We start from the raw sequence: 60,948 nt of genomic DNA on the forward strand, positions 1-60,948 counted from the left end.
ATAAAAGACTCAGTCTTTTGGGGGAGCCAGGCTGGCCTGAGGTGACACAGCATGATGGATAATTGGTTGGAGAAAGGAGGGTAGGTAGGTAGAGCATCACCTCTGCTGATCCATTGTGTTTTGGGCCATTTTTTCCCTCCCGGCACTGAAACTTGGAGCTGCCGCCTAGCAAAGGGGAGCTCTGAAATCATCTTTGATATTTTAACAACTATTTTCTGTTTTCTGACAGCCACATACTGTTCCAGCATTCGTGTCAAACAGGCTTTCTGAGTCAGATGCAAAATAAAGCGACACATGGTCCCCTCTAATGTTCCCATCAGAGCACGTATGGTTCTGTGATCTCACTGCCACGATGAAGAAACAGTAAAGGCTCTTGGCCAGGTTTCTGTGCTGCTCTAAACTGCGTACGGCCCCAACGGCAATAGCTCGTTCATTCCGCACTGCTCCTCTCTATATTATTAAATGAAGTGACCCCGAGCCAGAGTGGCTTGGCTGGGCTCACGGCCACGCTGCTAAACACCCTGCGTCCCCAAAAACACATGGCCAGTCCAAAAGTCCTCCTCTGCTCATATCCAGATCATAGAATCATAAAATCACAGAATGGATTAAGTTGGAAGTGACCTTAAAGATCGTCTTGTTGCAGCCCCCCGCCATGGGCAGGGACACCTCCCACCAGACCAGGCTGCTCAAAGCCCCATCCAGCCTGGCCTTGAACACCTCCAGGGATCGGGCAGCCACAGCTTCTCTGGGCAACCTGGGACAGTGTCTCATGTCCCTCAGAATAAAGAATTTCTTCCTAATATCTAGTCTAAATCTCTCCCCTTTCAGTTTAAAACCATTACCCCTTGTCCTGTTGCCCCACTCCCTGATCCAGAGTCCCTCCCCAGCTTTCCTGTAGCCCCTTTAGGGACTGGAAGGGGCTCTAAGGTCTCCCCGGAGCCTTCTCTTCTCCAGGCTGAACAACCCCAACTCTCTCAGCCTGTCCTCACAGCAGAGGTCCTCCAGCCTTCTGAGCATCTTCATGGCCTCCTCTGGCCCCGCTCCAACAGGTCCATGTCCTTCTGCTGTTGGTGGCCCCAGAGCAGGAGGCAGCCCTGCAGGGGGGTCTTCCCAGAGCGGAGCAGAGGGGCAGAATCCCCTCCCTCGCCCTGCTGGCCACGCTGCTGGGGATGCAGCCCAGGGTGGGGTTGGCTTTCTGGGCTGCCGCACATTGCCAGCATCCACCACCACCCCCAAGTCCTTCTCCTCATGGCTGCTCTCCATCCATTCTCTGCCCAGCCTGTAATTGTGCTTGGGATTGCCCCAACCCAGGTGCAGGACCTTGCACAGATCATCTTCTAGACCTGGGTTTCCAACTTCAACCTGCCTGGATACTTCACCAAGTCCTCCCCAAAACCTTGGAGATGCCCCTTTTTCCTGGTGGAGAACCTGTGTCCCCAGGTTGTGTCCTCATGCCTCTCTAAACCAGCTGCCTCCCCAGGCTGTGAAGTGGAGGTTAGCATCACCTTCCTCATCCAGCCTGTAAGATTCGGAGGGATTCAGACCTATACCCAAACAAGCGTCATCAGGGACCTAAGCTGCTGGGACCGAGCATGATGACATGATGGGCGGCTGCCAGTGCCACGACGTGCTGCCGTGCGTGCCTGCATGGGTAATCACCGTGGCTCAGTGCCATGAGCTCTGATTAAATCATTAGTCAGACTTCAGCCGTGTGAAAATATTTGAGATTACAAGTCAACGCTGAATTCCTTCTTGGAAGGGTTAAGCAAATCACTATTTAACGCTGGCTGACAGGTGGTCGGAGTGTGTCAAACACCAGGCATGATGCTGTAACCCAGAGCACAGCCATCGCCCTGATCACCAGGTTTTGGATTCTTTGAAAGGAGTGTGCTAATTCCTCAGGCTCATTACAAACTCAGCCTTTGGTCCATTAAGGACTCAACATTAATCACGGTAGAAAAAATGAACCGCCCTGAGCCCGGCAGCCAGTCCCTCCTTTTCCATGCCCAGCGGTGGGGATGTGCCCTAGCACCTGCGCTGCGCTTCAGCAGGGTAAAGGGGTGGCTGTGCAATCATTCGCAATCAATCAGGCCGATCGTGTGTGCCGATTAAATTATCTTCTTCCACCCGTTCTTAGAAATGTAATTTGCTTTAAGTTAATAAGCAAACACCTACCCTCTCAAGGCATATTTGCAGAGATGTAAAATCAAGGGGCACTTCATAACGGTGGAGAGGAGGGAGGGATGGAGCTGCTGTACTGGCACCGTGTCTAACGAGGATGCTGCTGGAAGTTGCATTGCAGTCGGCCACCACGTATCAATCCCGCTGATGCCTACTAATTAGCAATGAGGGACAAAAACTGCAGTCCTTTCAGAGGACCTCCCTTAGAAGAGGAGCTTAAGCAGCACATGAAGCCTCCCGCTGTCCCTCCGCTGAGGAGGGGACGGCACCCTGCGGGCTCTGGTGTGCATTTCATTGCTTTTCCTTGCAGGTGGGCCTAGAGGGAAAGTTTGTTCAGCATTTGCAGTGATTTCCCCTCCCAACCGAAACCCCACTAGGTGCAGTCAGCCTTTCAGCAGCAGCACCCCAGGAGCATCCCGCCGGTGGCTCAGGTAGGAGAAGGTGCTCAGCTGCTGCTCAACCTCACAGCGGTCCTCCCATGGACCATGCAAACACACATCTCAGCTTTTCCGTACACCCACACCCATAATTAAAGTCTTTTTTTTGTTTGTTTTTCCTTCTCTTTCTTTTGTTCTTCTCTAAAGCAGGATCTCTGAAGTTGTTGGCTGGAAGGACATCAGCCCCATGCATTTTCCCAGAGAGGAGGACACGGCAGCATCTCCCCCTCACCCAACCCATGACACAACCAGCAAAATGGAGGAGGCAGGTGTCGCTTTAGCAAGGCATATTTAAATGTGTAATTAGGCGAAATGAAAACACCACGCGTTGCTCGTTAGAGCTGGTGTATCAGTCTGGAGGGTGAAGTAATAAGAAAATCAGCACATAAACATCAGCTTGTGAGTGCTCCTGGTGCCCATAGGACGGGTCCACTTCACAGGTGACCTCCACAGTCCCTTTTGCACATGAGGAAACTGACGCAGAGAAAAATGAAGGGGCTTGGCCCAGGACACCATCAGCTTTAGGGCCAGCACAGGAGCATGAGCAATGGACATGCTAAGGTGGTACCTTACTCATGTTTTAAAAGGACTGGCAAGCAGTGGGCACCCATAACACCCGTCTCCCATCCAGATGATTCAGCCTCCTCTCTTGTACCCTCCTTTGAGAGGACCAGCCACTGTCCCCTTGACAATTTACCACTTAGAGACCAGTCCATGCCACGTCCAAGTCCAGGCCGTCTAACCACAAGTTAGTTGAAGAAACAAAGCTGCTTTTGAGTTCTCAAATGCCCTGAAAACACACAAAACCACTGATGCCTATATATTTTTGTTTGCATTCAATATAAGCAGCCAAAGCTCTTTTTTTTTTTTTCTTTTTCTTTTTTCTTTTCCCCCTCCGCATGTTATGGAAAAAATCCTGTGCTTTCTGTCTGGGAACTCATATGCCAGAAAGCCCGTTGTAGCTATGATTTAAGCCACATGAGCTGGCTGCGTGGTAACAGAGTAATACTCTTTCCTCGGCTTTCCCACACAAAAAATATGATTAACATGGTGTCTTCTGGCTGGTTGAAGGCTAGCAGTCCAAGGCAGAAGTTAAAGGGAAGGAGGCCACCATGGGCTCTGCCAAAACAAGGTTTTGTTTAATCATTGCTCAAGGGGGATTTGAAGTCAGGACCTTATTAAAAACCTGCCTGGGGCCAGGCCAGCATAGATACCTTCAACCCTTCCACCCATTATGAGGGTGGCAAGATGCCTACAGCAAGGCTCACGGTGGCATGGCTGTGACTGGACCCACCAGATCTCCTCTGGACATCTCCAGTGCTACCCAAACGAAGGCTCAGACACCACCGGTGACGTGGGTAACGTCTTTGGGGGAGGAACTGAAAGGCTCCTACTGACTTCAGGACAAGGGGCAACGGGCACAAACTAGAACACAGGAAATTCCATCTAAACGCATCGTTGTGTTGAGGGTGGAAAAAACATCATTACTTTGAGGGTGCCAGAGCACTGGAAGAGGCTGCTCAGAGAGGCTGTGGAGTCTCCTATGGAGATCTTCAAAACCCACCTGGATGCATTCCTGTCCAACTTGCTCTAGGTGAACCTGCTTTGGCAGGGGGGTTGGACTAGATGATCTCCAGAGGTTCCTTCCAACCCCTAACATTCTGTGATTCTGTGACTGCAGAGGAGTTGGGCAATGATCTTCAGAGGTTGTATGCCAAACATTTGAAATCTCCTATTTTCTCCATTTAATTGAATGGTCTTGTGGGACAGGGCTGGCATAAGCTCTTGATCTTTCTTCTTTAGACCAGGCAGTACCCGTTGTGTTTGTCCCTTCCTTGGGGTCTGCATCTGGATCCTACCACTGGTTTGGGATTTCTTTTTTGCTTTTAGGGACATTGCTGGATTTTGAAGTCAAGACTTGGCTGTTCATAGCCGTGTTTCATTCCTGGACTGATACAGCCAATACCAAATCCCTTTGCTTTCAGCTAAAAGATCAAAATGTTTCCTGCCACTGCACTTTAATTTGCATTTGCCGTCACTGGACTTCATTTGATGTGATCTTGCCCTTTCACCCGGGAAAAAAAACCCTCCTGAAGCCCCTCAGTTTTACTTGGGCTCGCCTGAAGTAAATCACTGTGTGGAAAAAGCCTTGCTCTGAATATTATCCAGACGACGAAGAACACTGCATCCCAGGCTGGTGTCTGCGGGCTTGGGGAATGGCAGCTTGCTGCAACCCAGAATGAATCAGAGCTGTGAAAGCACAGGCTCACTAACAGGAGGCAGCATCCCACCTTCCTAGCAAATGCTCAGCCCTGCCTGCCCACCAGTCTGGGCTCTGGTGGCTCTACGAGGTCCTGCATGATCCTGAGGAAGACGTGGTGATGTTCCACCCACCGCTGGTGGTCTTTGCCAGGACCCCATCACCAAATGGCCTCTAATGGCTTGGTGATCAATGGCCCCTAAAGCACGTTGGCTGTGTCTGCGACAATAAAATAACCCATGCCAGAGCCTCAGCATCATTTTGGACCAGGACAATGAGCCCAGGCGTGGTTAGGAAACTGCGTGAGCCAAGGACCACTCAGAGAAGGCAGTTTGGATGGGGCCACCTTGTCTGGGGCTCCAGGAGACTTTGACAGTGGTGGTACATTGCCAGCTGGCCTCAGGACCAGGAAACCACCCAGGACACAATTTACTGATATATCTGATGTCTTTGAGGCTTGATGGTGGTCTGAGAGCCACCGGTGTAACCCAAGCTCACCCTGCTTTCTCCATGCCAATGCTCCTTGGCAGGAGTGACCAGTGTGATGTCCACCAAGCCAAGGTTCACGGCCATGGGAAACAATGCTTTCCCAGCAGGAAAACTAGGAAATGGAGGGAGAAGCATGCTATTTTTTTAAAAACTCATACCCCACTTGTGCGAAAAGGGGAAGAGAAACGAAACCATCTGCTTGTGGAGCACCTCGTGAGTCACTCAGATACTAAGGTGTGGTATCACAGCCTGCAGAGCTCGGCAGGTCCACCCTTGCTTCGCTGCCTCTGCGGCAGCAGCCAAGTCATTTTTCAGGACTGGGTGTTGACACTGTTTCTGGGTACGGCTGATCACCCGGGGAAGATGGGCTTGCTCCAGGGCCACCTGGCAAATCCCGATGGGACCGAGACGTGCTCTGACGCAGCCTGGCCATGCCAAGATCAGCTGCTGCTCAGGCTCTGGTGCCGGCAGAAACCATCACTTGTCTTGTTTTGGTATGGGGCATCCGACGGTGTTGCCTCGCACCACCAGATGTACCAAAGGCAAAACAGAAGCAACACAAGCAAAGCGTTGGAGAGGCCAAAAGGAGGATTTTTCTGGCTCCATGCTGGTAGCAAAGCCGGGCTTTGACCTCTGCGAGGCCAGGAAATGTAGGTGCGGCGTCCGCGCCTGGATCCGGCAGCAGGAATTTTTCCCTACGTAGCAACAGTTGTTATGTAGCAATAATACTCGGCAATTTCCAAGGCACTTGAGAAATATTAATTAATCTGCACATCAGCCTTGTCAGGTAGGCAGCTAAATATTTTCACCTGTGCTTTGCAGCTTGGGGAAGCAAGACCCCAAAAAAATGAAGCAGCTTGTCCACGGTCACGGCAGGAGCAGCTGCCAAGATGCAGGCAGAGCTCAGCAACTGCATCAGGACAAGAGGACTGATGGAAAGGAAAACCAGAGGAAAATCAGCACGCCCATAGGTAGCGCATCAGGAGATTCAAGGGAAGCACCTAGTTTTCAATCCAGCAAAGCAAAGTCCCCATCAGAGGGACTTTGCTGCTGCTGGCATTTCGCAGCTCAGTTTAATTTTCTTAATCACTTCAATGATGACTCCTGACATTCACCTTCATTAGCCACTGGCGGCTGCGCTCAGCTGCCTCGACTTCAGAGCTATCAATGTCTGCTTTAAATAGCCCATGAGTAAAATCATGTGGGAGACAGTGTGTCTGGGCTCTCCTCTGGCACAGCCTGCATGGAGGTGGCTGGGAATGCAAGACTGAAGCCAAAACTGCAGTTCAAACCTGGCTGAGCATGGGCATGACCTTTTTCTGGATGTCTTGGGGTGGGGAGATATTTTCCCTTTGGCACTGAGGGTAACGACTGAGTGGAAGTGGGGAGAGGAGGAGGAGGATGTGCAGGGAGGGCCAGGTGAAGTCAAGAAGTTCAGTCCATGGCACCGTCTTCCCAGTTGGCTTGGGAATGGTGTCATTGCTACATCTCCTGTTGCATAAACACACAGCCGATGCCATAACCAGGCTTCAGCCAAAGGGTATTTTTGCTTCAGCACCCATTTTCCCCAAACAAACAGAAATTCAGGTCACGCTGGGGGTAGTCACATCCTAAAAGCAGGGGGTGTGACAGCTGGAAGGGCAAAGCAAGAGGCAGGAGGGCACGTGGTGCCACAGCCACCTCTTAAAGCGTAGGGCTGCATGGCCAGGGAGCAAAGCTGGACCCTGTCCCACAGCCACGAGAGCGACCGAGGCCACTGTCGCAGTCACGCCGACCTTCCTGGCAGCACACTTTACTGACCTGAGACCAGGGTGAAATGTCGAAAAATCATAAAATCCCAGGCAGATCACAAGGCAATTAGGTGCTGTGACGCAGCTGCTTTGTTTTTCCTTCCTTATGGTATAATGTGCTGTTTAAAGCTTGCGATTCCCATTTTCCTGGGTACGCTGCCTGGGGAACAGAGAAACAAAACTTTCAGGGATGCCATGTGTCGAAGCAGAAGAATTTGAGCTCTGCAAAATAAAAGCAGAGAGGTGAAGTGTTCAAGGCCAGGCCGGATGGGGCTTTGAGCAGCCTGGTCTGGTGGGAGGTGTCCCTGCCCATGGCAGGGGGTTGGAACTAGGTGATCTTTAAGGTCCCTTCCAACCCAAACAATTTTGTGATTCTATGATTTTGTGCTGTTGCTTTGTAGTTTAACATGCTGCAGCAATGCTAAGTGCCATTTGTCACTCTTATCTGAGGGATCCCAATTATAATCCCCGAAAAGCTGAAGAGGATGGTGATTCCAGCCTGCTAGCAAGCAATTTCCCCCAACACTGACCACGGTCCAAAAGCCTTTCTCTGCAATGTTTCTTTATGAAGGTATTATTTTGCAAAGTAATGCCCACAATAAATCCACTCGTGCGGATTTTATTAGCAGGGGCCAGTCACTCATTAACTGCTCTGGCATGCAACCCTTCTTTAAAACATAGGAAGGCACCTGTTTACAGTTAAGAATAAATAAAAAGCATAAGGCTTTACATTGTAAAAGCGGCATCATTTTAGCAGGAGTGGAGCTGGTCAATGTATCGGGCATGAATAAGGCTCTTTGTGCCTGCGGCTCTCCTGAATGCCTGGTGTGATGCTGCGTTTATGAATGATGCTCCGGGTACGGCAGAGCTGCCGGGGGGTGGTTGGACACTTAACTCTCATTGCAGCTTTTCTACTTTGCCATGTGATGACTTATGGTTTAAAAAAAACAAACTGAGCAAGAAGTGAGACCGTTTCACTGTGAAGGATGGGTTTTAAGTATTCCTGCGTTTCATTCAACCTTTACAATTGGTGTTTTCTTGGCTGTGAAAGTGCACGGAAAAAAAAGGTAATGTTAAGACAGTATTCTTCGGGAAAGAGATGGCCCATGGCAGGTCCTGAGTGCTTATCCCTACCTTGAAAATCCTTGCTTTGCATCAAGTTAAATTTCTCGGGGCTGGCTCTGACGTGCTGAATCTATCTGCTGTATATTTTGGCTGGCTTCTCGGTTGTGCGCCTTGGTTTTTGCTGTGGCACGCAACACACGGTCCCTTAGGAATGCGATGGACTTTTTGCACTCTTAGCGAGAAGGATGTTGTCACTGCTAAACCCTCCCGTGTAGCCACAGAGGTGATTCCAAAGGCTCCTCTTGGGGAGCACATCCCCTGGGTACATCATGTACCCAAACCTTTCGGTGCTGCCAGTAAAAACCAGCAGTCGTACTGGTTTCCAGGCTGCAGCGGAGGCAGTGGCAGAGCAGCGGGCACGTGCAGGCACCGCTTGCAACCGGGCGACGGTGAGGACAGAGCAGAAAGGAGAAAACCAGATTTCATTTTGACCGCTGGCCAGCGGGTCCGTTTGTGGCAGGGCAGGGAGGAGAGGAGGCGGCATCCTCCCGGCTTGGCCCTGGCCGGGAAGGATCAGGGAGGGGAGCGCCAGCATCGGGCTCATCCCTCCCCACACGCTGCTGCCGAATCCAGCACCCTCCTCCCAGTCCCTCGTCAGGAATGGGATAAAAAGAGCGGGGGGGAAAGCTGATGGAGGCTTATAAAATCCTAGTTTCTGTATGTCTTCCCAAATATGTATACAGATTTTGATACAACAGACACACTATTTTTAGTTTCCTTTGGGGTATGTTTGGGAGCAAGCCCTTAACTGTTGCTGTGCTGCTATAGAAACCGTATCCATGTACACTGACATGTTTACAATTGTTTTAAACGCCATAAACTTTCAAGGGCAAAGTCGAGCAGCTTATTTCCATTAAAGTCACTGCCCTGGTGTGGCTTTCTTTTACATTTATTAATTTAGGACCCTTCTCAGCTTCATCCGACCCCATGGAGCTTTCGTTCCGAGAAAGTCTTGCCAAGCTCTGGCTGCCATGGTGCTTGGCAAACCCGGAGCAGAGCGGCTGCAAATCTGGCTTGGGGAAAAGAAAAATGTTCTTGCTCGCTCTCCCTGACCTCAGCTATAAGAGGGGTGTTTAGCAGATAGCAGGGCGCTGGTGCAAAGCTCGCTTTGCAAGCGGAGTCGCCTCTGCCCACTGCCTCCCCGCGCTACATCCCGGAGCTGGGCAGTCACTGCAAAGGGTTGTTCCACCTTTGTGGCCAGCTCATATCTATCCGGGATAGCAGAGCAGTGGCCTGACTTAAAAAAAAAAAAAAAAAAAAAAGAAAGCACAACAAACCCTACAAACCCTTTTAGTTTAGCCTTCGGGAAGAGAAAAAGCTTTTTTTAATTTATTTTTCAAGATTTCCTAAAGTTAGGCTTCCCCATGCCTTTTCGCTTTGAAGTTACAATCTTTCTCCTACAACAAAGATTAGAAAAAGGGAGAGAAAAAGGTGGCTATTTTTCCAACATCCCAGGTGGGCAGCAGATGTGAGAGAGGAATACCACATCCTTTCCCGAACGTGAGATGAGATGCTGGATGAGGAGTGCAGCTTTCACCCCATCCTCGAAGAGATGGCCATCATCTGCAAGGTGGGTCAAGGGTGTGAGTCAACCTGCCCCTGGAGCACGAGTCCCAAAATGACTGTGCCAGGACAAGGGAGCTCCATCCGTGGCCAGGCAGGGATGGAGGGCGAGGGACACCTCAGGGTGCCTCAGCACCCATGGGAGCACCCAAGCACACATCCCCTCCTTCCTGAGCCCCTGTTGCTTTGCTGCGTTGAGCTGGATACTCTGGCAACAACGAGACACTCACAGGTTCAACCACACCAAACTGGTTTTCCCTGTCCAGGAGCATCCGCGGCAAAGCCCGAAGCAGGATTTGGCCTCCAGGGTCTGTTGTCTGCATTAAGCGCTGCCTGTTTTGGGAGGCGTGAGCTTTGAATTTGGTCCTGTAAAGCTCTGTAAGTGCTTTGCTAAGCTTAAGCCAGGTTTCCCTGAGTTACCTGTGGTCAGTGGGAATCAGGTGTACATTGAAATAAAGGAAACGATTGGGGCTTTGCTCTGAGTTTGCTCCTAACCCCATTTAACGTCAGCATCACCTACTTTGCCTCTTTCTTGTGCAAATATGCCTGTGCTTACCTGGTTATTATTTGTCATTTCATCCCTGACACGGTCAAGTATTTATGTTTGCTAGGTCATGCAATACAGAACAGAACCAACAACCAAATAAGTAGGATCTGCAGCAACACCCAAACATGTAAATAGAGGCCCATGTCGATGGTTAGATGTGGGTTACCATTTGCCTGAGCCAGCAGTTTCACCCTCCGCGACTTCAGAGGATGAGAAAGTGGCCATCCGACTCAACGTCTACCTTGGTGGGGGACCCTGTGCTGTGTTGTGCCATGCAGAAAGCCCCAGGTGAACTAGCTGACCCCCATATGACCCTGATGGGGCAGAGGCAGTCACGGTCATGATGCTCTGGCCCCTGGGAGTTAGAAACTACAGAAGCTAAAACTCAGATTTTGGCCCAACGGCCAGTTTCTGAGCAGCTGGGTAATGGCAGGTTATCTTTTATTGATGTGCTCACGGCAAAGCAATTAAAAGTTGGCAGACAAAAAAAAACCAAGAACTTGTTGTCTAAAGAAGATATTTGCCTGCAGCTGGAGTTCGTACTCCCCCAAAAGTCCAGGCTGTGGAGGCTTTGTAAAACCTTTTAGACCCTGGGATGTGCCACCAAACTCATCTTGGGAGCTGCTTAGGGGGGGGAAAAAAAGGCATGAAGAAGAGGATGCTCCTGAAGGTCCTGTCCCCAGCTGTCATGCTGCGGGATCCCCTTACACAGCAAACCAGATAACGGTTGCCAGTATCACCAGCAGGACAAAGCCTGCCCCTGCCTTCTTCTAGCCCACTTCCATGGCCCAGCGACAGGTCCTACCTGATGCCGCACTGCTGCCGCGTGAGCAGGGCTTGGTAGTATTGCAAGTGAACCAGTCTCGACCTGGGGAGTTTTGACTTTATTTATTTTGCTGCCAGTTAACACAAACTTCTCATCACCCTTTTTGGATACAGAACTGTTTGGGTGCTCAAATCACCTGGTTGGGTGATCATGCATACATTAATTTGGTGCTCATGCACAAATTAATTGGGTGCCCATACCTGAGCTAATCAGGCGCTCATGCATGAGTCATTTGGGTACTCATGCATGAACAGAAAGACTACTCATACGTAGATTAATCAGGCACTCATGGGCACATTAATTGTTTGCCCAGGCATGGATTATCTGGGTTCTCGTGCAGGCCTGACTGTGTGCTCATGCATGAACAGGGTGGGTGCTCATGCATGCACTAATTGGTTGCTCATGCATGAACCTATTGGGTGCTCCTGTGCGAACTAGTTAGTGCCCGCAGGTGAACGCAGTAATCCCTGCAGCTCATGCTCAACTCGTTCCTCTCCTTGAAGCTCATCCTTAAAAACCATTCGAACACAAATCCATTACCAACTTTACTTTCAACATTGTCATAATCTTCACACACATCAATTACAAGCTCCACTCTTCCTCCCTGTCGACCAGACGGAGGGATTAATAGTGAAGCAACCTCTGTATACACTCACGAAAATTTCATTCTAGTGTTATCAGCATCACAGTTGATATCACATCACTTTTATCTGTTACAAGCTCCATGCCTTGCACCACGGACTACTAGATTGTCAGGGTCAACATTATCAAAGACAAAATATACGTACTTTTCATGACTTCACCTCTTGTCCCCGAGGAACAGGCTGGAGGAGTTAATGTTGTAAAAACCTGAATGCAATACCTATTGCAAACTTCACACCTTGCTCCTGCAATACGCTTAGCCAGGAAGGCCACAGCGGTCTGAAAATATAACCATTGCAAACCCCACCCCTCGCACTTATTACAAGCATCAGGCCTTGTTCCTGCAAGACAAAACCGAGGTCATTACGGCAGTTTGAATATAAGCTCATTACAAATGCAACAGTTTTCCCCTCTGTGACCCCAGAGCCCTGCTCTCCCAAGCCACCAACTTCATTTCTCCTGCTCCAGCTCCCCAGCTCAGTGCTACGAGCTGCTTGTTGCCTACCAAGGTCCTCCCTCTTGCACAGAGCACTTGTTAACGCCTCTTTATGCTCATGTGTAAGATGTTCAGGTGCTCATGTGTAAATTAATTGAGCACTCAGGCATAAATTATTTTGGATGTGCTCATGCATAAGTGAATTTCATGCTCTTGCATGGATGGAGGAGGCCCGTCTGTTTACACACAGTACGGGCAGAGGTTGCACGGCAGCCAGCGTGGCACAACTGGCCACATCAGCAATGGGTCTGCCTTTCATTTTGGGCCCTTTGGCTTTTTTTTCCCCCTCCTCACGGTGCTGCATCTGCAAGCACAGCCCCGGCATCCCACAACTTGCACTTTAGGTCATGCTGTTGGTGTTTCACCGGCTGCTTTTGAGGCCCAGAGTTCCTGTAACCCCCATAGGCAGGTGAGGGAGGCACTAGAGGGGACTGAGGTATCAGCTCTTGGGTTATATTTTCCGTGGGCACATGGCATTAGTGAAAAACACTACACATTGCTAGCGAAAGACAGAGATTTGGCAACCCCAGTGCCAGCTCTGGATTCCTTTAGTCACGCTAGTCAGCATCTTGCTTGGCAGATATCAGTGCAGACCCTCGCTGAGTCACAACTTGGCCCCTCATTGGAAGTACCGGGGTATAGAAGCAATGCCAAGAAGCTGGAAGAGGATGGGAGCTGGATCTACCCATGTTGGTCTGCACCACTCACATACTGCTTCCTTCTGGAGCTTGTCCTCCAGCCTGGACCACAGCCAACACTCCATCTGAGGGGCTTGACATCTGAGCCTCTGTCAGTGTGGCCTGATGACACCACCCTTTGGTGGTTCCTCAGCTGCTGGCTGTCCAAGAGTGTTGGGGTTGGGACATGGTGCTGAAGTCACCACTGGCCTTCAAAGGTGAGGAATTGTCTTGCTGACCCAGAGATGTCTCTGGTCCAGATCTGCTTGGTTTAGGAAGGTGAGGGACCAGGAGACTTGGTCTGTTAACAAAAAGCTGCTGTCCTTCCAGAAGGACAAGTCAGCCAAATTACAGCAGGGAGTCATTGGCACCAGCAAAGTTAGGGGTGCAGGGTGGAAACTCCTTGAGCCTTGGTCTGCATCTTCTTGTGAACTGTGCGTGATGCTGGGCACGCTGTTCTCAGTGAACAACGCAACACAACAGCTAATTCCCTTAATCCCTTCAGGCCGAGCATGAGCTAAGACCTTCTCCAAAGGGCAGCACTCGGTCAGCATCACAACTGAGCATGCAGCACAACTTCCAGATTTGTATGTCTGGTGACAGCACTATCAGGAGACACTCAGCCCACCCTATTGCAGATACAAACACAGGGGGCCTGTATCTGAAAATCAGAATAATTTCAAAGCTGGGATTACCAAGCACAGCAGGGAAGTGAAATTATCACCATGGAGAAGTAGCCTTCAGCGCAAAACATCCCAAAATAATTTCTTTTATGGCTCTGAAAATGGTAAGTAAACACATCACATACATAAAGACATCTTGTGGCAGGGTTACTCCATGTGAATACCCAGGGACTAATTCCTCCATATGTGAATTGCTCAACAAGTTGCACGTCCTCATCTCAGCAACATCTACAAAACCTGCAGGCAGAGAATTTGGGTGTGCTCCTGCCTGATGACACCGCTACCTGGTCTCCAAACTCACCCATTTCAACAAAATGAGGTCTTTGGGCAGTTTCTGAAAGCCTCCCCCATGAACCCGCTGAGGAGAGCCATCGACAAGCCTTGAGGACCACCTGGTGCGCCATGGCAGGATACGGGCCATCCCTTGCCCCCAGCCACTGTGCCCAGTGCAGAGGAGACTCTTGCTGCCTGGCAATGGGCATCTGGGGACAGCTGACCATTAGGGATGGGTGAGCCGAAAATAAAGTGATTTTTTCACTGTATTTGAAGAAAGCAGCTCTGATGGGGAGAGAAGGAGTTATGGTGAGAGAGGGAAGTCTGAGGGCAGGCAGGGATCTGCTTCCCATTGCAAAAGGCAGTGGGAGGGGGTTGCTTTGCCTGAAGACAGGATTAGCTGGCATTTCAAGAGGAGGTGCCTGAGGGAAATAGTCGATAGGAAAATTCACATGCTTCAAGCAGGTACTGAAGTTCAGGGGCGATTTTCATACACCTCTGAAATATTTCCTGTTTGACAAAGCCACGGTGAGTCCCAACAATAACCAGAGGAAGAGGCCAGTGCCACCTCGTGTGGCATCCCTTCAAATAGCTTGGGAAGGGTCTTGGGGAAGGACTTGGAGGTGGCCAGAACAGGTATTTCTTGCTGCACCTTCTTCTCAAAACAAGGAGACCTCTTCATACAAGTTGATGCACACAAACACCTGGAGACCAGGCAGGCCTGGTAATATTGCATGAAGAAAAAAGCATGATATGTGTAAAGCGCATGTAAGGGCTTGCAAAGCAGTGGTGGTGGCTATTTACTTGGAGGCCACTGAAAGCTGGAAAATAATAGGGCTGTGAATGCCAAAATAATTTGCCAGGTGGGAAGAGGAAAACTTAAATACTCTGAAGCAAAATCCACCACTGAGGGGGGGATTGAAGAGCCCTGTAATAGAAGATGAGACTTGAAAAAATGTCTGTGACCCCAGGCAGGTGGTCCCTGCGCAGGCTGGTGGGTCTCGCTGCTGGTCCAACACCAAACTTAAAGTGCAAGCCGTCGGGCTGATCTCAGCTGCAATAGCAGGAGAGGTGCTCCAAATGACTTTCACAAGAATCATAGAATCACAGAATTGTTTGTAAGATCATCAAGTCCAACCATTAGTCTAACACTGCCAATTTACCACTAAACCATGTCCCTCAGCACCACATGTACACGTCTTCTAAATACCTCCAGGGATGGTGACTCAATCACTTCCCTGGGCCGCCTGTTCCAATGCTTGACAACCCTTTCAGTGAAGAAATTTTTCCTAATATCCAACCTAAACCTCCCCTGGTGCAACTTGAGGCCGTTTCCTCTTGTCCTATCGCTTATTACTTGGGAGAAGAGACCACGCACCACCCTCACCACAACCTCCTTTCAGGTATCTGTAGAGAGCGATAAGGTCTCCCCTCAGTCTCCTTTTCTCCAGGCTGAACACCCCCAGCTCCCTCAGCTGCTCCTCGTAAGACTTGTTCTCCAGACCCCTCACCGGCTTCATTGCCCTTCTCTGGACACGCTCCAGCACCTCAATGTCTTTCTTGTAGTGAGGGTCCCAAAACTGGACACAGCACTTGAGGCCTCCACCAGTGCCCAGTACAGGGGGATGATCACTGCCTTAGTCCTGCTGGCCACACTGTTTCTAATACAAGCCAGGACAGGATGCTGTTGGCCTTCTTGGCCACCTGGGCACACTGCTGGCTCACATTCAGCTGGCTGTCGACCAGTATCAAAAAGTTATCCCTCACAGCCTCCTCAATGCTATCCATCTTTCCACCATGGAGGGGGCACCATTGATTTTCATCCTTTCCTTTAGGGAGGGAGGGCATCAAGATGCACTTGGCACTTGCTATTACTAGACCTTAAATAGATCTGTCCTGCAGTGGGATGTCCACATGTTCAAAGGCAGCTCTCCCATTCCTCCTGCCTTTGCTGAAGACTCTGAAACCATTTCAAAGCAGCAGTTCCAGAGAACAGGCTGCCATTCCTCATTGATTTAAGAGGGCGCCTGAGCACATGTCCCCCCTTTGCCAAGGAGCACAACCGCTGAACCACCCAGAAGGGCAGGCTTCAAAATATTTTTGTGAGAACTCTGGCAATAAAAGATGCATGTCAGGACAGCAGATAAAACACTTAAAAGGCAATAGGAATTGCGTTGAGTTTGAGTTTATTGGATAAAACCTCCCTGACTGCAGAACTCTCGGGATGCTTGGAGCTTCTTCCTCCTCTTCCTCTGGTGCTGCAGGAAAAGAACCCAAAACTGCCGTCTTGGACCTGGTTTAACTTTTTTGACGCAAAAAAAAAGCCCCATTTTTTTGTTTCACCTCAGCCACTTGTGTATAATTTGAAGCAAAGTGATTTCACTCTTTTTTCCAAGTCATTTAGCCCCTGAAAACCAGTTTTTCCCTCCTTTTCCATTAGGATTAAAGTAATTTTTAAAAGCAAAGATATTTTAAAAGATTTTTTTAAAATGCTTTAATTGTTTAAAAATGTTTTAATTTTAATCATATGTCTTTTCAAAATTGCTTTATTATGGAAAGTATCAATACAAGGCATGTAGCATGAAAAAGAAGGCAAAATGACGCACTTTGATCATTTGGGGGTTTCTCACGGAAACTATTTGCTGGCCATGGCCCTCTTCTGCACGCTATTCAATTTCTTGAATACCGAGTTTTGCCCTGACTTTATTTTTTCCTGAAACTTTCCTTTCAGCTAGCCTCTAGCACGGCAGCCACTGTGCCTGTGGGGCACAAAAGTCAGGGGGAGGCATAAGGAGGTTTTGGGGAGCCCTGTGCTCCGTCGGGGGGTTCCCCTGCTCCTTCAGCCTGCCGAGCCTGGATGGCTTCTTTCCCCGCTCCGAGCCCCGGTGTGTACGTGTGCTCATGTGTATATGGTAAGGCAACTTAGTGCTTTCTCAGAGTGAGCAGAAAGATTTACTTGCAGAAAGGGTTTCAGAAATTTTGGATTAAATCCTACAACCTGGCCCCAGAGTCCTTTTGGCTGGGAGCAGAGGGGTCTCAGCACTTCGTAAAGCCAGTTACTTCCAGCCCCTACATAAGGCTGCCTGTTGAAGGAGCCCCACCTGTATGAAAATACACCTTTGCCATAGGGTCACCTTTCCATCTCCTCATATAGAACCCCAAAAAGAGGCTTTTTGTTGCTCTGATGCAGGCGAGACTCCCCTTTCCCCCAGGCTAAAGAGGGAACATTGGGAAATAAAGCAAGATTTGCATGGATTTAATATAGATATAGCCACTAAAATTCTGCAATGCAAGTTTCCTTGTGCTTTCCTTGTCCTGAGGGGCAAAACCAACCCAGTTAAAGCTGAAGGGAACTGACGAGAGCCACATCCCTGGTGCCTCAGGAAACCATCGCCGCTGCCTGGCTGCTCCCACTGGACTATGGCAATCCCGTAAAGGCCAGGTAATACAATAACGTCATTCCCTCAGGCCCCGGTTCAGGAATGTACTTAAGCGCTTGTTAAACCTTACGTGTATACTTAAATCCCTGAGGTTTTATTCCCTTAAGCCCCATACGCTTTCTCCACACGCTGAGCTGGGATGCTCATGCGTAGGGTGGGAAAGTGTTGCTTCAACCAGCTTATGCCTCTGATATGGGATCAATACCTGAACGGAGCATGTTTCCCAGAGGACACTGGCATAGCTTTTCTACATGAAAGAGAGCAAAGTAGGCTCCACTCAACGCTTCCACTAACATGATCCATCACGGAGGATCAGGCCACAAACAACTGCCCGGGCATTATTTATTAGAGCAGGCTACCGATATTAGGCGCGGGGCCAAGAAGGAGGGGGAGCAGACGGCAAAGAGGACAAAAATGTAATATTTCTTAACCTCCTGAATAAAAGGACATGAGAAAGAGGGAGCAAACAGAGTGTTTGGAGAATTTATGCCTACAGGAAAGACATCAGACATATGTTTTTTATAAGTGCTTTCCTACTTCTTAGTGAAGGAAGGAGACGCCTCAGTATAGTGAATGACCCAGCATTTCTCCGCTTGGAGATGCTGGAACTCCTTAAGAGACAAGCAGGTCCCCAAGCACTGCTGGACCAGTGCCCGAACTCGCCAAGCACTGGGCTGCAAGCCGCTAGCGAGCAGCTAAGGCTTTTCTGCTGAGTTTTCAGATGCAATGGCAGAATGGGAGGTGAAAACCTTACCACTGCTGTTCAAAGGCAAAGAGAAAGCCAATGGTGAAGCTTTCTGCTGGAAGCCTCACTCCTGCTGTGGTCACAGGAGCACCTTGGGATTGAGAGCAGCCCTGAGGAGAAGGACTTGGGGGTGTTGGTGGATGAGACATGCAATACGACCCAGCAATGTGCACTGGCAGACGAGAAAGCCAACCCCATCCTGGGCTGCATCCCCAGCAGCGTGGCCAGCTGGACGAGGGAGGGGATTCTGCCCCTCTGCTCTGCTCTGGGGAGACCCCCCTGCAGGGCTGCCTCCCACTCTGGGGCCACCAACAGCAGAAGGACATGAACCTGTTGGAGTGGGGCCAGAGGAGGCCATGAAGGTGCTCAGAGGGCTGGAGGACCTCTGCTGTGAGGACAGGCTGAGAGAGTTGGGGTTGTTCAGCCTGGAGAAGAGAAGGCTCCGGGGAGACCTTAGAGCCCCTTCCAGTCCCTAAAGGGGCTACAGAAAAGCTGGGGAGGGACTCTGGATCAGGGAGTGGAGCGATAGGACGACGGGTGATGGTTTTAAAGTGAAAGAAAGGAGATTTAGATTAGATATCAGGAGGAAATTCTTTCCTGTGAGGGTGGTGAGACACTGGCCCAGGTTGCCCAGAGAAGCTGTGGCTGCCCGATCCCTGGAGGTGTTCAAGGCCAGGCTGGATGGGGCTTTGAGCAGGCTGGTCTAGTTGAAGATGTCCCTGCTCACGGCAGGGAGGTTGGACTAGATGACCTTCAAAGGTCCCTTCCAACCCAAATTATTCTATGATTCCATGATTCTTTGATCCTAAACCCCAGCCCATACACGCAGGTGAATCACGACGTGGGGACCCTGGAGGCAGCAGCCTGTCCCCAAGACGCTGTAGCAAGTCATTGCCCAGTGAGCCCTGCTCATGGCACCACCAGCTCTTAGCTTAGACACCTGAAAACCAGCCCCTGGGCTCCATCAACTGCGGCAGTGGTGGTCCACAAGAGAGGGACGAGAGGAGCCTGCAACACCAACATGCTGCGAGGTGACAGGGAGTGATGCAATGGTAGAGTGGCATTATTCTTAGACTTAATAATATAATATTAATAATTATTAATAATATATAGTTACTTTTATAGCTGACTAAAGCGTTCAAACAGGGGGCGAAAATTCTCCGTCTCAGCAGAGAATTTGCTATTTTTTCTTGAACAGAGCAACTTCTGCTGCCACTAGTGCTCCAGGGCTTGGCTGACGGTGCTGCAGCCTGGCTGAGGGGGTGCTGGGTGGGACGCTGGGGGCTGCAATGGGGGCTGCCTCCTCCTAGCAGCTCTGGGTGCATAGCCGGGGTATAGCACAGCTACAGTTCATCCCACTGGTGGGCTGGAGAAACAGGTCACCGGGATAGAAGCAAGGATAAAAAAAGAAAATAGGGGTACAGGGAAAAAGCAGCACTGGGAGGTCTTGGTGTACGGTTTCAAACAGCTTCGGAGTAGCTGGAAATAACCGGAGGGGCCTGTTTCTAAACAGCTTTGTGCAGCTTTTTTCTTGCATCAATGCAAAACAGATTGGGTGGGAGCAGGGGAAGCTGGAGAAGGTGGTGGGTTGGTAGGAAGAGATGGGGAATGGGGATGGTGCGGGCTTGAGTTGGGAGTATTCCAGCTGGGACCACCTTCTGCTCCATCTTTGGACAGAGACAGAGCCTCACCCCAGATCCCTATTGGGCACCCAGAGCCGGTTATCCCTAACTAGCTCTGAAGGAGGACTCACTCCCACCCTTTAACCAAGCGGGGGGGTCCCTTTTGGGTGCTGGAGGTCCTCTCCCTTCCCAGGCATCCTCTCTCCTCGCCTGGACTCGCACCAGGGCAGCAGGAGCCGGCGCCGCCACTGCAGAGATGCCCAGGCACGATCAAAGCGCTGCAACACGGAGTTATCTCTGTGCACATTAAGGACCAGAGAAGCCTATAGCATTAGTGCAGTGAACGCAAATTTTGGGTCTTTAATTAGCCGAGCAAGGATACGCCACTCTATCTTTGAAGCAATCTATGTGTGTTTAAAGGGAAAAAAAGGGCTTTGAAATCAGAGACTCAGAATAAGAGAAAACAGAGCTCAAAACCACTGTGTTGCTTATTGGCATTGCATTGAACCCGGAGTATTTTTGGAAAAGAAATCCATCCCTACTGTCCCTCCTTCAAGAAATCAGTTCTTGGAGGCATCAGGGCTCATGTTCATAGGAGGGTCCAGCTTGCCATGGCATTAGGAATTGCAGAGCAAGTAGATAGGGACGGAACAATATCCCTCAAAGGAAAAGTTGCCAAGCGCTACTGGACCACCGCCTCCATCACCTCCTGAGCCTGAGTGTTTCGTAGTGCCCACAGTGGGAGCTGTGACCCGAGCAGGCATGAGGCTGTCCCTCCGATGTCACCAGTGCCACACAAGTGCCTCAGGGAAGGCTTTCATCCTTGTTTTGTTACCTTCCCAGGGCTGGGCTTTTTTTAGTGTAATAGCTCATTTATTCATGTGCTCCTCATACATTTATTAGTGAGTAAGGAATCGGTTGTGCCATCCACCGTAATTAAATGTATCAAATCAAATCTTGGCTGTTATTACAGATGAGGCAGGCAAGCTTTTTTATTATTTTTTTTTTGCATAGAGCATATAAGAAAATAACTATATTAAGATCTACGCCCAACAAGACACACGCCTGAAACTGAAAGCTGCACTGCAGAGAGGCTCAGGAGATCAAAGGTTTTCTACCTTCCTTGAAGCTGTGCTTGAAACAAACAACTATTTTTTTCAAAATCCTGCATTTTATTTAACGCTTAATGGGAGCTGATGCCTTGCCTGTTTATTTTCAGTTGCCAGTCGTTTGTCTGCAACCAAAATAAGTCTTTTCTTAACCCCTTCTTTGCAGCATCCCTCAAGGCACAGGGGCTGTAAGCATCCCTGGGCCAGACCCTCACGGTGCCACAGGCTCATCCTGTCCTGAAGTCTTTCATGCAAAGTCCCACGCTGCTTTTTGGGGATGTGCTCTGAGCTTTTACCGCTGCAATATCTCATTGCTGTCGCCAAGCCAAATTGCAGTGCTCTGCCGGGGGCAGCCCGGCACTTGCTCTAACCTTGTACAGTGCCTGGGGTTTGATTTTTAGCACTGAGTCCCATTTTAGGCAGGACCCATTAAAATCATTACGTGATACCATATAAATCTCTATCTGCTATGTCACACAGTGAGTAACATTTCCCAAGAGTGTGCTCCATCATCACAGGACCTTTTTTCAAAGCGCTGATTTAAAGTTGTAAAGGGCATCAGGAATTGCTGAAACCACCTCTACTCCCAAACCCCAAAGGTTTTGACTCTTTTATTCTACCTGTCTTAGGGGGGGTCCTCACCGTTCACTGTTTTGCAGGGCTTCAAGTCCAGGGAAACTCAGCCTCAGCCTTCATTTTCGGTTGCAAAGAAGAATTAGGAGTTTCGGCTTCCCAGGTGTGTACCTGCTGGCACGGTCCTGCTGTCTCCATTAAGTCGGGGCTCTTCTTGCCTAATTTCAGCAAGCCCCAGCAGAGGGTAGTGCTCTTGAAGATAGTTATTAAGGCACCACAGGTTTCCACAGACAGTGGTGGGTGGTTATTAAATTAAAAAATAACCCTACTGATAGCTCCGCTGGGGGAAAGGCTGCACATTAGCTCAGCCCATATCAGGCATCAGAGAATCCACAGGAGAGAGCTGTTGAAAAACAGGCTTTTAGGTACACTGAGCAGCTGGTTACCGAAAAGCATCTCAAGCTCAGATTTACACTTCTACTCCATTTTCCTTCCAAGATCGCTAATAAAAATGATGAAGGATAAATAGAGAGAGGAAAAAACACAACTTCACCTTAGTGCACCATGTTCCCCTGACGTTTGGCTCCAGGTCCTTCTCTTGTCTCCTTATTTCTTCTCCTTCTCCTTCTCCTTCTCCTTCTCTTCCTTCTCCTTCTATTATTATTATCATTAGCATTATCATTATTATCATTATTTTCTGTTTCAGATGAAAACCAAACTCCTGCCATGCTGGAGCCATGGCATGGTCTCCAGGTGCCCTCATGGAGCAGATATGTGATGTGTGTGCGATAGGAGAAAAAAAAAGATGGAAAAAGGGAGGGTGTTTTTACCCCTTTATCCATCAGCAGGGCAAATCTTGGGGGCTTACCCCCCAGGGTCTGCCCGGCACAGCTGCCCCCTGACACAGGGATTTGGTGCATGCCAATAGGAACCTTTTTACATGAGGAAAGTATTAGAGGGGCCAGCAATAAATGGAAGTTTCCTCCTATGCAAGGGAGTGGGGTGAGTCACGGAGTGCTCACCCAGACAACTGAAAATGAGGAGAAGCTGTATGTGTGGGCCCCACACCTGTCTAGACTTCATAAATGTTCACAAAAGGAGGATAACAGGCAAAGGTGGTGAAAGGACAGGCTCCTCTCCTTATAAGCATCACAGTAATTAAACAGAGACACCGTTAAGACACGGTGCTCTGGCACCTCAAAGCTGCACCAATGCCTTGTGCCGCCCTGCCTGGGTGGGAAGCAACACTCCTCCAGCATAATCCACGTTGCCTTTCCCTTCAGTCTCCACAGGACACAGCCGCAAGAGTTTCTTGATGATGAGTTAAAATCAGAAGAGACCAAGTAACACCACTGGTGTGGCCCAAGGTGCTGCGCAGGAGCCAAGGTAGGCACCAAGGCCCCATCAACTTCAGTGCAAGTGCTCAAGTGCCCAGATATCTACATAAAGCCTCAGCCCTCTTGTTAAAAGCCAGCGATTTCATTCACCACAGCAAAAAGAAGTAAAACTGATCCACGCAAGGGACGGAAAAGAGATGAGTCAGGCTTAAGAGGCCTAAACTCTTCTTTGAACACCATGCTCAGGTCCAACAACATCTTCTGAAAAGCTTGCACAAGAGTCCCATCTGCTACCAGGAGGTGTTGGCAGATAAGTCCTGGGAACAGGATGAAACTAGCTGCCTTTGTGTATTTGCCTAAAATCATGGAAAATGTCAAGAGCAGCCCATTCAATGTGGTGGCAAGACTGGCCAAGGCAGAGGCTGGGGCAAGGGTGCTGTGGTGGCCCTCCAAAAACCTGTCCCAGCCACGGAGGGACAGCTTGCGGTAAAGAAAAGAGGTAAGGTCATAAGTCCAGCACATATAAGTGGTTCTGACAATTAAAAAAATGAAAAAATGATGCTTGTTAATTCCATCAAAACACACTTGCTTCTGTCTTAGCAGATTCCGGTTGACCTCTGCAATGCAGAAATAAAATAATCCAGTTTAAAACAAAAATCAAGTAAATCTTTTGCTGTTTTGTAACATGACAGACGTTTCTGTGATAACTTGATTTCAAATAGGCATCCTTATGAGCAGGAGCAGAAAATGTCCAGCCTAAAGAGGCGAGTAGCCTTTACCTTGAGTCATTACTGACCAGAGAGATTTATCATACCCTTAGTAAAAATTTGAGGGCAAACTTAGGGTTGGACTGCTTATGTAAAGACTCTTATTGCTGCCTCAAATCATGATGCAGTTTAAAAATCAATCATTTTTCCTAGAAAAATCAGTCAGGTCTGCCTGGCAAGGCTGTATATCTACACTTCCTCTGTGTAAAATAGGGAGCCCTTTTGACCCAGGGGACTTTGCTTCCTAGAGAGGAAATCAAGGAGGAACAAAGTTCACCAGGATTAAAATAAGTCTTTCCACAAGAGCAAATTTGCAGACAAGCCTGTGCACGAGGAGGGGGGACAGAGCCCCATTAGCCCAGTGCCGTGATCATAGAATTTAGAGTCAGGGAATGGTTTGAGTTGGAAAGGACCTTAAAGATCATCTAGTTCCAACCCCCTGCCATGGGCAGGGACACCTCCCACCAGACCAGGTTGCTCAAAGCCCCATCCAGCCTGGCCTTGAACACCTCCAGCGATGGGGCAGCCACAGCTTCCCTGGGCAACCTGGGCCAGTGTCTCACCACCCTCACAGTAAACAATTTCTTCCTAATATCTCTAAATCTCCCCTCATCACCATCACCTGTCGTCCTATCGCTCCACTCCCTGATCCAGAGTCCCTCCCCATCTTCCTGTAGCCCCTTTAGGTACTGGTGGGGGCTCTAAGGTCTCCCCGGAGCCTTCTCTTTTCCAGTCTGGAGAACCCCAACTCTCTCAGCCTGTCCTCACAGCAGAGGTGCTCCAGCCCTTTGAGCATCTTCATGGCCTCCTCTGGACCCTCTCCAACAGGCCCATGTCCTTCTGCTGTTGGTGGCCCCAGAACTGGTGGCAGCCCTGCAGGGGGGTCTCCCCAGAGCGGAGCAGAGGGGCAGAATCCCCTCCCTCGCCCTGCTGGCCACGCTGCTGGGGATGCAGCCCAGGGTGGGGTTGGCTTTCTGGGCTGTAAGTGCGCGTTGCTGGCTCATGTTGAGCTTCTCATCCACTGGTACCCCCAAGTCCTTCTCCTCAGAGGTGCTCTCCACCCATTCTCCACCCAGCCTGTATCCATGTTTGGTATTGCCCTGACCCAGGTGCAGGACCCTCCACTTAGCCTTGTTGAACTTCATGTGATGGCAGGTGGGTGTTGGGGTGTGAAAGCCCAGCCAGAGCTGCCGCCTGAGAAACAGGAGGGCTTGTTTCCTAAAGTGCTTAGTCATTTTTAATGACTTCTGCATCAGTTGTGGGTTTAGGAGTGAGTCATCCACGCAGGGCTGGAAAAATGCTAAGAAGAGCAGGGCAGCTAACAAAGCTCAATTTTCACCAGCTAAATGGATTTGGCACCCAAGTAGCAGCCAGCAGTACTTAATAATTGCATTATACTTGAAGTGATAAGACACAGCGATGCAGTGGCATGGCAGATGACAGAGGAGGAAGCCAGCAAGTGCTTGCGCTGGTTCGTCTTCACTCTAATGTCTTCACATTGGGCATGAAAGGGAGTCACTATAAGCAGCCACAGGATCTGCAGCAGCTGATCCAGAAAGGTATTTTCACCAGGACTTCAGATTTACTGTGTTTCAAGGTTGTCTCCAATCAGAAGAAAGCCGTCACAGCACTGCAATTTGGTGTGAATCATTAGCGTAGCTCCAACCACAATGTAGCCGTGGTGCCTTTGAACAGCAGCAGCTAGTGGGAGTGGAGGGTGCTCTTGTCGTTGGTTGTTTTTCTAAGATACCGTGGGCTATTTTGGGGAAACTGCCTTGGTTCCTGCTGCCTTCAACGAGCTGCAAGGTTTTGCTATGAGCATTAGTTTCTACCACCCAGGTGTTGGGGTTAATGGGGCCACCACTTTGGTCCTCGGGTCAGCATCTCTGCTGGCATCCCTGTATTCATAGCTGGCTGGATGGGTGTCAAAGGGACCATGTACTGGAGAGAAAGAGGTTTGGGGAGGGGGAAACCAGCATGTTCTCCTCTCTCCTTCCCACCCTGCCGGCCAACAGAGCAGAAAGCATGGGGCTGTGGGAAAGGAAGGGAGTCCATGGGTGAGCATTGCAATTGCTCTGCTTTCCCGTGATGGCTGTAAGTGGGCGAGCAGCAAAACGCCACTGCCTGCTGCACTGTGGGGAGAGGAATGCCCACTTGACCGCAAAATGAGGGCAGTTACCCAGAATTTTGGGAAGCAGAAGTAACGTGTGGCATATCGGGATGCCTGTCTGGCATTGACAAGTGACTGGGGGCAGTGACTCCTGACCAAGCGGCAGCAGAGTCCTTAGCAAAATAGCAGGGACAGGGAGAACATCCCCTTTGACCAGCACCAGCTGCTACATTTCCCACTTTTGGAGCAGAGAGTTGGGCAGCCACCGCCGCTGGGACTGCGGGAGAGCATCTCGGTGCTGCTTGGCACAGAGGGAGGGGAGCGGGTTCATCCCTGCGGAGTCCTGGAAGGAGCTCGGCTCTTCTTGTTGACCTTTTTATTTTGCTTCCTTTAAAGGCCGGGGGTGGCGGGGGGAGGAGGAAGGGAGGACCAGGACAACTTGGTCTGAAAGAAAAAAAAAAAAAAGGGCAAGTTAAAGATGTGGAGTGTTTGGCAGAGACCCAAAGCACAAGAGCACAGAGACCGTGAGAAAAATGTCAGTTTACTGTCCAACTGGATGGAAATCAGATGTCGTGTCGGGACTTCACAGGACTTGTAAATGAATAAAGGACCAGGCAGGAAAGGAGGGAAGATCCAGCCAAGCTGGAGGAGGCAATCCAGCAGGACCTCGATCCCGATATGGTTAATATTCGTGGGACTTATTCCTACAGGCAGCAGTGAGCCTCATATCACGGCATAAATCCTTCACTGACAGCTAAACCAGATCTCCTGAGAAAGGACGAGTGGAGACTTCAGGGATCTGATGTTGTAACTAGCTGAGAAGGAGGAGGGAGGCGTGAGGATGGGGAAGGAAGTCATTGCAAGCCTTGCTGGAATGGGGAGCCATGGGGAGAGCCCAGCTGGTAAGGACAGCTGGCCTACTCCCGTGGCACCCAGCAGCATCCGTTGCTGTTCCCCGTTCAACCAGTGGCTCCTCATATGCATGGCCTGGGGAAGCTGGGGTGTCTGCTGGGGATGGATAATCCCAAAGCCCAGAGTGGCAAGAGGAGGACAGAGGGGTGGCAGAAGAGATGGGACACTGTCCGGGGATGGCTTACAACAGGGTGGGCACAGAGCCTTTGGAGCTGGAATGACTTTTGCCATTCAATGTGCAATCAGACCATGGTACACACGCTAAGACTAATAGAAGAAGTTGTCTGTGACCATGCTTTCATTGTAGACGTGCACACATCTTCCTACCCTGGCTATTTCCCTTGGGATAACACTAGATCCAGCATTTCCTGTGGGACCTCCTGTTTGCACCCATTTGGTAAAATGTGAAACCGATGCAAAAAGCAGCAGAAACAGCTAAAGAAGCCTTCGTAAGCCCTGTCTCATCCATGGTGAATAGGGGAACGCTTAGAGGCTTCTGCTCGAAAATATTCACAAGTGCTTTTGGCTGAACACCCGGATGGGACCTGCCTCACTTCTGCGTAGTGGCTAGAGTGGTCCACGACGACCCATTGCTGGCCTGAGCGAGCAGCCAGAGGGTGGGCAGTTCTTGGAAACATAGTGTTCAGAGGACCCTTTTTCATGCACGGTGCTCTGCCTGCCAGGCAGGGTCAAAAGGCCAGTCCTTGCCGTTTCCCAGCAGCTCGCCGTGGGAAGCTCATTCCTGCTTGCCCTGGGCTGGCTGTCAGCACGGGCTGGGAACGCAGCCACTGCACTGGGATCCGCAAGGCCCCTTTCTGTAAGGAAACAAAGCTGTGCTCCTTGCACAGGAGCACTGCGGGGCTCCGTAATAGCCAGCCATGGACAGGGCACTGCTATAAATACCAATAAGGATGGTTGCTGCCCTGAAATGTTCCAAGTCGCACTCCAGCATGAGATGGGGATCACACCTCCTGCTTGCTGGTGAGTTTTCCATGTTGATGGATGCAGCATCATTTCCTGACACCTCCACCCTGCGCGTGTCATGGCCATGTGCAACCTCTATCATCAGCATTTGAGTGCTGAGCAAGGAGCATCCGCGCAGCAGAGGTCCTCCACCTTTCTGGGGAGCAGCCCTAGCACAAAGTGGACAAATACATTTTGGGACGTAGCTTCCAATACAAGCAGTTACGGGAAAACTGACCACAGGCATGGGTTGTCACCCCAAAACCACCAGCTTCAAGGATCTGCAAGATTAAAGTTTTAACGGCTTTAAAGATTTAACAGCTTCAACAGCACCCTCGGTTGCAGCAAGCTCACAGCCATGACGAGTGGACTTGCTCCACGGTGCACATGCTGGCTGGTGGGAAGAAATCCAAGCAAGCTGAATGGTGCTGGGCTTGTTGCACAGAGCCCAGCCTTGCTAGTTAGCAGAGTGCTCCTTGTCCATCCATCCTCCTTCCCTAAAATATACCACAGCATCCAGCTTTCAAAGTCAGATCTCTTGGCAGTAAGCAGCCAGCAAGGATGATGCCTAAGGAAGCGTGGTGTGGGCTTTGCAGCCTCCTTTGCTCTTCTTCTGGCCATGGAGTCCTGTAGGGAAATCCCCTATGGTGGGAGCCCCAAGGAGGGGTTATGCTTACAAGGAGGACAATTATCTCAGCCTTTCTTCAGGTCAAGGCTTGCACAGGAACATGCCTCCATCCAGGGAGGAGCCTGATTGCTTCTGTTCAAAAGGCAGGGAGGGGAAAGGGAAAAAGCATAAATACTTAGAAAATGCAATTTGGCCTTAATGGGATTTACTTTGTGCCTATGGTCTCCCTGAAGCGATAACACCACATGACAGATTGCAATTCATTAAAGGTAGAACAAGCCTCAAGGGAAAAAAACGCACCTTTAAGCAGAGCGGAGGACCCCATGCAGTTTGCTGCTGCGCCCAGGAGAGGAAGGACATGGAGCAGAGCAAAGCTTTGGGCGTGGGGGCTCAGCTAGGTGGCCAGTGAGCAAAGAAAAAGGGCATTTCTCAGGCCATTTCAGCGCCACTGAACTCCACGGCTGGCAAGAGGGGATGTTGTGCATGGGACAGAGCTGGTGGGCGTCTGCAGATGTCTGGTTATAGCTGTGCTTAGGGTGGCAGGAACTAGAAAGCATCAGCGCCATCCCATTACCTTCAAGCCAGGAGAAATTTCCTTCACCTCCCTGCATTCCATAGTTAGGTTTCAGGAGGCCCACAGTCTAGAGAAACAGCCTGGTGAACAGAGACCCCTTGGCCTGGTGGGATCTGGGGGGACTTTGTGTACCCAGCAGCACCCAGTGGGTTCCTGAAGATGCTGCAACCACCACGACCGGCTTTTTGGGCCAGGGCGGCATGGTGCCAGCCCTCTGCGCGGGAGGAGATTTCCCTGTGCAAGGAAGGCATCCACCCCGCAAAAGACTTTACCCCACCTTCAGTGAGGTCTAAAGCAGAGAGATGATGGAGCTGTGTGAGGATGCAGAAACGTTAAGAGAGGGCAAGCGAGCCTGTAGCTGTGGCCAGTGAGACCATTAAGGCTGTGTGGAGCATCAAAAAAATCAAAACAAAACAACAAAAAAAACGCACAAAACCTACATCTAGACATCCACACAGCAGCTTCGTGGCCTCGTGTGGCCCCAGTTGGGGATATCTGGGATCGGGGCTCCCTCTAGAGGGTTTTGCACAGCCAGCAAATGGCCACACCATGGCCTCGGGGATAGGATGGGACCCCAGGGCACAGTCCTTCCTTTCCCTGAGGTCCTGCTTTGGATAGGGTGGTATTAAGAGCATCCCCAAATTTCCCTGAACCAACATGAGCATCTTCAGCTCTGCCAAGGAGGCTGGCAGGGGCAGGGAGCTCTGCCTTCCAGCCTTGACATTTGCCAGTACAGAGCCCAGTTGCCGAAGGGCCTTGCGGCTGCACAAGGTGGGACCTGCAGGTCTGTCCTTCACGAAGGCTGTGGCACTGACAGCACTGGTGCCATGGTGCTTCTGGTCAGCTGGACACAGCAGAGCATTTGAGACCAAGTATCTGGGGGCCAGGTGGCACCTGGGCTTGTGAGAAGGTTGTTTACATCGACTGCATAAGCCAAGCAAGAACTGGGGAGGGGGGTGTTGGAAGTGGCTTTGCTTCATTGGTGCAGGCAGAGCTCAATCTGTGCTTGGAGATCCTGTCATGGGGTTGGAATGATTTAGGGCGAAACACCATGTCCCGAGGTCAGGAAAGCCAGGAGATGGCTAAGGGCAACTGACCCCCACCTCCGGGGGAGGAAGGCTTTGATGGGCATCAAGACTCAGAGCAGGGGCTAGCACCAGGAGACACATCCCACCATGAAGCTCCTGGTTTCAGGCACCAGGATAAACTCATCATCAGAGCGGTGCTGTGCTGCCGTGAAGGAGCAAGCTTGGAGGATGACCCAGCCAGCGACCTACAGTGCAGCTCGTCACCAGCCAGTCTGCTCGCGGCTGGGAGTGGTGACAGCAATTTACTGTTACTGGCATGTCCTCAGCCAGCCGTGGCTGCTCTTGCATCAGAAGGCGTTTTCACTTTCTAATAAACCTGCTTGACAACACTCTGAGATATTTTGTCATAAAGGGCGATCGTAAAGCTTAAGCTTTGTTGCTAATAACTTCATTACAGCACAGACTGCCCAAAGCAACGAGACACTTCAAACACGTCCATAAAAAAAAAAAAAAAAGAGACATGTTAACTCATCCTCGAGGTTTTAATTAGAAGCGACTGTAGGTGGCAGGTAAGCAAGTCTGCAGCATCTCACAGCCTTTGTGAGGGGATCTCAGCTCTCCAGCTGCTTGGGCCAAAGTCTCAGGTAGAGAGAGGTCATGCATCAAAAAAGAACACCAGGAAAGAACTTATAGTGGCCTTCCAGTACCTAAAGGGGGGGCTACAAGAAAGCTGGGGAGGGGCTGTTTGCAAGGGCATGTAGCGATAGGACGAGGGGCAATGGTTTTAAGCTAAAGCAGGGTAGGTTTAGGTTAGACATTAGGAAGAACTTTACAATGAGGGTGGTGAGACACTGGAACAGGCTGCCCAGAGAGGTGGTGGAGGCCCCATCCCTGGAGACATTCAAGGCCAGGCTTGATGAGGCTCTGAGCAACCTGATCTAGTTAAAGATGTCCCTGCTTACGGCAGGGGGGTTGGACTAGATGGCCTTTAAAGGTCCCTTCCAACCCAACACATTCTATGATTCTATGAAAGAGGGTTTGTGTGCTTTTAAGGTCTCATAGAACAAAACCTCCTCTGCAATTCAAGGTCCAAACACATGAAGTCGAGGACACCTGAAATCCTCCCCAGGCCCTTTCACAAAGGACTCTGCCCAGCTATGGCAGAGGGGACGGTGTCTATGTGAAAGATGAGCAAAACTGAGTTACTCGTCTGCGTACGTGTCCCAGCTGCCCTGTTCACTCCAGGAGGGACAGGAGAAAGCTAGAAAAAGAAGAGCCACGAGAAATTGCATTCCCTCCTGAGTTCCACCTGCTCTCCTGCTGGCACCGGTTTCCCCCATGCAAACACTGGGAGAAAAGGAGCAGGACACAGCTTGCACCAGCCTGCTGTCCCACAGCTGGAGCAGCAGCTCCTCACGGGGTTTGCAGCTGGTGGTGGTTTCCTCTCTAACCTTCACTAGATGGTGCTCTACACCCTCCCTTGAAAGCACCTTCGCAGCCAGAGCCTGTTTCTCCTGTGCTGTAGAAGTCTTGGGTGGGAGGAGAAAGGGCTCTTCAGGAGATGATTTCTGCAGAGGCAAAGCACCCTGCTCCGTAGCGGTGGGGTTTGGAGAAGCAGCCATTTCTCAGGTTGTGCCGAAACACAATGGGAAATGCTTACAGAGGAAGAGGAGGTCGAGCAGAGAGAACAAATGGCAAGCCGATTTGCCCCCTGCCTGGAAAGTCCTTGTTTGCACGGATTTGCCCTCCACAGAGGAATCACATCCCAGGCAGAGGATGTCCAAACTTGCCCTGACCAGGACTTAGCTGAAGGAGGACACTTTACCCCTCTCCAACCACGGCTGTGGGCACACGGTTTTGTGGGCAACGCTTCCAAAAGTGTCCTGAGAGCTTCAGCACTTCCCCTCACAGCAGAGGACCACAGTGCTTGTGTCTTCTTCTCCTCCAGCCCCAGCCAGCCCTCCCTCAGGCAGCCAAAGCCGTGGGCTCGGGCAGGTTGTCACATCCAATAAATGCAATCTCTGCTCCCGCAGCTGGAGATGGTGGAGCTGCAGAGAGCTGAAGCTCTAAGTGGGCTGAATGACAGGTTCTGCCCCTGTGGAGCACCAGACACTCTCCAGCACCCTGCTGGCATCAGCCTGGCCGGCCGATCCACACACTGGGAGGGAGGACACCTCTTTCAAGCTTAGCAAATTAAGCTCTTAAGCAGAGCTTGTCAGCCAACAGATAAACACACTTAGAGTGTGTTTATCACCCTTTGATAGGGAATATGACATGTGTTTATGTACAGTGTGGAAGTGGAGAGGCTTTCTGACTGTGCATGAGAGCTACCCAGCAACAGAGATGGGACTGCTTTGTGTGGGAAAAGGATTTTTGAGGTTTAAATGATGAATTTTCTCACCTGGTTGCCATCTCCTGTGTTTCCTTTGCCAAGGGGGGCTCCTCGTCTTGAAGCTTCCGAACCAGGAGTCAACGTTTTTGCATTTGTTGCCCTTTTTGAGGCCTGTTCAAGCCCCTGCGGGGAAGATAGAAAACATTGCCCAACAACAAGTCTTTTCTGAAAGCCAATTTTGCAGGACAAAACCCCTGGAGAGGCTGCCTGTACACCATGCCATGGATACCTTTAGCATACGCAGCATAAGATGTCTCCTTTGACAAGCTGTCAAGAGCTTTCAAGAGTCTCTTTATTGCTCCACACACCCTGGCTGGGAAAGCTTGAGCAAGCAGATTGGCTTTGCAAGAGTCAAAAGCCAGCCCTCTGCTCAGACATGGGGTTTTGGGCACTGCCACCCTCCCAACCTTCATCAGTGTAATTTCAGTGTAATAAAATAATTGGGCCTAGCCTTAAAAGCATCTCAAGCTGTATCTTAAGCAGGAATTGCTGTCGTGTGGGAAGGAGGTTGTTTCTGTGAGGTTTCGGGTAGGTCTTTCTTCTGAGGGAACAGGACCCCAGTTTTTCCTAGGTTGACCCTTCCATGCACACCCTTCAAGCCTTGGCACTACCCAGGGCTCCTCAAAAATCATTTACTGGGCGCACAGAGGAGGAGTTGGCAAACAAGGCTTGGGAATCACAGTCAGAGTTACAGGCTGTGATCTCACCTAGCATTTTCCAGCCACCAGGTTCAATCCAGAGCAGATCCTGGGAAACAGTGCAGAGACAATTGAAGCAGCAGTGATGACGTCTGCTGGAGATGCCGCCCCCAGCAACCCACAGCAGCAAGTGCTGTTCCAGAAGCTGAAGACCTGGCATTGCTTTGATTTGTGATCTATCAGTGTTGAAAGACAGGAGATGCCACCATGGTTGAGGAAGAGAGCTGCCGTTCTATCAGAGGAGAGAGAAGCTAAAAAAAGAGAAAGGCTTGTTTCACCAGCTGAGTTGGAGTCATTTCCCTGACCATCTCCATCCCAACACCGTGGAAGGCCCCATGCTGGCAGCTGTTCCAGTCTCGCACAATACCAAGTATACTTGACTTTTGAGAAACGTTTGAAGATCAAGAGGATTACAGAGGAGATGAGTGAGGAGATGAGTAATGAGGAAACAGCCTTCAGGAGGCTGCTGGGGCTGGTGAGGAAGCTATCTGAACCCTTTATGCCAAGTCTTGTGTCTTCTGAGAGGCTCAACCACTTGTGCATCAGGACAGCATCAGTGGAGGAGGGCGTGAAGTAGGAGCTCCTTTTCCCCCATGGACTTCTCTGCTCTACACATCAAAGGCAATTTCACAGGAAACTCCACAAGACGGTGTCATCATAGAGATGCTCTAGGTCTTTTCTGGTGTGGACTCCCTTTACACCAGCCCCACGTCCAAGGCTTGATGGGGGGGTCGTTTCCCTGCCCTCAGGCATCAAATAGCCGACACCGGTGAAGGTGTTGCAGCGCCACTGCCTGCCCATCCCAACAACACACCTGCGTTCCCTGAGGCGGGTGGGAGGAAAGTGCTTTTTAACTTAATGCTGGAGGTTTTAGGTGGGACTAACATTCATCTCACCAGTGCTTGGGTTTCACGTAGAGCAAGGGCTGGCGTGAGCCAGCCCCAGGCCACCTCGTGCTGCTTGCTTCCTCCCATTTAACAGACATGAAACATATAAGTGTTCATTAATATTGAACAAAACCCCATCTCACTGCACCGTCATGCCACTTCGAATCATCTCAACTGACTGCAGCAAGCTCTCTGCACCCACGAGTGGATGTCTACGTGCAAGTCACCCTCCATATGCACCCAGCGCATTAAAACCTGGCAGGATTTTAACACAAGGCTCTGCGGGGCGATGCCTGGGGCGCTCACCCCAAGGCCTGGGCTGCAATCCCTGCACATTCATAATGCGGCAACATCTCTGCCTGGATTATGCCCTCGGGGACAGGTTTGCAGGCAGAAAATGGGGCGGTGAGCAGGGCTGGCGGCCACGCAGGGACACGGGTGCGAGCATCTGAGACAGATCGCCAGGACAGCTCAGCAACATGAACCACTGCATCACTATATCATGGGCATTTTTGGGGATGGCTGTTTGCTTTGCTTCAGCTCCTCCCTGAACAAGCTGATAACGTGCGACTGATACTGTGCTCAAAATCTTGCTGCGGAGAGCAGAGACATCCACAAGCAGCTATGGCCAGCACTGCAGGATTTGGTTTTGCTGCAGCATCCCCACTGCCGCTGCGGGCTGGAGCCACTCTAGTATCACAGACACCTTGGTCTGGTGGTGGCTGTGAGGCCAAATTCCCCATAGGGCAGCAGGGATCCTCCCTGCCTCCAGCCTGGGATACTGTTGGCAACACTGCATTGCTGAGTGCTCTCAGCCACCCTCTTCCTCCCCATCCTCCACACGGTGCCGGGTCTGGAAGAAAAGGGAAAAGGATCAGATGCTGCAGAAGTCCTGACCTCATTATTACGCTGCCTGCATACGTTTTGTGGTAACGCTGTGATAATTTTCAAATGCTTCCTTTCCATTTTCCCAGCCAGGCACCAACATTATTGCCATCGCCCTGTCTCCTTGTCTCTGCAGGAGTGTCCTCAAGGACTGCCTTTGCATTTGGCTGAACAAGATGTTCTCGTCTGAGGAACCACAACAGTGTTTTTCCTGGTTTTCCACCCACCCTCATAAACCACACCAGCAGATTTTCCTCCTACTATTTTGAGTAGGGTGCATTCTTCTGGTTAGTGTTATATACGGGGACAATATGCCTGACACTTACCATCAGCTTTTGGTTAGGTGAGCCCAGTGCTCCAGGTGAGAGAGCTGGTGTACATGACTGAGTGATAGCACGAGGAGATACATAAATACAGTATCCCAAAGCAGACTGGGTGGTGTCCTCCCTAGGAGACATCAGAAGCATCCAAACAGTGGCTTCTTGTGTAGGGGTAGAAATGTCCACAGCATCACCAGTGTGTAGGGCCTGTCCTGAGTATCAAGGAGCGATCAGACAATAACGCCCCATGCAAGACTTCTACCTGCTCAGTGGGTGATGGGGGACACGTGTAGCCCTAAGCCAGTCTGGCCATTGCAGGTCAGTGGCATATCAGGCATGACCTGTGGGGTTTGCTGCGCTCACCTGTGAGCTGACAATTAGTCCTTGCAGGAGTGCTCAATTAATTTATGCATGGGTGTTCAAGTAGTTCATGCATGAGCACCTGTTTAATCTGTGCACGAGTGCCCAATTAATTTATGCACAACAGCCCAAACAGTTAATGCATAAGCACACAATTAATTCATGCATGAGCACCTAATTAATTTATGCATGAGAATCCAATTAGTTGACGCATGAGCACCCAACTAATTTATGCATGAGTGCCCAAACAACTCAAGCATGGGCGAGCCATTAATTCCCACGTGGGGGCTCGAGGAGTTCATACGTTAGTCCCCAGCCCACGCACACCTGAGCACCCTCTTTGCCCCTGTGTGAGCACCCACTTGAGTCTTGCATGGCTTAGTCCACGCATGGGTGTCTGATCAGCTCGTGCGTACCTGAGTACATAATTATAGAATCATAGAATCACAGAATGGTTTGGGTTGGAAGGGACCTTGAAGATCATCTAGTTCCAACCCCCTGCCATGGGCAGGGACACCTCCCACCAGATCAGGTTGCTCCAAGCCCCATCCAGCCTGGCCTTGAACACCTCCAGGGATGGGGCAGCCACAACCTCCCTGGGCAATCTGTTCCACTGCATAAGTTTTCCTTTTCTCATTACCAAACCAATGATTAGAATTTTGTGTGTTAGTCATGGTGTGGGAAGGGGCTGCCCTGGGGATGGGGACGGTGTGGCTGGGGAAGAGGGGGCAGCTGGTGCCGTGGCCGATGCCCCTGACAGCAGCAGCTGCTGTGCTTCGACAGCCATCTCCCCTCCCCTGCTCTTTGCCTGGCGTGTGCTCTCTGCGCGTTTTCCTGCTCCTCTTGTTCTGCCATTTAAATGCAGGTGACGTGGTGCTCGCACCCAAGGTGTGCTCACATCTCATGCAAAAGCAGGGACCAACCCTCTAGCACTCATCACACCTTTAAGACTGCACAGCTACGTCTGCACTATTCCTGAGCTCCCAGTGCGAAGCCACACACCGCTCCTGCAAATGGGGACAATCCTGCTTTTCTGCTCTAGACACCTTGCAGAGCACCAGGAGCCCCCAGGCCCATTGCTCTGACTCCTGTAGACCCAGCTGATGGCTATGTGGGGACCACAGTGGCGACCATCTCCTGACCCTGTGAAGAGATACCTGCAAAACACAGCTCTCTTCCAGCACTCCCAGTTCACAAGGATAATTGGGAGGGACTCTTTACCAGAGAGTGGAGTGATAGGCCAAGGGGTAATGTTTTTTAACTGGAAGAGGGGAGATTTAGATTAGATATTAGGAATAGATTCTTGACTGTGAGGGTGGTGAGACACTGGCCCAGGTTGCCCAGAGCAGCTGTGGCTGCCCCATCCCTGGAGGTGTTCAAGGCCAGGCTGGATGGGGCTTTGAGCAACCTGGTCTGGTGGGAGGTGTCCCTGCCCATGGCAGGGGGGTGGAACTACGTGATATTTAAGATCCCTTCCAACTGTAAGCATTCTATGATTCTATGACTCTATGATAAAAAACATAAGAGCATGCTGGAAATGGACCACAACTTTGCCCCCGCTGTTGTTATCAGGCATGCAGCGGGTGTCTCCTTATGATTTCTGGTCTTCATTAGAGGCATCCAGGATGAACTTTTGTCCAATGGGACTTTTCATACCGAATCCACTGCTGTGCCTGGTGGGAACTTTCACATGCCAAGAGTAGTAGGATGGGGCAGAAACACATTTGTAAGGGACAAAGTGTCCCCTGAACGAGGGTACGCGCAGTGGGTCTCCCAGGAGGCTGCACTTTCGGCAGAGACCACATCCCAAAGCAATGACAGGGCGCAGATGTTTTCTCCCTGGTATTTCTAATGGGATTAAGGTAAAGCATAGGTGTGAGGAAGCCCAGGCTCTGGCTGCCGTGCCGGTCTGGCACAGCTCTTGGACATCTCAGCTCGATTCCTCTGCTCCTCTTTCAGCCCTAGGGCCCTGTCATAGCAAATTATTCCTTTATTCTTCTGTTCCTGCAAACTACGTGGCAAAACGCGCGTTGCAGGGAAAGTGATAGCAATCATGGGCACAAACACGCATACTTTTTTTTCCTCTCTTGGATGAAAATAATTCATGTCATGGGTCACTTCAGCTAAATATTTTCCAGTAGTGCCCTTTTTTTTTAAGGTCAAGTTTTTATTAGAAAAACATCAAGACAAACCAAGTTACCAGCTAATGTCACTGTCACTTCCCAGCGCTCCCTAACCCCAAACAGTCCCATCCTGAGTGGGCAACATCCCTTCTCGGCTGGTTAAACATCCCATTTCACCAGCTGCAAAGGTCCTCAAGACCCTTTCTTCCCAAAGAGGAGAGACAAAATACACCATCCTTGTGCAGCTATTCAAGAGGTTTGAGTCAAAGTTTCCGGCAGGGAATGCCCATTGCCCTGTCACCCGGCTGGTGTGTGCTCCAGCTGGTGCCCTGGCTCTGCCGGGAGCAGGGTCAGGCTCTTGGGCCGCTCCAGCGTTTTTTCCCACATCTTCAGCCCATGCATGAGTCCCGCCCGAGCCTGTAACTCTTTGCTGAGATGCCTTTGACAGAGGGAGCAGAGCTAATCTCCCGACACGGGGCTGTCCCGGCTCTGCACAGATAAAATAAATATTTAGCTTGAAAACATCTAACAGTTTTCAAAGAGCCCGGGATGGCCCAAGCGTGTTTAGACTGTGTGCATAGCAAAGGGCGCCAATGCCTTTAATCATCGTCATATGTATTCGGCGCTTTTATCTGGAGATCTTCACAGTCCTCCACGGAGAGGCTTGTCCTGTTCATCTCTGCTTTGCAGATAAGGAAACGGAGGTGCCGCCAGCAAGGGCTGGATTTGCTCCAGCTCCAGAGGATGAGCATTTGGGGCGCTGAGTTTCGAGCCAGCCTACTTTGTGTTTCCTCTCCAAGGCCAACGCTCCTCCGAGCGAGATGCCTTGAGAAGTGACAAGGCACCAGCAAGAGCCTCATCCATGTTTTCCTGGTGGTGCCCAGCCTGGCCAGTACCACTTGACACCTGTATCTCAGCATCGCTACCCATATCTCAGCATCGGTGCCCGTATCTCACTACGCCCATCACTCCTGGCTGCAGCCAGGCAATGGGTTTGCAAAATTGCTCCCAATTGCAGATGAAAGGCAATCCTGCTTTGGTGCTTTGCATCACGGTGTAACATTCCTCCTCTCCATCAGGCTCAATTTTATTTATTTATTATTCCTTTTCACAGATGCTTTAATATAAAGCAATTAGTACCGAGGGAAGCGTCAAGCCAAGAAGAAATTAGCTTGTAACACAGTGTCTCCTCTGCCTGGGTGCTTTGCTTTTTGGGAGCCCATCAGGAGAGCCTGCCTGAGTTCCGTAGCCAAGAGCATTGTGAGAAGACAGTGGTGGCCTGGGGCTGCAGGCAGGACGGGCTCCAGGACACAGTGCCTGGAGCGTGTTGCTGCTGGTGGAAGGTGTCAGAGGGAAGCCTGCCCCGATCCCAACATCTCCTCTGCTCTCACGGTGGCTGAGGAGGAGCCAGCTGAGCCCTAATCCAAGAAACGAGGCACAGTTTTCTCTGGAAGCTGCGTGGGCTTTATTGACAGCCTGATCCAGGGTCTTATAACCCCATTTTAAAAAAAATTCCTTTTGAATTAGCACATTTGCTCTCCGGTTCAAACGCATATTTCCCCCAAGCCACAACTTCTTCCATGCAACATTCTTCCAAATCAGATTTTCCCAGGAACTTTTACTGAAAAAAAAACTGTCTTGCAGCTTCAGCAATGTCCAGCCCAGCTGATACAGTCCTCTGGAGGAGATATTGCTAAAGTGATGGGTCATCCTTGGATGGAGGCTGCCAGGCACAGAGCGGGAGGGAGCCTGGGCAGGAGCTGGCCCCAGCCAAGAGAAGGAGATCCCTGGGGTAAGCTCTGGGGTTGCCCACCCAGTGGTGGTTTACAGACCACTCTGCTTTTCCCTATCCTCCCATTTAGGCACAGAGCAAATCCCTTCGGAGGATGACAAGTGTAAACCCAGCTTTTGGTATCAGAAAGCAAGGTACGCCTTCACATCCCAGGAACCACACCATGCCTGGCTTTGCCAGCCCCATCCGTCTTCCAGCCCCATGGGGAAGCGAGGTGGCCCAGGGGACTCAGGTCACATCCCAGGCTGGGCTAAGAGACAACATGGACATTTGCCAGGGCCCTGAATTGCCTTTTCAGAAACAAAACTAATTTTTCAGGCTTTGGGTTCTTAAGGCCGCCCGCTTTCCAAGAAATTTTAAATCCAGTAAAACACACCCAAATCCCATAATCTCTCATGGAAACAAAAGCCAGACCAATTATTTTTGCTGAAGAGTGGGCCGGTTTCCAGGTTCATGAAACGCAGCTTTGCTAAAAGAAAATCTCTTGTGGGCAAAACCATGTATCAGTGGTTTTTGAAAACAAATGAAAATAAGGCATTACAGGGAAAAAAAAAAAAAAAAAAAAAGAGGCCTTTAAAAATAGCCTTGGGGCTATCTTTAGCCCCAAGGTTGGAAGGGGAAGGTTCACACTTATTTTTCATCCCTCTTTCCCCTCCTCCAGCTAAAAGAAAAAGGGACAGATAGGGTATTTTTAGACCCCTGTTCCTGTGCAGTTGCAAGGAAAGCCATTTTTCCCAAAGCCGGCTGGAGCTCTGCTTGCCCCAGCTCCTGGGAAATAGTGCTTGGAGAAGATTTTGGGGACCAGGAGCTTATTTGTGGGTGGCCAAAGGGGGGTTGGGTCTAGCTCAACCTAATCATTTTGGGGCGGTTGCCAAGGGCTTTCTCGCAGGGAGGTCTGCAAAAGATTAACTGGGTGCTGCTGTAGCACCTCATCACCACTCAGAAAAAGACCTCTGAGGCTCTTCCTGCAGCTCATTTTGGAGTGGCAAGAGTCGGGTGAAGAGCAGCACCCGGCCTGGTCCCTCACGCAGCAAGGTGGCCATGGGGCAGGGGCTCACACTCCTCCTCAGCCGAGCTGCTCTTCAGCTCTGGGGTGCAGGGATGGGCAGGGAGACAGCTTGGTCCCCAGTGCCCTTGCTCTTCTCCATACCTTTAACAATCTCCGGGAAGTGCAAGGACCCAAACTGCACAAAACCCTCAAGATGTGGGTGCACGGTGGCTTTAGAGAGGCACAAAGGTGTTCTCAATTTTACTCCTTTACTAACCATCCCTGATATATGGTTTGCTGACAGATGTGGAAATATTTGGGTGAGAATGGCTACCATAGCTCCAAGCTATTGCACCTGAATGACAGGGGCCAGTTCAGAGCATGCTGAGCACTTGAAAGGTGAAACACAGCCTGGTATGACTTCCATCCATCATTTCTGCTGTCCACAGTTGGTTTCATAAGAGCTTTTCGCAATTCTCCAGTCAACCTTTTCCTTTAGTGTCCTAAATAATTGTCTATCATCAAACCAAACCAGCCCTTGATTTTTAATGACTATGTTATCTAGCCCAGGTCTACCATGGCCACCAGCGACCTCCCTTCCTGGAGAGAAACACCCCCTCTATTTCCCAGCTTTGATGACTTAAGGGAGGACACTGCCTTTTATGCCATAGCTCTTGAACTTCTTTAGAAGCCAGTGGCAATATAAACCATTCACCCTTACCTACATGCTTTTTGAGTCCTTCAGAAAACTCCAGCAGGTATGAGACATGACTTCCCTCTACAGAAGACCTGTTGACTCTCCCCAGCTAACTAATATAAAAATTGTAGCCTGTGGTATAGTTTCTAGTCATTTGGCCAGTACAGAGACCAGGTAGAGACACCGAGAAAGCCCCTGAAGGCTTTGTTTAGTGTGCTGTGGGGAGGCAGTGTGGCTGCCCTGGTCCAGGAGCCGTTTGTGGAGCGCTTACTCAGGAGGATGCAAAACCTTCCAGGGCTCCCTGCACATTTGCTGCTGCTCAGCCTCACACCAACCACTCACCTTGCCCAGACCCCTTAATCTACAAGCCGGTAGATTTAATATCAGTGTATTAAAGAAGGCATCTTACAGAGTCACCACTGGGAATTTACTAGCCGGGCTCCTGGGAGGCAGAGCTTATAAAATAGAAGTTTAATGAACAGGGTGCTGGGAAGAGCAGTTTAAGTCATACATAGGAATCTGCATCGCCCAAGTCTCTGCCTCTAAGGTTGAGGAAGGCACCATCAGTGGAAGCATCCCAGGAGCACCCCAGCAAGGGAGGGGCAGATGGCTCCAGCAAGGGACCAGGACCCAAGTGATGCAGGAGCTAGGACAGGTGCTTTAGGCAATTTACAGAGTTAGAAGAGTGGTGGAATTAACCATTAATTTGAAAATAAAACAGTGTGATGGAATGACAAGAGGAACCGCATTACACTGATTTTGTTCCTCAAGTGTAAGCAATAGCACGTTTTATTTTAGAATAATTCACCTTTGTAATAATATCGCAAGATATTCAGCATTTGAAAGCACCTGCCGTGTAGGAACACTTCCCAGACACCAGTGAGGCACCATCAGCCCTTGAGCAGGCACAGAAAGTAGAGGCAGTGGTCTGACAGTTCAGTCAATCCACTTTTCGGCTTCCTCATAGTAATAGTGAAGCCGCATGAGAAAGCGCTGATCCAGGATGAACTCACTCTACCAGTTCAAATAATTTTTTTTTTTTTTTTTTTTGGTCTTCCTTAAGCAGGCACCCTTTGAAGCAGCAAGCTTTACCCCAGATCAGGTATCATCTCATCTGTACATCCAACCTCCTGCCAGGTTGGCTCCAGCAGGAGGCATGTGGCCAGCACAAGATGTGCACAGTGACTTGACTCCCAGGGACATTTCACTTAGAGCTGCACTTTAAGAAAAAAAAAGATGAACCACCAAGGAAAGAATGTGAGCAACAGTCTGTGTAAGCCTGCCAAGTGCCTGGTGATGGCCCCTGTTGCACCAGCAGGAGCAGAGAGCCACAGCTCAGCCGTCACAAAGGTGATCACAGGGCTGTTCAGCTGAAGGACTTTTTCCTGTGCTGATCCGGAGTCAAACCAAACGCAGGAGGGTGCAGGCTCAAGGTGGGGCTGGGAGTAGCTGATCTGAGGGAATGTGGGAGCAGGACAGGTTTGCAGGCACAAGCCACCCACCTTTGGAATTGAAAGGGTTACAGAAAAGCACAAGGCAATTGAGACTGGAAGGAAAGACCAGCAGATGCCCAATTCTTTTTTCTCCCTTTAAAGTATCTGCCACAACATACCAGAGGTCTCAGGCCACGGCGCCTGATGGGTCTGGGGTTTCTGATGCTTCCAGTGGTCTCTTACAGCGTCTCCATATGACTAGTCCGAGCCGCACAGCAAAGATCAAGCAAGTTATTGCCAGCAGAAAAACTAGAGAAGAAACACAGAAGCACGTTAGGGCATGAGAGAAGGTCAGTGCCTCTTGTCATACCCCACCTCCCAGTACAGGGGAAAGGGAGGGGAGGGAAGGAGAACCCCCCTGTATAGAAGCCATTACACCCCCATCAGAGTTGTGTTTCACAGAGTTTCACTGCTACCCAGTCAAACTCGCCCAATGCTTCCAGGTCAAGCCATGTCTAAAAGGGGGAGGCTTTATGGACACAGGAATAAAAACGCATTAACAAAACACCCCAAGAATAGTTGAACTATATAGAGAAACACGCACCGGTTTGGGAAAAGCATTCTTGCCCTACCAGCCGAACAAGCTGAACCACAAAGAATGACGTTTTGCTGGTAGAAGTGCACCTACGGCAGGAACACAGCTGTCTGCCAGAGATCACCCATACCGTCACGTTCCTGGTGACCACAACCATCAGGAGATGGATCTCCAGTGCCCTTCTGCCTTTGGCAGACAAGCTCTGCTAAATCCTGCTGGGTGCTTTTAAGCATTATCAGGCTCCAGCTGCCCTTACAGCAAAAGGGAACATGTACTGGAGTGCCTGCGGTGGTGGTGCCAGTCCAGAAATTAGCTTTTGCCATTGGTATGTAGCAGTGGGAAGGCTGAAGGGTGGGAACATGCTCCCTTCTGCTGACCCTACAGGGGAAATAGGCATCTCAAACTGCTACAGCAGGATTCAGAGTTCAGGCAGCTCACTCTGTTTCATACCAGTATAAACCCACTCATAATGGCGTGGCTTTTGCCAGGCTGTGATTGTATATTTGGACAGCTTAAGCCCTTTTACAATGGATGACTACACTCAGCTACAGTGGCCTGCAGCAACTAAATAATCCCGGGAAAACTTGTTAAGGCTGGCCGGAGCTCTGCGTAGGAGGGGAGCAAGTGCAGGGTTTTGCATTGTGAAATTTAAGCACAACCCCTCCTTGGGTCAGAGACTTACGCGCTGCTCCTACACCCCAAATGATATAGGGCAAACGGAAGTCCACAGTCTTCATCTCAGCCCTCCTCTTCCTTTGGCCTGCTCTGTGTCAGATGGACCCACCAGCAGAGGACCCAAGGGGATGATGAAGAATTGTAGAGGCAAACATATTGCACCGGGAAGCGAACTTGAGGCAACACAAGGTTTTAATCCAGCCCCAAGGCTCAGGGGCAATGATCTCTGCTCTACTCTTTACTTTGCAAAATTAATACCTTCTAATAAATCCCTAGTTCTGCTTTTAATAAATAACACTTTTCAAAGGGCAAGTCTGTCTTTCTGCCCCTAATACACAGGAAAGATGTGGAAGTGTTTACCGGCCTTCTTTTAAAAGAGTTGGAAACAGTCCAAAAGATTCACCTATAAAAATGCCATTCGTCGTTGGGGATGAAAACGAGAAGTTCTTGCACGCGCTGCCAGTCAGAGCTATTATGACCACTGGGTAGATTGTAAGGTTATAGCGGACATACTTGTCAAGAAAGAAGTTTTCTAGATAAAACCTGTGAAGAAAAAGAGTGAGCAAAGTAAGCATTTTCTCTGTACATTTTTTTTTTTTTTTCACAGAAAGTTTAAGAAAGGAATTGGACAACTAATGGGGTTTTTTTTGCAGGCCAGCGTGGACTAGAGTCCAAAGTTGTTCATTTACTAAAATTCAGAAGATTAATAAAAAGTTATGTAAGGTAAGTTTAGGGAAAAAAAATAAAGCCATGTTTCATATGTTTTCCATGTCAAGCCCTCATTTGTGAGGGATTGAGGCGTCTTCCAAGCTTGGTGGGAACCCCATGAGGTTGCTTACCATATTACTAGGGCAAGAGCAAGGATGCTTAGAGAAGCAGTCGTCGCTGTCTCGTTGGACACATTCCACTTGTAGATCAAAACAACGGCAAAGTTCAGCAGAGTGGCGATGGTGGTCCATGTTGCATACAGCGCCAGCCCATTCTGGACCTGCCGTGTAGCACAGCAAGGTGACAAACAGTCATTAAAAAAAAAAGGTAGTTCCTGTTTGTCTTTTGTGACCCATAGGTCCTGGGGCAGTTAAGCCAGCCTTCTGGACCTAGCTGCAAGGAAAGTCCCTCAACGTGGGGGAAAGCTGAAGCCTTGAAGCCCCCAAAGTACCCCAGAGATCCATCCCAGTGGCAGCTGCATAATTCCCTGTACAAAGCCCTGGAACCCCAGCAGGGGCTTCCCATTCCCACTCCAAAGGGCAGAGCTCTGGCCACCCAGCCCAGTTGTTGCAGGCTGCTGTAACTGGCAGAGAACAGTTTTTTTGAATCTCAACAACCTCCCAGCAAACATCTTTGCTACATGGAGCCTGCAGCAAGCAATGTCAAGGACTGAAGTCACTTCTGAGTGAGGACGGGGAACCCAGCTATTCCCATTTCTGTGTTATACTGGTGTCTCAGGGAACACAATATAAGGGTGTAAAGAACAGAGCCCGCTCCCAGTTTGTGCCAAGAGATGTAAACACATCCCTGGAGGTGTTCAAGGCCAGGCTGGATGGGGCTTTGAGCAACCTGGTGTGGTGGGAGGTGTCCCTGCCCATGGCAGGGGGGTGGAACTTGATGATCTTCAAGGTCCCTTCCAACCCAAACCATTTGGTGATTCTATGACACACTTCCAGCAGGGTTGGTAGGAACTTTGCTGTGCAGAGCCTCCCATATTTTCAAACATATTTTTCAAAAGCACTAGCATGTGCTTTTTCAGCTGACCCACTTTGCTCGGTGGGCAATGCCAACATCAAGCAAAGGAACTAAAGGTGGTTAAAGCACACACAGCAGCCGTGGGAGGAACTGCAGTGTCCTGGGTGGGGAGGAAGGGCTTGCAGGTAGCAGGTTTGAGCTCGGAGAGGCACAAGAAGTGATGGAGCATGAGTATGTTTATCTTACTTTCTCTGGGGGGTTTGGCAAACAAACAGCTACTCATCTCAGAGACAGCAGAAAAGTAATTTTCTTCCAGATTTTGCTGAAGCTCAGAAAGGCAGCTGCATTTGAAGCCTTGGGCAATGTACCGTTTCCCATATAAGAAATATATAATTTTTTGTCGTCAGATACTGGGGACATCATCATCAGCTACAGCAACAGAAGCCACCCTTAGCAATGGCCTCTCCATCTATAAGAAATATTCTTCTCCCCACCCCAAACAAAAGTGCAGGCTGAAGCTTTCATACATCACTGAAAGCTTCATTCTGTAGTAGCTGAAGAAGTACAAGGGGTATACCTCGCTCTGAATCATTCCTATGATGTCTGATAGGAAACTGAGGGGCAATTAAGCCTGCATGTACCTGCAGCAGGCATGAGTTAAAGTCAGGGCAGAAATCGTCCCTTTACCTATTCTCCTGTCATTGAATCTTTCATTCTTAATACCTTCAGCTCAGGGGTTTGTTATTTTTTTAGCTTTTACCGACAGCACATTTTCCCAAATGCCACCTACTAGGATGCGGATGAGCCAGAGGTCAGCTTTGTGACCCTTCACAAACCACGAGGAATGGATGCTCAGCGCTCGGTGTGAAATGAAGAGGGCGGCACACGTGGTAAAAGTCAGGGCTGCCAGGAACACCAGGGCTGGAAGGAGGTATCTAGGACAAAGAATACACGCACACACGCCGCGTACAATACATTTCAGTGGTGTCACAATGCTTTAATTCATAGTGCCTGGCCTTTACTGACTTGAAGTTAATCAGCCTTTAATGAAGGTAATCACTACATGTAACCCTCGTTTTGACATACTGCTATTTTACACTCTTAATCACAAAGTTATTATTTTCCTGACTGCAACTGATTTCTTCACCTTTTGACAGAAGTGCTATTATAAGCCCTTCATGTGACCACAATTATGAAAACAGTCCCAAGCAAGGAGCTTAACTGTGTTTATGAGAGGCATGTCTCTTGTCCCACCTGGGGAGGGGGGAAACCACAGAAGAACAGCACCTTTGAGGAGATCCTAGACTTCAATAACTAATCCATCTCATGGGCAGGATGAAAGCAGCATACAAAACCCCCAGACTTTTATAAAAGCTACCTTTTAACAAGGCCTGCCAGGCAGTTTCGCTTGGATTAAGCATTCACACATATGGGCGAGGGGAAAACAGAGTATTGGGGCAGTTGCAACAAGAAGGTTTGAAAACATCTGCAGCAAAAGGTGACTTACTCTCGGTCCCACAGAAACAGCCATCCAACATTGAGGCCATTATTCAGAATCCACATCATATAAAAAGGTATCGGCAGCAAGTCTGGCTTTATGTAGACACATCCAAGTTCATTCCTGCCAGGAAAAAGTGGGTATGGAGAAAGGAAAACAATGCCTGTGTTGACCAAACTTTCTTGGCTTCATTTTCCTCATACTAACAGGTACTCTATGTTGAGTTAAACATTTCAGCTTAAATCAGACTATTTCTCCTCTGCATCCTTCTCTGGCATATAACAGAGTCCCTCTGGCTTTCCCCATCAGAATGTTGTCCCATGGTACAGAACTTCTTGCTGGTCTCAGCACCATCACAGATTCAGTGGGTGCTAACGACCCACTTAGCGTCCAGCCATGCATGCTGCAGTGCCACCACAGGTGGTGGTGGCAATGGCACAGTCATGAGATTTTAGCCCAGTTCTCAGAGGAAAAAAAAGCTCCTGGGATAGTAGAGTGAGTATATAAGCATATATATTTTTGTGTTATGTTGCACATGTGTGTATATGGACTTGATCACTCTTGTACAAACACATCTTTCTTCCCTCAGCCTTCAGTGTTGGCCAGTATCAACTGCCTGACTTCTTACACATCATGTGAAAACAGTAGATACACAAGAGTCAAACTATGCAGTCAATGACTTGACAAGAGCGGCAATGTAAGTCTGTCCCACAGAAGACACCACGGAATATTACAGATATTGCCTGGTACTGCACGAGGCAGTTAGCGATCTCATAGCCCCAGGAAAAGCTTCAAGTCCAGTTCAATGAGCCAAGAGCCTTCCCAATGCCAATTCTCTGATCTCTAACAGCAAGTAAACTCAAAGCATTAGCTCCATAATTCATTAATTTTGCCCCTGTGGATTCTCAACATCTAGCAGTGGCCAAGTCCAGGTACTGGGTAACTCTGTCAGACAACACAAATGAGTGGAAATCAGGCCTCACAGAACAGTTTACGAGCTTTGTAGCCTGTTTACACATTAGAGCAGTTTGTATACGCTTCCAAACTGCTTCCCCGCTTTGGATGCTGAACTTAGAAGATGCTCCAGCAGCAGAGCTTCAGCATGTCAAGTCAAGAGGAATGGCAGTGGGTTTACTCTGACTAGAAATCCCAGAAAATGAGGCAAGAAGCTGAGCTGCAGAAGGGAAGAGCCACTGTCCTTCATTTATACCGTAAGCAGGGAAAATACCTTCGGCAGATCCCTGACAAGGCATAGAGAAGCCAGGCCAGCTGCCAGGCATAGATGACATTCCAGATGAGGAAAGTCCAGCCAGCTGGTGTGAAGCCAGTGTTGTACTTCGCCGAGATGTTTCCAGGGGTTGTCCTGAACAGACCTGCAGTGGTGAATGTTAGTGAATGTTATTGCAGGCAAAAGTGTTGCTACGTACTAAAGATGGGGAAAGACTGATAATTTCCTTCGCCCTGCAATCTTCCTCAAGGATTAGTCCACACCTCAGTGGATCCAAGGGAGGTGAGGGGATGCCTTTGTGAAAACAAGCCATGTGCTGCAGTTGGCTTGCCTTTAGCCACCCATTATGGGATCACTGTCCCTGTGGGGAACCCTGAGCACCTTACCTCTTATACAGAGCTGGAAAAGCCAGTTGCATGAGCTGGGTAGTGTTCAAAACAAGCACCACTGCCCTCTGTAAACCCACAGCAGCAGCCCAAACAGCTTCCACCAGCAACACAAGGACAGCATATGCAAAGACTGGCTTTCACCTGCTGCTAGATCCAAGATCACCAGGGGCAAGACCATTTCCTTCGATTTCAAGGGTCTGGAGAGGGCTCAGGCACCTGGGTGTAACACCTGCAGGATGCACCAGCTACCTCCATCTTTCACAGTTCAAGGTGTATTTGGAGAAGCAATGAGGTGACAAACAGAACTCTCTCATCCAAAGCACCTTCTATCATTTAATGGTATAATGCATGACGCCCACCGCTCTGAACAAAGACAGTTTGCTTGCGTTACCTTTGAATATCCCAGTGGCATTTCCAGCATTCAGTATGACCATGACTGTGAAAGCAGCCAGAGCTAGAAACACCACAAAAATCTTCAGCTTGTGTATAGCATCCATTTTACCCTGCAAAAAATTAGAAATATTGTTTTGCCACCCTAATGCATGCCTGGGTTTGCTCCATGTCCCAGAGCCTGTTTTGGAAGTAACATAGTAAATTCCCCAGTTTCAACTGCTAACTTTTATTTGTTGGGGGTTTTTTCCATAATAACTAAAGGAGGCCTTACACAGGCCAGGAGCTTCTTTCTTTGAACCAGCACCCTTTTGACAGCAGTCAATGTCAGCAACCCAGAGAATAGCCCACAAACAGGGCAAGCAACAGATAGTTCCCCAGAATACTCTTCCAACAGCTCCAAAAGTTATAGTAGCATCATCTTCAATAGTCTCTTATGGGTTTTTAAGACTAAACTCTCCAGATCCATGAAGTGACCTGATGATCTGTGGAAAAAACCTGTCTAAGATTGACTGATACCTCCTGCTGCCAGCCCCCAGCACTGTAATGGCTGAAGACCCCCATACACATTTCAGATGAAGAGCGAACACCGCAAACACCTGGGAAAGCTGCCTGCTTTCTGGACAACCCTGAAGCACAGAAGCAAAGAGACCTTGCTACGGTTGCAGGATCGAAATGGGAAGCCCCAGAGTGGCCAGCGAGCAGCCACCACAAGTCCCTTATTGGCCTAGCACAAGGGACATAGCTCAGGTTTGCCTATGGATGTATTCCAAAGGTTTTTAAGGCCTAAATAATTAGCAAGCAAGCGTAAAAGAGGGATTCCAGCTTGTCCTACATCACTATTGCAGTTTTACTGGAGCAAGCAGGCCTATCATTTTTCCCTTCTTTAAGAAGGTAATACAAAAACATTGAACTTGGCTTTGCAGCCAAGTGCCCTTTAGTTCAGTATAGCTTTTCACACATACCTCTAATCCTTTAACTTCTACAAAACAATCACTTCTTTTCTTGATGGTATTACCTCCTCATCTACTGGCTGCACAAAAGATATAAATTATCTTGCAGGTCTCAAGAACCTTATAGATTGTAAAAATCTACAAGCCTTAAAAAAAAAAAAAGTAGTATGTAAGCAGTGATTTGAGCTCTCCTAAGCCATCTCCATTAGTTCAACATTTTTCTATCAAGGGAAATTTTTGTGCCACCTGTTAGATTAAGCATACATGTGTCTACGCTATCAGCGACAGCTTTATTTTCCCATCACAGCTCAGCGATTGAGCTGCCTTTCTCTATACAATGGCATTTCAATGCCTTCCAGGGTTGGCAGGAATAATAACTGGGTTGTTCCAAGCTGCTCAGCGTCGTACTAATAAATTCCAGTCCTCACTTCAGTGGATGCTTTTATAGTTCCGGGCTTTGTTCCTGGACTGAGCTGCATCCAGATATATCACAAGGAAGTGGGAGGGGAAATTATGTTCTCTGTAAATCCATGCAAGCTTTTCCCTTTTCAGTTTAATCTAAATAGAAAACCACTTTTTTTTTTTAAATGAAAGTCCTATGTGGAAGAGCTCATTTAACTCAAGGTATGAAATCCCAATAAGATTGTCAGTCAAACCCCAAAATAACGTATTGTCTTCAACAGATATGCTGAATTAGTAAATTCTCAGAAGAAAAATCTACTTGTCTTAAAGATATAATTTCTGACTCATGAAATAACTGACCTGCATATTTCTGAAAGCCAGGAAAAACGTAGGAGAGGAAATATCACTGTACACTTGTCCTACTCTTATATTCTTCCCTTGAACACTGACTTTTGGCCGCTCTGAACCAGTCCAGGGGACTAGGTAGTCCTTTGATCTCACTGTCAGTCCAAATCTATGTTCTCCTGACGGTCCTGTAATTGACTTCAGCACCACGCTTCTTTTTTGTCAGCATATTTGGAAGAGACGTGATTACGCAGCTTCAGAGAAACCCATACTGGCTTACAGAAGCCTAGGAGGAAAGCCTTGTTTTTAAAAGCCAATCAATAGTTTCACTACTGTCTCTCACCCTCCTGTCTCCCTCTAATTTATTGCTGGCAATACACATCTGCAATATTTCCCTGCCTGCAGTTATCAGCCACAAACACCCTCGAGAAGAATCAGAAATATTACTCACAAGGATCCACGCAGGAGTTCTGGCAGCGCTTTTACAGCTGTAGCTCGGCTCCCACCAGCGCTGGGGAGTCTCCGCCGCTCACCCTTATCGCAAGAGACAATTTTACACAACTTTCAGCAGATTAATAAACAGGCATTATTTAAAAAAAAAAAATCCATAGTAGTTAGACATGCTTTCTGCCAGCGAGCTGCAGCCTCTGATTGGCTAATGCCTCCCAAAAACAAGCACTTATGCAAGAGAAATGCGATTACTTAACGAGGGCCTTTTATAACAGCCAGAGCAAGGCAGGCGCCCAGCTTTTTGGCAGACAAAAGCCACCGAGCTCCCGCCTGCTTCGTCCTTCCCCGTCTCTGCCACAAGGAGGGAAACACAGCACTTTGCTCCAAAATTATTGCATCTTAAAAAAAAAAAAATCATAGCCAAGGCAGCGTTCCTGTGTGGGAGAGGGGATGCTGGCAGGGGCAGCCGCAGAGACAGCCTGGATTTGGGGTTTAGGGAAGCTGGAGATGGGACACGCTGCAAGGTCTGGGTCCCCTGAGCAGCTACGGAGCTTCCTATGGCCTGAGCTCCGTTCAGGACTTGGCACGCAGGGGGCATTTTATAGTGTTAAATGTTGTATAGGTATGAGTAACTCCTCACGCACAGCAAGCACTTGGATAGTGGTCCTGTGTTTTTATACTTCACATCTATTCCTTGCAGTGCAATGCATACTCCATTGAAAAATCCACAAAGCTGGGCTTTTTAAAGTAATTCCTAGATCTGAAGGACTCCGGATACCTCAGGGAGAGCCTTCCTGCTGTCAGAACCAGAAAAGAAGGAAAAGCGAGAAGACAACCCCAAACCTGAAGTGCTAAATGGACTTTTCCAAGATTATTATTTTTTTTTTGTTAGAGATTGGTTTCAAGCGTATTCCATGGGTAAGGTTTTGTTTGGAAACAGAGAAGGCTCCTGCTCCCACTGGAAGGCAGTCCCACAGAAGCAGAGGAAGCCACACCAGCATCTCTGCCTGCTGCAGGGCTCCAGCCTCACCACATCCACTCCTTTCGTTTTATATTTCTGCTTCTTTCCCCTCAGATTTAAAGCATTGCAGCCAATTAAAAATAAGCTTCAGCATCACAACGCTATTTACCTTGTGCGACTAGAGCGCCTACCGAGGAGACAGTCTTGCTGGGGACTCCCCCACGTGAAACGGGGGCAGGGAATAAACTAAATCCCATCCTCCTCTGCCTTTGGGGTAGGGGTACGAAGTCTACATGAACATGGATTTTCATCCAGTGAATTGGGGGCAGGGGGGCGTCTGAAATTCTTTACTTAATACAAACAACTATGTTTCACACTGTTAGGCACAGCTGATTAGCTAGGTCCACGCACATATAAATCAAGGGCAAGTTCCACATGGCGAAACATTGGCCAAACAGGAGAATCAATGCATACTTTGCTGTCCCACATTCTTGCTGGTTACTTATATTTTATTATATATGGATCTCTCTTCCCAGCAAGGCAGCTGGAGGCAGCGCCACGGTAGCAGTGGCCTTGTCTTCTTGCTGCAATAAGCCAGGCAGAAGCTTTAGGCCCACATTCTGTATTTCAAAAGTTATTTTTTTTCAGAATAGCTTGCAACACAGGACTTGCATAAAATATTCAATTTTATCATGTGGCTCTACGGAAAACCCCCAAACTGTGTTTAGAAAGTACAGAGGAATGTACTTAGTGCTTATAAATGTGTTAAAACCGAACAGTTCTTGCTTCACGAGGCTGCACAGCGTTGCCAGAAGTGGGAATGCTCAGTACAGCTACAGCTCTAAGACACCAGTGTCAAACTCAAAGCAAGCATCCATGAAAGAGCCCTACCTTTCTAGTGTCTTCTTCACTGAAAGGAATTTTAGACTTACATCTTCCGCATGGGTTTCAGTTGAGGAAGAGAGATTTTATTGTCAGGTGAGCAACAAATGCAGTTATATACATTTCAGCCAAGACATGGCTGTTAATATTTGTATGCAACAGAGGGAAGCAGGATACCATCCACGTTCAAAAAAAGGTCATGTCTTGAAATCAAGATACTCAGCAACAATGAAATCACTGGAACCAATTCCGCAACATGGCCAGTGTTCAGGACTTTTCATGACAAGCTGCTTTGAATCGAACGTAGGTTTGTAAGTCATGGTAGAGGAACGCAGTTCCCAGCTAACAGTTATTTTACCATCATGGCAGTTTTCCACTGAAAAGCAAAGAGGAATATACATACTCTTCCTGTATTACCAAAAATCTTTAAAAGAGGTTCTATCCTCAGAGTTCTCATTTGTAATTTCCCATAGGAAAAAAAAAAAACAGGAAAAAAGTTGCTTTTCAAGAAGAGGAGATCTACCATGCCCATCCTTCCCCATGCACACTCCCTGCAGCACCCTGGTGTGTTCCACCAGCATCAGTGCACCTCAGACACCAGGTCACACGCGATGCTGGGACTGGTTGTGATGGGACTACAGCTCTGCTGTCACTCCCCCATGCAGTGTAAGCATTTACAAGGTGCTGAGCTAGCGTGAGCAGCCTTTGCACTGGAATTAATGCCCTGCTGACAAGAGGAAGATTTAAAAAAAAAAAACCCCACCAAACAAACAAACAGACATGAATCCTCCCTGCTAGTTGCTGAAATAAGACATTATGAGCACAGATAGTTTGTGTCCCAGCACAGAAAGTGGAAGCACCAATTGCTTTCTACCTAAAGGTACTACTGCAGAGGCCCTGCCCCCAAAATAAACTTTTTTTTTTGCACTGTGCAGGAACTGAGACAAGTCCATCTGTGGGCACCTCACCCACTTCATGGCACGTGTTATCATTAGCAGAAAGCTCCAGAAAGCAAAGCACCAGAAAAGCCATTTCACAGGCACCACAGAAGACTCTAATGTCATCTAGGACAGATGTCATCTAGGACAGAGTTGTTTATCTCTTATCTGGAGACCAGCAGAAATAGTTGAACTAAACTAGTGCCAGGGTAGTGGTTATATTCACTTCCAGCCAAGCAACTCAAAATAAAGTAGTCTATGAAAGGGAGAAGGTCTCAACACCGAAGGACGCACACGGGCAGGGAAGAGCTGACCTGAAAAGCAGCTCTGTGCGAGTCCCAAATGCAGATGTGAGAGAGGACGGATACAGCTCCTTGTCCCGGATGCAGCCACCAGCAGGGATGTCCGGGTCAAGGCAGAAACTCTGTCCTCTGACACACGCCGAAGGGCCTGACAGTCCTCACAGCCACCCCCAGCGGGGCAGAAGCTTCAGCGACTCTGGACCCGATCCCCAAAGCCTTTTGTCCCCGTCAGCAGCAACGACTGGTCTAAATCCAAAATGCATTCTGCACACTCAACACTCCTGTTTGATTTTTACAGCCACTTGCTCTAACTCCAGCCTTTCTCGACGTGCCAGGCAAACTGGCACCCAGGAGTCAGGGACCTCATTGGGAATCATTTCCAGGCCAAGTTCTGCAAATGTTGAGCACCAAATATACTAATCTTCTAATGAGAGCTCAAGCATCCTAATCCTGCTGTGGGTTAATCTGGGTGCCTTCAATGCCAGGGATTAGCCTTTCCACACTGCTAAATGGGATGGGATTTGACCAGGCACACCAGGATGGGCACACAGCAGAGACGATCTGCATTAGCAATCCCCTTTGGATATTTTTAAGGCAGAAAATCATCTGCTTTTTATTGTCGGAGAACAGAGCAGATCCGCCCTTTGGCAGCAGGGAAATCTCTAGGTTTCAGAGAGCAAGAACAGTAACAGGAATCCACTGCCCACTTATGTTCAACCAGACTTTAAGGCAGCTGCCACGCTAAAATTCATTGACTGATCTCCACCAAATCTTCTCTTTGAGCTCTAGATTACAGATGCTGTTGTAAGTGTTTAAGGAACTCAAACTAACCCCCGCCCCACTCTTGTGAGAAAGAAGGGAAAAAAGGACAACGCACTTCTGTCTTCAAGCTAAACTTCATGAGACAAACAACTGAAAATATTTTCCCCACATGTTTTCACTTACTGGTGAAGCACAGGGAGGTTTGCCTTCTTCAAGAGCAGCCCAAGGGCCAGCCAAGCAGCCCATCAGGCTGGGAGCTCAGCATCCGGCAGAGCACAGGTACGAGAAGCTAGAAACTCACCTGCACAACCCAGCCCTCCAAACACGCCGACTGCGAAGAGATGGCAAACCCAGCAGAGTTAAGCAGGCATGAACAAGGACACATTTATAGGGCTGGACATCTTCATTTTGTGACCTTTATTTTGGTTCAATCACGTGGCACTACTGCTGCTCACCAGACACACCTCCCCCCACGTCCTCCTCTGTCGCTGGAGGAGTGACACACAACCAACAGCGTCCATTCTGTACTTTGTTTGGCCAGCAGCACTTCTGTATCCTTAGTGATTTTAAAAATACAGACATATTAACCTCCTGGGTAGTTTTCCTCTGCCCTTACCACTATCACCCCTGAATGCTTCACGTGCGTTTTTATTTCTTTTTCCTCCCCGCAACTCCGTGAGAAAGAGCAAGAGGCACCCAGGCAACAAGCCCCTTGCAGCACAGTAGATGTTCTATAAGCCCTCAGTGGGGATAGGCAGCTATTTTGCAGAGCCCACGTGGCCAGCCAGCACGGTCAGGCACAGAGACAGGTAGGAAAGGAGAAAAACACACCTGGATTTCAGTCAGAGCACAAGTTTTTCTGACTTCTGTGAGAGCGGAGAGCTGCCTTCATTTTATAGCCACAGCATCCAGGTCAGCGAGAGCCTCTCACGCGGAAAGCCTGCTTTGCAACTTGGGTGGCCTGGTTTCCTTTATGGCATTTTTGTGGCACTTTACATGCTTAAATGCCGTAGTGTCGCCTATAACTGACAGCGTTCGGTGCATCCCTCAAATGGGCTGCGTGCATCTCAAGCCGAGCATTTGGAAAAGGAGAAACACAGCAAACATTTTAATTGCAGTAGCTTTCCTACAAGAGGGCAGCAGGAAGCTTAAACAGATAACTTCAATTCACAGCAGCCGAGTGCCTGGCTTTGGCACGAATACTCCTTTAACATAGCAATTTTGCAATCTAGTTATCTAGATAGTGTGGTGTGTTTTTTTTTTTTTTAAGGCAACTGCAACATATATAAAATGCCATCACATGGATATATATCACCTCCCACATAAATCATTAGCAGAACTGGAACATTTAGTTCCATCACAGTGCAAAATCGGTGGAACAAAACTCATTGCAAGACCTCACAGACAGAGAAGGCGATTTTTGTTAAAGAGAACCCAATAAGCTGATTCCACCCACTCTTCCATCAACATACTCACATGTGCAGAGCTGTGTGCATCAGTCTGGCCAGGATCACCTGTGTGCAGCAGGAAGCACTTGGGATAACACCATCATGGCCTCATTGAACCTTCTGGGCTCCTCTCTGGTTTTGGATGCATCTTTTATACCCCTTAGCAGTGGATATTCCGGTCTTGTTCTTCACTGCCTTGCCTCATCCCTCAAGAATTTCAGGCAAAATTGAGTCTTGTTACCCTTATCTGGGCATTCCACAGCTTCAGCACTGTTGATCATTGTCTTGTCACCTTATCTCTAAGGCTTCAGCTTGTTCTTTGTCCTCTGGTTATTTGCATGAAACATGGGGTGGCTCTGCAGCAATTAATACATGCCACTCCTTTAACCCTTCATCTGCTGTTTCTCTGGTGTCTTCAGCCATGCATTTCCATTCACACCAGTATTAGTATTTCTGTTAAACTCTCCTGTGCGGGGCAGGTCTTAACCACATGAGATCCTGGCACAGCAAACAAGTTGGAAGCTGTTAACTTTCCACGGACCAAGGAAAGGAACAACCTTGGCAACAAGTTACACAGGTTTTGGCTGGCCATACAGAAATTCCGAGGTCATAAGTTTCTGTATATTGTGGCAAATTTTAGGCAGCAGGCCCTCTAACAGTGGTAAGGGCAAGGTTCTCTTGTGTCTATGTTACCACACAAGCTTCATTCACCCTCTTTCCCACATCCCCTCGTCCTTGCTTGCGCATCCACTCACCTGTCTCAGTTGCCCCATCACCTTCAAGAAAATACCATTTCTAAACACTGTTTCTGCCAACCTCTGCCTTCTCTCACACAACAAGGATGTTAATAAGGATTTTCATAGACCTATAACTTGATAGAATTATTTGTCTGCTTTTCAAAGGCAAAAAACTCCCACACCCTTCGCTCCAGGTTGATCTTCCAGCCAAATCTCCAGGCTGCCTTTCAGAACATGGAAGCGTTAAAATAATCAAGCAGCTATGTCAGTTAGAAATTTAAGGAAAAACACCAGTTTCCTCCTAAACTTAGTCAAAAGCCTTCTGTACTATAACTTCTCAGACAAAAGCTAAGCCTGAGGCAAGCAAGAAACAATGGAAAACAGCAGCAACAAGGGAAAAGTGCAGCCAAAGAAGAAATTTTGGTTAAGTCAGAAGTGAAGAGAGGGAGCTCTAGCAGGAAGCATAAAGGAAGCCAAAACTGCAAACAATGTTGGTGTTTTGGCCTACAGTAAAAGCATTTCATGAAGACATGTATACGCACACCCACTTATGTAGATCCTCACAGAGCGCTTTGCAGCCTCTCCAGAGTCATGCAGTGGGCTCTTCTTTCTCATTCAAGCCGGAGAACAAGTAAGCCCATGGAAAGTCAGCAGAAAACAGGGGCTTTGCATCTTGGGGAGGTGAAATGCAGGTTCTTGTAGAAGCTTCTTTCAACCTACAAAGGGTCCCAGGCCCCACCAAGCACCACTTGAGACCTGCCTACTCCTGCAGGTGTAGATGAAAACCTACTCCCAGTGCATCTGGTGATTTGAGGTAACTTCCATTTCAGACTTGAGATGCCTTAGAAAAGGCTTGTTTTTTGGAGGGACAGGAGTTCCTTCCTCAGGTAGCATCAGAAGGTGTCTAAAGAACAGGCATCCAGAAAGGTCAGCAGCAAGATCAGCCGCTCCTTTTGAAGGCCACTAGCACATTGATGAGGACTGAGCTCTCAGGGTGTCAGAAAGAGCTGACAATAGTCTCAGTACTGTGCACCTCAGGGAGGCAGCATCAACTCTGTAACAGCAGCCTCTTGTCATATTTTCCACTGACAGCCAAAAATCTGTGTTGTCTTAATCCAAATACCCTTCGGGATTATCGTGGTGTTACCTTTTGCAACTCAGTCTTCAAAGCAGTGCCTGCCCTTCCTCCTTTTCTTCCTTCCTACTAATTAATTTTTTTTTTTTAGTGAAACTTATTGTGTTAGCAGTTTTGATCTGGTTATTCTGCTAGGCTTGTCTAGAGTCAAAATCCACAAAGCCGTAGTGCCATCGCTACAAGCTTGCTCCCCTGCCTGGGAAGCTAGCTGAACTGCCAGCTCTCCAGATAACACCACGACATCCTTTTCTTCTTTGTAACAGCTTCCAAATGTCTGAAGGTGCCATCAGCACAGGGCTTTAGTAGTCTTAACATCTAAGGCACATCACTGGCATGTAGTGTTGACCACCACACAGGTGGTCGGCTGGCCAGTCAATCCCCACACCACCTTCATCAGCATTAGCAGCTCAGGCCACCACACAAATTTAGGTGTATCACAACCTAATTTCTTTTAAAGTCTGTGAAAATGACAGAGTTAAATCTACATCAGCATCGTTCTCACCTAGTGTTTTTATTTTATAGACACAGAAAGGTTATTACTGCAAAACAAATTATTTGGAGGCTACATAATCTGCCAGTCCACCATGTGGCCCTGCAGAGCTCTTACATATAAACACCAGAAGATAAGACCCACTTTGAAGACCTACCTGTAAGCTACTGGGATTCAAGGAGAATCAGGGCCAGTATGAATTATGAAGAGACTTGCTCCAACCACAGATACTTTCTCAGAGACCTCACCAACAGCGTGAGAAAAAACACATGAATTCCACCTCTAAAATTAGGAAATGCACACTATAAAGAGCAAACCCCAACAGTAAGGATTTTTTTTCCTGCAATGTGAAATAGTCCACAGCTGACGTGCAAGACAGTTTTCCTTCTTAAGTGAGTTTGTACCACAAGAGCTCTGGTGTTTTCCTTCCAGCCTACCGCATTCATGCTTTGCGGCAAGTGTAGCTCAAAACTACCTGTTACAGTAATAAAATAAAGTAATAACAACTAGATCCATCATTCATTATGATGAAAGGACTGTCTGTCAAGGCAGGATCACATTATACCAGTGTAGGCTATAAATCTCCTCCGATTTTACTCACTATAAAGAGAGAGCTTGCTCCATCAGAGAAAGCTATTGAGCCAGAGACATGTAAATGTTTTCCAGGAACACATCTCTCCACTTGGCACGGCTCATATGAAAGGAGAGCCCTGGGTGATATGGCACAGCAATGAAAGCCTTCTTTTGCAATATGCCACACAACAGAAAGTGGAAGTGTTTGAAAGAGAGTTTCAGTTTTGCTGGAGGAAGAGGCTTCTAATCACGATCACTTCAGAAAGCTCTTAATATTAGTAGCCATTAAGCTATGGGTTCACACTCCATGTACACCACACTGAACAAAGTCCTCTTCCAGAGGCTGCTCCACCTGCCAGATGCATCTTTTATCCCTCAACATCTACAGCCAGCCAACAGAAAAGGAAATTAATATTTAATAAAAACAAACAAAACCCCTCAAAGTTCCACCAGACTGCCCTACCTACACCTTCCTGACCATCAGTAGGAGGATATCCAGAGGTGCCAGCAGGATCGCTGCAGGTACTAATGGCTTGCTCAGATCCTGCAGTACACACATCCCTGGATACACCAGAACAGCCCTGCTACTGCTATTTCTGCCCTCCCGACCACCAATGAAAGTCAGACGTATGCCCAAAAGGACAAGACAAAAGCTTGGAAAAGAGCTCAGGTCACGCAGAAGGACAAATACTAAGCTAAGAGCTCCCAGCTGGACAGTCTGGGGATTTTTGTGTCATGAATAGGGATAGAGCTTGTTGCTCGGCACTACTCTTTCATGGCAGCTTCCAGAGAAACCATCTCATCCACAGCACTTTAAAACACCAACCTGTGAGACCACCTCTGAGAGCAGCAGAGGAATACAGACATAAAAATCAGTGGGCTCAAGCCTTCACCTGACTGAAAGCAAAAACCAGAGACCTAATGGACAACGAGGAGGTGAAGAGACTCAGGAACCCTGTGGTAGGCAACAGGGGATCTCAACAGGCCTTGGGCAGATGGCAGCATCATAGCCTGCTCTATCTTCTGATGAAAAGGTGACTCAGAATATAATATTAAATCTAGACCTGCTGCCCAGAGGAAAACAGCGGATGAAGTAGCTTTTAAGACAAATATAAGCATATTTGTCTCAGCATATAAGCAAATATAAGAAAAAGATACATACACATACAACAGCAAAAACTCCTGTAGAAAAACCCCAGAGGTGATAGTTAGGTGAGAGACAAGACATAGAAGAGTACCAATAGCATCTACTTACATCAGGGAGCAGCATTGCCCCACAAAGGGGGACAAGCAGACCTAGCACAGGTAGGTAGCTCACTCACTCACAGTCACACAGTACCTGAGTAGAGCCGGACACTGGTAGCAGGGTCCACCAGCAGCCCTAGACACAGCAAAGAGGTGCACCAAGCCCAGGGTTGACCCAGGAGTTGCAATCAGTGAAGAGGGGCTGGAGACAAGCTACAACATGGACCCAAAGGGGCCCATCCAGGCAGCAAAAACAGAGACCCATCACTCTACAAGAGAGCCCAAGGCTGAGCTTAAGTAGAGCTGCTTGGCAGAAGGTGAGGATGGAGGCCCCAGCTGAGGCTGCTCAGAGCAATTAGGACCCATGGGTGTGCTGGGAGCTTGTTGGATTTTTTTTTTTTTTTTTTTTTGCCGAAATCCCACAGCTGCAGCAGGTCATGGCCAGGAGGCTGGAGGAAGAACAGGACCGTGTCCTCCATGAGCAGCAATTGCAGC

The 60,948-nt window shown here is 48.9% G+C and overlaps 1 protein-coding gene across 6 annotated transcripts; it reads right to left on the reverse strand.

Annotated features, from left to right (window-relative positions):
- Window positions 1–30,322: 30,322 nt before the first annotated feature.
- Window positions 30,323–60,686, reverse strand: LOC141740455 (uncharacterized). Of its 6 annotated transcripts, XR_012586040.1 has the most exons (11): window positions 50,982–51,336; window positions 48,832–48,943; window positions 48,052–48,196; window positions 46,833–46,946; window positions 46,116–46,260; window positions 44,482–44,630; window positions 44,046–44,185; window positions 42,552–42,681; window positions 32,897–33,138; window positions 32,199–32,312; window positions 30,323–30,436 (listed from the first exon to the last, which is right to left on the reverse strand). XR_012586040.1 is itself a non-coding variant. In XM_074579243.1 (9 exons), exons 2-8 carry the CDS (start codon window positions 48,935–48,937, stop codon window positions 42,560–42,562), a joined length of 921 nt encoding a protein of 306 aa, XP_074435344.1. In that variant the 5' UTR covers window positions 48,938–48,943; window positions 50,982–51,336; the 3' UTR covers window positions 37,495–39,504; window positions 42,552–42,559. The 6 variants fall into 6 exon arrangements, 4 of the variants coding, with proteins under 4 accessions (XP_074435344.1, XP_074435341.1, XP_074435340.1 ...); XR_012586041.1 differs by lacking the exon at window positions 32,897–33,138; XM_074579243.1 differs by lacking the exons at window positions 30,323–30,436; window positions 32,199–32,312; window positions 32,897–33,138 and adding an exon at window positions 37,495–39,504.
- Between the last annotated feature and the right edge of the window lie 262 nt (window positions 60,687–60,948).

This window comes from Larus michahellis, chromosome 3 (assembly GCF_964199755.1).
Source record: "Larus michahellis chromosome 3, bLarMic1.1, whole genome shotgun sequence".
NCBI lineage: Eukaryota > Metazoa > Chordata > Aves > Charadriiformes > Laridae > Larus > Larus michahellis.

Coding starts and splice junctions, on each gene's coding strand:
- LOC141740455 (XM_074579243.1), bottom strand. CDS start 48,937: ATGGATGCTATACACAAGCTGAAGATTTTTGTGGTGTTTCTAGCTCTG. Junction 48,197..48,831: donor TGCCACTGGGATATTCAAAG/GTAACGCAAGCA, acceptor TCACCACTGCAG/GTCTGTTCAGGACAACCCCT. Junction 44,631..46,115: donor TCTGGCTCATCCGCATCCTA/GTAGGTGGCATT, acceptor GCTACACGGCAG/GTCCAGAATGGGCTGGCGCT.